The sequence below is a fragment of the Podarcis erhardii genome, assembly GCF_964252035.2.
Source record: "Podarcis erhardii genome assembly, chromosome: 3".
Taxonomy (NCBI): domain Eukaryota; kingdom Metazoa; phylum Chordata; class Lepidosauria; order Squamata; family Lacertidae; genus Podarcis; species Podarcis erhardii.
The window spans coordinates 20,029,729-20,101,817 of record NC_138507.1 but is presented as its reverse complement, the minus strand read 5'-3'; the positions used below and the strand labels follow the sequence as shown (position 1 = coordinate 20,101,817).

Genomic DNA, 72,089 nt, shown 5'->3' with positions numbered 1-72,089 from the left:
AGAGGAGGAGGAGGAGGAGGAGGAGGAGGAGGAGGAGGAGGAGGAGGAAGAAGAAGAAGAAGAAGAAGGGTTATTATTATTGTTTCCCATTCACATTGTTTTTCTTTTGCACTGAAATGAAATAATGTAATGACAACACCATTACATAATTTTTGTAAGTTACATAATTTCTCCACAGTGTACAAGGCAAATAATGTACATTTTGTGGAAGACGAAAAACTGCGGAACAGAAACAGCGCCAAAAGCTATGGACTCGCAGGGTTGAACATAAATCAAATCATACAAAAGAGGAAACCCCAACAAACTGTAGATATGAAAAAAAAAATGGAGCAGAAAATATTATTAAGCTGATAAAATGGAGAAGTAGAAAGCCATGGACATGGACCTTGGTAGAAAACTGGGATACAGCAGATAGTAATTAAATAATTGGTGGAATTTCACACAGCACTAAGTGGGGTATTGTGTGATGAATTAGGTCCACTCACACACTCCTCCCCCCACTTCATCTACACAAAAATCTGTTCTGGGGTCCCCCCCACCCTCCACAGGCATGCACAGGGTGAGGGGGGGGGCAATATTCCATGGCACGAGCAGACCTCATTCCATGCCTAAAATAAAAAGGTGAATCATGCCCAAGATGTCTGTCTCTAACCTGTTTGCCCTTGATTTTGAATTGCAGGAAGAAGTGTCCTCAAACACTTCAACAATTCAACAACAAGAAATTGTCTCAGCAGCAGATAAGGGCTTAGGATCAGGGGGCGAGTGCCAGAGTAAAATATCATTACATAGACCCTCTGCTTCAAACAGATGTGCATGGGCAAATTTGACACAAAGAATTACGGGAGGTCAGAACTGATAGGACAGAGGCCCTCTGAGATTCAGTGTTATGGCCACTGTCGAATAGGGAACATAGTAATAGCTTCTACAATAAAAAGTGATTTTAAAAAAATAAATCCAAATGAAACCAACGAAGCAAACTTTCTGTGATAGCTTAGGAGTGCACTTTGGCATGGTGAAGCTGAAACAGAAACAAAAAACCAAACACAAGGGGGGGGGAGTAATAAACTTCTGCTACCCATGGGCAGGGTCCGCAGCAGTCGAGCAAGACAAATAGAGGGGAAAAGCAGCTGCTGTCACTACCCACAGGGAAATGTAATGGCCCAAGTTATGACCTACCAAAGACAGAGCCGTGCAGAATAAGTCAGGAAGTTACATGGAGCAAAAAATAGAAATAAAAAGTGGACCTATGAAACCTGCACTGAACCATGGAAAGAAGTGGTGTTGCAGCTGGAATGAGAAATGCAGTTGACCTTTCAGAAGGCTGTAAACCAAACATTGAGGGGTGGCTTGTTTGTTTGATGACAACAACACCATCACTACCCCAGTTTTTTTGGCAGCAGTCCCCGTCTTCCATATTCACAGAAAGGTGAGTTGTGAATCCTGGGCCAGATAAAAAGATCCGTCTAGTCCAATATCCTCCCGACCCCAGTGGCCAACCAAATGATTCTAGGACATTGCATCCTCAAGATCTTGGCGGACTCCAGCTCTTATCAGTCCTCAGCCAGCATGGTCAATGGGCAGGGATGAGAAGAGCTGAAGTCCAACAATATCTGGACGGCACTCTATTGGCTCACCTTGCTCCAAGAAGTTTGCTTCTAGAGAATGAAAGTAATAATAATAATAATAATTTATTATTTATACCCCGCCCATCTGGCTGAGTTTCCCCAGCCACTCTGGGCGGCTCCCAATCAGTATTAAAAACAATACAGCATTACATATTAAAAACATCCCTGAACAGGGCTGCCTTAAGATGTCTTCTGAACGTCAGGTAATTCTTTATCTCTTTGACATCTGATGGGAGGGCGTTCCACAGGGCGGGCGCCACTACCGAGAAGGCCCTCTGTCTGGTTCCCTGTAGCCTCACTTCTCGCAATGAGGGAACCGCCAGAAGGCCCTCGGTGCTGGATCTCAGTGTCCGGGCTGAATGATGGGGGTGGAGATGCTCCTTCAGGTATACAGGACCGAGGCCGTTTAGGGCTTTAAAGGTCAGCACCAACACTTTGAATCGTGCTCGGAAACGTACTGGGAGCCAATGCAGATCTCTCAGAACCGGTGTTATGTGGTCCCGGCGGCCACTCCCAGTCACCAGTCTAGCTGCCGCATTCTGGATTAATTGCAGTTTCTGGGTCATCTTCAAAGGTAGCCCCACGTAGAGCGCATTGCAGTAGTCCAAGCGTGAGATAACTAGAGCATGCACCACTCTGGCGAGACAGTCCGCGGGGAGGTAGGGTCTTAGCCTGCGTACCAGGTGGAGCTGGTAGACAGCTGCCCTGGACACAGAGTTAATCTGCGCCTCCATGGACAGCTGTGAGTCCAAAATGACTCCCAGGCTGCGCACCTGGTCCTTCAGGGGCACAGTTACCCCATTCAGGACCAGGGAATCCTCCACACCTGCCCGCCTCCTGTCCCCCAAAAACAGTACTTCTGTCTTGTCAGGATTCAACCTCAATCTGTTAGCCGCCATCCAACCTCCAACCGCCTCCAGGCACTCACACAGGACCTTCACCGCCTTCACTGGTTCTGATTTAAAGGAGAGGTAGAGCTGGGTGTCATCTGCATACTGATGGACACCCAGTCCAAACCCCCTGATGATCTCTCCCAGCGGCTTCATATAGATATTAAAAAGCATGGGGGAGAGGACAGAACCCTGAGGCACCCCACAAGTGAGAGCCCAGGGGTCTGAACACTCACCCCCCCCCACCACCTTCTGGACACGGCCCAGGAGGAAGGAGCGGAACCACTGTATAACAGTGCCCCCAGCTCCCAGCCCCAGGAAGATCCCTTCATTGTTTATCCCAGGGTAAGGTATAAAGAGATCTGCTGCCAAGAAGGTTCTGTCTAGGTTCATGTCAGATTTATATTCCATGAATGTGTTTAATCCTCCTTTAAAGGAACTTGCCAGTGACCATGACAAAACCTTATCTTAGTGAATCCCATACATTAAGTATACACTCACTTCAGGCAAGCTTTTGCCTAACAAAAATAAATAAATATATACAGTTGTACCTTGGTTTTCGAGCAGCTTAGTTCTCAAACATTTTGGCTCCAGAACACCGCAAACCCGGAAGTGACTGTTCTGGTTTGCAGACTATTTTTGGAAGCTTCCGCAGCTTCTGGTTGGCTGCAGGAAGCCAATCAGAATCCGCGCTTTGGTTTGCAAATGTTTTGGAAGTCGAACAGACTTCTGGAACGGATTCCATTCGAGTTCCAAGGTACAACTGTATAACTGATAATATCTAACACAACAGAAAATTAGGGAAGAGTTTGGATTTGATATGCCGCTTTATCACTACCCAAAGGAGTCTCAAAGCGGCTAACATTCTCCTTTCCCTTCCTCCCCCACAACAAACACTCTGTGAGGTGAGTGGGGCTGAGAGACTTCAAAGAAGTGTGACTAGCCCAAGGTCACCCAGCAGCTGCATGTGGAGGAGCGGGGAAGCAAACCTGGTTCCCCAGATTATGAGTCTTTCGAGGATAAAGCAGCACTTCACCTCTGCCACCAGTGGTTAATATGTTCATGTTCAGCCCCTCTCTATGTATACAGCACACTGTGGTCCTACTCCTTCAGTCCATTATTCCTAAACTTGGTGCCCAGATATGTGTGGAAGCTTTGCCAAGCTTTCCTTATACGTATGTTCCTTCTAAATGGCATTTCCTGCCTGTTACTTTTTCCCACATGGCTAAAGCTGCAATCCGCTTCTCATACATCCAGGAATAGCGGTGGGGAGAAATTCAGTTTGGTCTGCAAAACGTGACAACACCTAATTTGCACTTCCTGAAAAGGTACGCAAACCAAAACACAGATGTTCGGCACTTCTCTGAATTTTGCAATGCAGTTCTCTACCACCACCACCACCAAAACAACAAACTAAACAAAACAAAAATCCAGTTTACAAAAATGTATACAGTGGTACATCGCAAGACGAATGCCTCGAAAGACGAAAAACTCGCAAAACGAAAGAGTTTTTTTGTTTTTTTAGTTGCTTCGCAAGACGGATTTCCCTATGGGCTTGCTTCGCAAGACGAAAACGTCTTGCAAGTTTGTTTCCTTTTTCTTAAAACCGTGCATTCACTTCGAGGAGCAACTCATAGCACGCGGTGTGGTAGCCTTTTTTGAGGTTTTTGAAGACTTTGGTGATTTTTGAAGCTTTTCCAAAGTCCGTGCTTCGCAAGACGAAAAAATCGCAAGATGAAAAAACTCGCGGAACGAATTAATTTCGTCTTGCGAGGCACCACTGTATATTAGACAGTTGAGTAAGCCAGCCGCGATCAACTGCTCTGCAAGGACCCCCATAGAACAGCCTATCCCAGAAGAATGAGCTTGAAGTGAACTGACTTCAAGCTCTCTGGGCTAGGCTAGGCTACTGAAATTCCTGCAGAGAACTCCATAGCCAGCCAGTCCCAGCAGAAAAGCAGAGGGCGAAGTCAGCACCCATCAGCCTATGTCATAAGAAATTTAGACTTTCCTGCCCAACTCTGTCACGACGACAAATTCATAGCATAACAAAGCTAAATGTTCTAGTTATTCTTTTAGTTGCATACCCCTTCCAAAACAAGCCTAGAAACCTACAGTTGACCCTGTTGTACTAGAGAGATTTTTAATAGCTCTGAAACTTGCTGAGTACCACCGGGGGGGTAGGGGGTGGGATGGGAACTGAGGCAATGGGAGAAAATAGCCCTTTTCCAACATCATCTAATTCTCCCACAATTAGAACTTTAAAAGGGAGAACAGGGATGAGTACCCTAGTTCCACACTGCATCCACCATGGCCAGCAGCAAGCATCCTGGTCTAGTCATGTACGGATGCTCAAAGATCACCATTCTAAAGTTTCCCTGCTTCAAAAGTTCTCTCTCCAACTCGCTTGGAGTGACAAGAATGGTGAGTGGGTGTTCCTGATACACTCATCTCTCTTCCTCATGGTGCAAAGGATTAGAAGACCTGGGCAGGATACATGTACAAGCTGAATGCCAGATCTTTCAGAGCTTCTTTCAACATGTCATACAGTTACGTTTATATATATTTTTCCTTCTAGTGGTATTACAGCTGTCTAGATCATTAAATGTGTGTACCTTACCTTTTTAATTACTGGTGTTATTAATTCATTATTATTTTTCACTCCCACCATAAGCTATGTGGGACTAAAAATACTCTTTTCAATTAAACATGGATTTCTCCAGCATCTTGACATTTCCCTATAGAATGGATATGTAGGAATCCAACTGCAATGGCTTGAATGAGATGTGATGATATGGAAACACAGTGGAATATCAAGTCTGGCTATTTAGAGTGTGTTTATCTTTCCAACACTCTAGTCCTCAACATGTCTACCCAGCAGTAAGTCCCATGGAATCAATATGGCTTACTTCCAGCCCTAGACTGCGTACACATTTATATGGTCACACATTTGATGCACGCTTCTAACTCTCTCTGAGTTTTAAATAGCCAAGGAGCATTTCAATAAAATACAGAGACTGACCTTATAGTATGGGCATGGAACTTGAATAGGGAAGCCATTCTCTGTTACAAGGTCATTCAATACTTCAGAGTACAAGGTGCTGTGATCTGAAGTTCAGAGGGGAGGTTGTTTGCCATGAAATGCCACATTTGCATATGGAAAGTACTTTCTTTTATTAAAAAAACCATTGCAAATAGTCACACAAACGCTGAAGTAAATAGCAAAGTGGAATATGCACACACTTACACAGTGGGATTCTGTTCAGCACTTAGATCAATATTAGAAGGGCAATTTGAAATGCATATGCCAATTTTTGAGTTTGGGTAATTGTTTGTATAATTTATTTGTTATATCCACACCCTGCCCTTCCACCAAGAACCTCAGGAGATCATTTTAGCCTCACTTGTGTTAGGCCGACACAAACACACCGTCATCCTAATGGCCAAAAGGAGCCTGGAATGTCACTTCTTTAAAGACTGCACTCTCCCATTCAGTCCAATATGATGGGGGGCAAAGGAAAAGGGACTGTTTTACCCACAATGTCAGTATTTTAGGATGCCAGCCCCAGTGAGTCCCACCAGATCCCATCACTAGGTTGGATTCAGAATTAGGGTGCAATCCTGGTGGGGCATGCAGCAGGGCACCACTGCCACATCTGTAGAACAGCCATTCATGCCATCTGTACTTTTTGGCACTATGGTCTAAACCACTAAGCCTCTTGGGCTTGCCGATCAGAAGGTCAGCAGTTCAAATCCCTATGACAGGGTGAGCTCCCGTTGCTCTGTCCCAGCTCCTGCTGACCTATCAGTTCGAAAGCACACCAGTGCAAGTAGATAAATAGGTACCGCTGTGGCGGGAAGGTAAATGACGTTCCATGCGCTCTGGCACTTGATACGGTGTCCTGTCGTGCCAGAAGCGGTTTAGTCATGCCGGCCACATGACCTGGAAAGCTGTCTGTGGACAAACACTGGCTCGCTCAGCCTGAAAATGAGATGAGCGCCGCAACCCCATAGTCACCTTTGACTGGACTTAACCGTCCAGCGGTCCTTTACCTTTACCTTATTTTTCTGCCATTCATTTCCCTCTGACCTCCCTCAAACCCCACAAAACACACACATATATAACCATAACTCAGGGCAACACCATGCATCTGATGAAGTGGACTGCAGTCCACAAAAGCTTCTCATAAGGCGTCGCAAGATTATTTGTTCTTTCTGCTGCAGCTAACACTGGAAATTACATTACACGCTCCCATAAGTTATATATGGGAGCTAGTACAGCATGTCTTTGCGTGGACAGGCGGAGCCCCCAGATCCCGCGCGGTCCCCCCGTCATGTGGAATAACGACTCAAGACAACGTGCTATGGGATTAAATTGGCCACAACTTTATTAAATTTCAAATGTGGGTAGACCTTGGCTCAGGCATTGGGCGTTCTCCCTCCCCAGTCCCCAGCCGGGGACCTAGGGAGCATCAGAGTTATCCAGTGTGGGGGGGGGATGGGCCGGCTCTGGAGAACATATGTTCAAGCAGAGATAGCCGCCCCTGTTACGCCGCCGCAGGGGAGAGCAATGATGACCTTTCGGCGCACGGCCAAAGCCTCCCTTCAAAAACCCCCCTTAACGGGGAACCCTGGTATCGCCACCGCAAAGAGGAAGATGGACTAAAGGATTCCGCCCAAGGCCTGATACCGCCAAAGTTGTGACGTTTTGCTACGGGAAAGGCGAAACCTGCCAATGCAGGGAAATTCCTTTCCGGCCCTTTAACAGCGACCTTAACGTAGCAGCGCCCGCATACCTGTGAAGAAAATTAACCTGCAAAACCTGTGAAGAAAAGTTAACCTGCAAAATAAGACATTAACTGAGGGTGGGTAGGGTGGGAGAAGCTCTGGAGCCAAGTGAGGATTCCCAGGTAAGATCCTCCCTCTATTGTGTGGGCAGGTAATCCCTCCCCTACCTGGCCTGGTCTCCTTGGCAACACTTCCCCCAGGTGGGATTGGACAACTGACTGAGGTAGGCGGAGACCTCCAGGTATCCCAGCTGGGGGGAGGCAAAGCCAAGCCTATGCTGTTGGGGCCGCTCCAGATCTAGGGGCTGCACGCGTCCACGCAAAGGGCGCCCCCCATTTTAAGCGGGGAGTGGTCATTGTCCCATGCCACGGGAAACTGTAAAAGAAACACATCACCAAGTCGGAGAAACTCACAGCAAGTCCATCCCAGAAAGTGGGGCAACACTTGTTCCTCCCATGTGGCCTTGAGGTTCTCATGTTTAACCCGCACTCACAACACAAGAAGGCTGTGTTGGATCTCACACCACCACGTTAACACACAAAAGTGCCCTAAGAATGAATGAACTTTATTTGCATCAGCCATCGGCCATAGCAACAAAAAGCATTGCAATATACATGTCTGCCCGGACACTGAGGTCCAGCGCCGAGGGCCTTCTGGCAGTTCCCTCGCTGAGAGAAGCCAAGTTACAGGGAACCAGGCAGAGGGCCTTCTCGGTAGTGGCACCCGCCCTGTGGAACACCCTCCCACCAGATGTCAGAGAGAGAAAAAACTACCAAACGTTTAGAAGACATCTGAAGGCAGCCCTGTTTAGGGAAGCTTTTAATGTTTAATAGGTTATCGTATTTTAGTGTTTTGCCAGAAGCCACCCAGAGTGGCTGGGGAGACCCAGCCAGATGGGCGGGGTATAAATAATATATTATTATTATTATATTATATAAAAGTCGGTTATATAAAACACAGTTTAGGGTCCTGAATCAGCAGTCAAATAGTGGACCTTATTCTGATTGCCCCAGCCCCAAAGAGTTTTGAATGCAAAACTCTTGACATCTTGACATTTGTCATAGGACTAGAGACAGGCAAACTCTCCTCTGCTCCTCTTGGATTGACTCCAAATTTACTTGAATTCTTTCCCTCCAGAAACAGAAGTAGCATGGATCATTTCCCAAGCCCATTCTGAACTCCCTCCCCATCACCACTGTACGCCCCAGATCCCACAAATGCCATAGCCCTTTCTGTAGCCAGGGTAAGCATACTACGCAGAGAAAGAGAAGAAGGCCTGACCCTTCACCTCATCTGTCATCCTGGAATCAACACACAGCAGCGTATCAAGAGGGAAAGCATAGTGGCAATGGCAGGAGCTCTGTGGAAGACTACAAATCCCAAGAGCAGAACATCAAAGTGATGGAGGAGTGGCAAATATACATTCTCCCCTCTTCCTGTATACTAGTGGGGTGCTTATGGGAAGCCTGTTTTGTGGACAGAATTCTTCTCTGGAGCAGATTTCAACCCAGGTCAGAGAGAAATCCAGGGGCTTTCAAAGTTGGTTTCTTCTTTGCTACCGTCCTTGTGATGAGCCCTAAAAGTTCTTCTCCAGAGGGATTTGTCAGCATCTCTAGCTAGGACAATTATGTCAAGGCAAAGTGAGTCTTTTGAATCAATGAATGATAAAGTAGAATACCCATTGTTTCTATTAATTTATACGATTGATGGCTGTTGTTGGGTTTTGTTTTTAACATTTTAGGAAACTGGAGCGCATAAGGAAGCCGAGCATCCTGAATTCTGCTCATTGACTCCGGAGGTGTCATTTGATTTTCCTGTTTGTGCATCAGTGCCTAGAAAATAGGGGCAATAATGTTTATTTATCTGCTTCATGTAGATGAATACAGCAGGATACTGGATATTTGTAAAGAGCTTTGGTAATGTCACATCAGAGAGCTCTTGCTGCATTATGCATTAAGTTGATAGGAGAAAGGAACGGTGTCAAAAAAAGGTGTCATTCTATGTGGATTCTTGCCCATGTGGATTCAAGGGGCTTCTAATTTGTAGCTGTATATTTGTTAGAAAGCCCTTATAGATGAGTGATGGGAAGCAATCTACTTTTATACAACATGTTGCATATTCCCTAAAATTGCTCCAAGATTCATAACTGGTATCTTTCCCACCAATTCTTATTATAAGGTATACCAGCATTAAACTGATTCAAAAAGGAAATTGCCATAAGCATCTCTGAGTTATTCCTATATTTTCCTCTAACTTCAATATGAGGCAGGGAGTATTCTTCTTCTTCTTCTTCTTCTTCTTCTTCTTCTTCTTCTTCTTCTTCTTCTTCTTCTTAGGAAATGAAAAAGAAGAACCTGAATCTATCTGAAAAATGAATCTATCACTGACCTCTTTAGCATGTGAAAACTTTCAGATGGAATTTCACATTTCATCTCTTTTCATAACATTCCCCTACTTGGGAGAATGATTCTATTATTTAGTGTTTGGGTGCTGTTGTTTTTAATTTGGCACCACTCCACAGGAAACACACCTGTTTTTGCTAACTCTAGTGGTTGGCAAGAAGGAGTGTGAATTTGCTTGATAAAACACTTCAAATTTGTAGAGCTTTTGGAACATGCTACTGTTACATAAGCTTCCTCTGTGCTGGCCATTTGGAATAGAGAAATTGAAGGAAAGCACAGACAAATCTACATTGTTTTTCCTTAATTAATGAATTTATGTACCCAGGGCTTTTTTTCAGCCAGAACTCAGTTCCGGCACTTCTCAGATGTGCACCAATGCCGTTATAAGAGAACAAGAGAGGCCTTCATGGTGAGCTCCGGCACCTCTTTTTTCTAGAAAAATAGCACTGTATGTTGTTGTTGTTTAGTCCTTTAGTCGTGTCCGACTCTTCGTGACCCCATGGACCAGAGCACGCCAGGCACTCCTGTCTTCCACTGCCTCCTGCAGCTTGGTCAAACTCATGTTCGTAGCTTCAAGAACACTGTCCAACTATCTCATCCTCTGTCATCCCCTTCTCCTTGTGCCCTCAATCTTTCCCAACATCAGAGTCTTTTCCAGGGAGTCTTCTCTTCTCATGCGGTGGCCAAAGTATTGGAGCCGCAGCTTCAGGATCTGTCCTTCTAGTGAGCACTTAGGGCTGATTTCCCTAAGAATGAATAGCGTTGTATATCACTGTTCAAAATATGCTACCATCCCACGGCAACATACAACATATAAAAACAATTTAAAATGTAGAATACCAAACAATACATGAATAATAATAACAGCAGCAGTAAAACATTCACTTATTCTAATCCAATTCCTTCACCCAGGCACCCCAATAAAAAGAGAGGCACTCTGCCTGTTACTCTCACTATAAAAGCAGTCATGAATAAAAATGTTTCTTGAGTCTGCCTAAATCCGGGTGTGGAATCTGTTGGCCTGCGGAGATAATGAGGCAGTTTGGTGTTTAGAAGGATGGGGAGATAAGACTTAGAGTCCCCATGTCCCATTGTTTCAAGGATGGCAGTGATGGAATTGGCATTCATTCTCTGAGCCTCTCCTGTATGCAGTGGCGTGCGATGAAATTTTAACAGGGGAACAGTTAGGGCCAGAGGCTCTAGCTTGCAAGGCCAATTTGGGGGGCCCAGCACTGTGTACGTGATGTTGCAATGTCCTGACATTAGGCATGTGAGCATTGTGGCTCCCCCCCCCCCAAGCAGAGCAGAAGGTTCCTGGGCTTTGGGAAGGAGGTGGCCGGAGAAGATTTAGGGGACTAAGCTAGTCCTCCTAGCCCACTGACTGCATGCCACTGCCAATATAATAATAATAATAATAATAATAATAATAATAATAATAATAATAAATTTTATTTATACCCCACCCTCTCCAGCCAAGGCCAGGCTCAGGGCGGCTAACAAGCAATAATAAAAACAAGTTGAATGAATACAACTTAAAAACAAGATTAAAATACAACATTGAAACATTGAAACATTAAAATGCAGCCTCATCACAGGAGGAGAAAGGAAAAAAGAAAAAAAGAAAGAGGGGGGCGGAATCAAATTGACTCCAAGCCAAAGGCCAGGTGGAACAACTCTGTCTTACAGGCCCTGCGGAAAGAAATCAGATCCTGCTGATAAAAGGTAAAGGTAAAAGACCCCTGACAGTTAAGTCCAGTCGCATACGGCTCTGGGGTTGCGGCGCTCATCTCGCTTTACTGGCCGAGGGAGCCAGCATTTGTCCACAGACAGTTTTTCTGGGTCATGTGGCCGGTATGATACTATGATGCAAAAATGTAAAAAAATAAAATACAGTCATTCCTTGGTTCTGGAACACCTTGCAACTTGAACATTTTGGCTCCCGAACACCGCAAACCCAGAAGTGAGTGTTCCGGTTTGCAAACGTTTTTTGGAAGCCGAATGTCCAATGTGGCTTCTGTGGCTTCTGATTGAGTGCAGGAAGCTCCTGCAGCCAATCGGAAGCCGTGCCTTAGTTTTCAAACGTTTTTGGAAATCGAAGAGACTTCTGGAACAGATTCCGTTTGAGAACGAAGGTACAACTGTACTGATTGCTTCCACAGGTATCCCGCTGTGATCCTCTGATGCCCCCAGATCCTTCTTCAAGTGAGTATGCGGTAAACTGGATAAAAAACTGTGTGCAGATGTGGTTTGAGCTGCAAGCTATATCCATTTTCAAGAGTATGTACATAGAGTTGCACATCTAAATAAATACACATCCCTGCACATGTTCCGCTAAAATCAATGCACCGTGGTATGTTGCACACTTGCAGCCACATCTAATTTACTGAAAAACTGTATTTTCAAAAGATTTTTATGGGTCTACAGTCGTTATAAATAATAATTCACACATCCCGAGCTGTGAGCCTTTTGTGACCTAATATCCTGAGATCCTAACATGAAAGATGAAGAAACATTACAATACTGCAAGGGCTCAAACAGCACTGACATCCAATCTCTGCACTATATTAAAATGAACGCTAATATTAGACACAATGCAATTCACCTGTGCTACATTGCTCTCAGCTTTGAAATATCAAAGTGTGCTGGATAAAAATATCTCTTTTCTCTTCTCTCCTCATCCCCCCCCCCCCCCCGCTTCCCGCTTATGAAATGAGTATTCACAGCAAAGGCAGGCTTCCCTTTGGGGGATTATTTATATTCACTGCAGAAAGTCATTAAAATGTCCAATTTCTTGATTCTTCCAATAAGACAACATATCCTAAAGATTAGCAGAATACTGGGCCTCAAATCCCCAAATTATGCCTCGTTATCAGAAGCTGCCACAAGGAGAACCAATTGCAAATATTAGCTAAATAACGAAGAGCAACACTGATCAAGGGCTACATTTTAGAGTTGACAAACAAGCCTTTCACCTTTCCCCTCTCAAGAAGCTCTGTGTGTGTGTGTGTGTGTGTGTGTGTGTGTGTGTGTGTGTTTGTGTGTGTGTGTACATACACACATATTGTTTCTGATTTGTTTCCCAGATTTAGGAAACAATTGAACAATGCCGTTCAAACTTCCATTTCCCATCAGTGCAACAGCTGTGAGTTTACTTCTCATTATGAAACCATTTTGCGGGGGTTTTTTTTAATTGTAATGATATTTGTAACTTATAATATTTTATTCCTTTTCACTGATAGGTAACAGTATGGTTACAAGGCACTACATCTGGGATGCTGGTGGCGCTGTGGTCTAAACCACTGAGCCTCTTGGGCTTGCAGATCGGAAGGTTGGCAGTTCGAATTCCCACAATGAGGTGAGCTCCCGTTGCTTGGTCCCAGCCCCTGCCAACCTAGCAGTTTGAAAGCACACCAGTGCAAGTAGATAAATAGCTATTGCTGCAGTGGGAAGGTAAACAGTATTTCCATGCGCTCTGGTTTCCGTCATGGTGTCCCGTTGCTCCAGTAGCGGTTTAGTCATGCTGGCCACATGACCCAGAAAGCTGTCTGTTGACAAACGCTGGCTCCCTCGGCCTGAAAGCAAGATGAGCGCCGCAACCCCATAGTTGCCTTTGACTGGACTTAACCGTCCAGGGGTCCTTTAACCTTTTACCTACATCTGACACATTAAACCAAGAGACTTGGTTGACCCTGTCTGAATTTCTGTTGGATTCTGCTATACCACTGAAGAAGACCACTGTTGGGTTGGAATACATTTGGTTTTTGCTCTACATTGGTGTCTGTTATATATTAGCATTTGTCTGCCTATTTTTCCAGAGTGTTTTCATTAATGTGGTTATAAAATTTGACATACTTAATTGTATAGTATATGAAAAAAATATTTACTGGTGTGTGTTTTTCTTTTTGTAAATATAAAAGGGAGGGAGTTATAGGGTTTTCTGAGGACTATGGAGAGCATATGTGTTGTGTCCCATTGGTGAAGTGGTGGAGGCGCTTGCCCTTCTTCTGATAGGAAATGTACTGAGGGGGATGGGGGGGGATAAAAAATGAGGAGCCAAGGAAGGATGAAAATGTCCCTATTTTCATCTGAGGAATGTTGGAGGGTATGAAGTTCTCCCCCTGTTTGATTTGCAGTCTATCTTTAAAGTCAGGCATACCAACATCTTCTAGGAATCACAGTATTATGTGTACTGTTTATGTGAACCACTCAGAGAACTTGGTTAGATGGGTGGTATTCTGAAGCATATAATGGAAAACCTAATGCAATCCTTTTTTCTAAACAACAACAACCTCAAAAACCTAGACAGTTGCTCCTGGAAGCCTGCAGCAAAACTTCCATGTCATTATTTCTGACTGGCTGATTATCTGCGGAAATTCTTTTAAGTAATCCGTGTTTATGTTTGATCCTCAAAGCTCCGCTACCAGTGGAAACGGGTTGAAATTTAGAGGATTTATGCCTGTGCCACCCTTTGGACGACTGCAGCTTTAGGCCTAAAAAGAAAAGTGGCTTGATTATCTGAAGTACCGGCCAGACATGGGCTCCATTGCCAGCTACAGGCACTTTTCAGCAACCTTTAAAAATCAACTGGCTTCTCTAACTGCCTGAGCTTAAGACACTCAGCCTTTTGAAAACGGCAGCTTCTGTAATGAGCATCTGAGCAGACTTTGTCTCCTGAGCAGGCCCTTAGCATGATTTCCTTCACTTCAGGCCACTAAGTGATTACTACAATTTAACATTATTTGTTACAGAAGTGGCTCGAGGCTCTGAGAAATCAGAGGTCCAATTGTGCAACATACAGTACATAGGTTGGGGGAGAGGAAGGGAAAGGCAGAGACAGCCTTGGGCCAGACACCTTATAGTCTAAAGGCAAGACAAGACATATCAAGGATCTATTATTGTAATTAAGAACAATACTTTGTCAAGCCTTTCTAGCGTGCTTGTGAATCTTCCTACTTACCTTTAGAAAGGAAACACTATATTAGCATTTCCGTCTTCTAGGATTGATGTAGAGAGATTGTTATCTGTGTGAGGCCACCAAATGTTGCCAAATAGGGGTCAACCCAGGACCCAAATTGGGATTAGGATGCCCCATTTTTATTTTTTACACCAAGGCAGGTGTGAGAAGCTGTAATATGGATCAGAGCAGTGGCACTGGGGGATGTAATTGTTTTGTACCTGCCCTTTTAAACCCTGTAGGTCTATTACCACATACCCTCCAACATTTCTCTGAAGAAAATAGGGATGTCCTATTTAATAACAACAACAACAGCAACAACAACAATAGCATTTATACCCTTATCTGACTGGGTTGCCCCAGCCACATATATAAAAGCATGATAAAGCGTGTTCTCACTAATAGAGAGCACGTGTTGCGGTGGGGTCTAGCAGGCCCCCCCACTGTTGCTGGGCTGATCTGTTGGATGGCCACAGGCTGTGATTGGGTACTTGTGTTTCTGGGGAGATTTTGATGTTGCGAATTTGTGGGTTGGGCTCAAAGGTTTTAAATACTGGGCACGCAGCTTTGGGCATCCTGTTTTGCTGCGTGCACCGGATCACCCGCCCACCCTCCCTGAAATAGGGATTTTGCGCTTGACATTGCTATGCCTGTCATGGGGTGACCTGCTTTTGGGGCAGCAGCCTGGTAGGAATTTTGTCCATTTGGCTGATTGGCTGGTGCCATTTGGTTTTTGCCTACTGCGTAGCAAATTGTCACAACTTGTAAGGTTTGCGGTTAGGCATTGGTTAGAAAATTGGTGGAGGGGGTAAATGCCTGCCCCTCCAATGCTGGTGCTGCAAGGGAATTCTGTTAAAGGAATCTGGGGGCTTGCCATGCTTTTGTCCAAGTCCCTGGCATCGGGCTTGGCCCACGCAAGGCCTCTGGGAGCATGCGGGGAGAGCTGAGGGTCTGGTTCCCAGCTTCATTTCTCCCCAATTTTGTTTTCCCTGACTGGCTTCCGTTGGAATCCAGAAGTCAGTTCTGTCCCTGGGCGGGGGACAGATAGTCAGAACCAATGCCTAAGCAACCACTCACAGTTATGTATTTAAATAAAGTTGTGGCCAAAATTATGCCAAAAAACCTTAAATAAAAATTATGTGTGATGTGTGAGTTATTGGGGTGGCTTGGGGACCTCAACACGCAAAACATTGAACATTAAAAATCTTCCATATGCAGGGTGTCTCCCCCTCCTGCTGTGACAAGCTCTGATGTCTTAGGTCGAGGAGAGGTATGACATGGAAGGTGCAAAGGCAGTCATGCCAGCATAGTCTCAGACTGTTGGGAAAGACCCTGGAGAGGAGGAGACTCAGGCATTTGTTGGAAGATGGAGACGTTCAGTCTGACCTGAAATTCTGTCGGTTGCTGCCAGTCATTGTAAACAATACTGAGCTAGATGGACAAATGGTTTTGACTTGGTATATGGCAGCTTCCTATGTTGCTTGTGTTGCCCTTGGCATGGAGATTGGGTTTGTTCAAGGATGCTACAGCTCAGGACTGCAATACCTCAAGGACTATTTCTTTCCACATGAACCTACCCAGACCTTGAGATCATCTTCTGAGGCCCTTCTTTGTGTGCCTCCTCCTCAAGAGGTCTGTAGGGTGGCAACATGAGAACGGGCCTTCACTGCAGTGGCTCCCTATCTGTGGAATGCTCTCCCCAGGGAAGTTTGCCTGGCGCCTTCATTATACACCTTTAGGTGCCAGGCAAAAATGTTCCTTTTTAACCAGGCCTTTGGTTGATCTGATTTACATCTAATGCCCCTTTAAAATGTGTTTTTGGGGGAGGGCTGTTGGGTTGTTGTTTTTATTTTTATTAGACATTTTGTGGTTTTATATCTTGATTTTATTCTGTGAACTACCCTGAAAACCATCCAGGTATAGGGCGGTATGTAAATTTAATTATTATTATTATTGATGTTAATAATAATAATAATAATAATAATAATAATAATAATAATAATATTGCAAATGGGTTCAATTTTTGAGCCTGAAGGTTCACTACTTTGAACTAAAAGCAAAATGAAAACTCTTTTTTAGAGGCCACACAAGCTATTTCCACTCTTATTATATTTGTAAGTTTCCATTAATTTAACAAGCAATCATCTTGTAGCAACCGTAGATGCCATTATCAGATAAAATCCAATTAGTTTTATAGTGAATTAATGACTCTTTTAGAATGAAAAAATGAACATTATTTTCAGAGATGTTGTCCTGAAAATATTAGAAATGGAACTCCACACACCCTATTTTATTCCATCTTCTCTTAGTGGCACATAAAACTGTGCTCTGTACTTTTCCTGCATTCCTTATACATACAGGGAATGACCGTGAGGTCCTTGGCATTTATATTAGTGGATATGGCAGCATTTTCATATTTACTTAGCTCACAGATATAATTTGAATGCAGGGAGTGTTTGTCATCGAATTGGAAATGGACAAATATGTGTTTATCACAGCTATATTTGCAGTGCTTGATTTACATTGAGCTATGTTAATCTGATGTTCCTCCTTCTTTTTCTTACATTTCCCCATCTTAAAGTTTGTTAAAATGTAGTGAAAGCTGCAAGAAGTGGCATTCCTTAGGAAGAAAAATTTATTATCTGAAGTAGTAGTAGTAGTAGTAATAGTAGTAGTAGTAGTATATGCTGCCCATCTGACTGGGTTTCCCCAGCCACTCTGGGCAGCTTCCAACAAAGTATTGAAACACAAAAACGCCTCAAACATTAAAAACCTCCCTGTACAGAGCTGCCTTCAGGTGTCTTCTAAAAGTCAGGTACATGTTTATTTCCTTGACATCTGATGGAAAGGCATTCCACAGGGCCTGGTTCCCTGTAACCTAACTTCTTGCAGTGAACTGGACCTCCATGTCCAGGCTGAACCATGGGGGTGAAGATGTTCCTTCAAGTATACAGGTATTCAGGTATTCTTGTATTCTAAAGGAGTACATCTTGTTTATTATTGTTGTGTATTGTAGCCCCCTGTGGCGTTTGCCCTCCTGGGTGTGTGACATCATACTGAGTTCATAAGGAAAGGGTTAACTAATTGTAAAATGACTAACCAATAGGAACCCAAGGGGAGGAGTTAGAGGTAGAGTTAAAGTTGTTAAGAAGTCAGTCTAGAGTTAGAGAAAAGAGGGAGAGAATCCGAGATTTGGGAGAAGAGACAATGGAAGAAGACTGGAAAAAATTTAAGGACTATTTACAAAAACATTATAAGTTGTATGAATGTTAAGAATCTGCATGACTTGGAAAATTTAGCTCCTGCAACTAGATTGAGAAAACAGAAAATTAAGTTATAAGTAAGAAAAAGTTGAAATTTAAAGCTATTACATGTATTATTTTAAGGTATAAATATTTGACAAAAGGTACTTTAAATTTAGAAGTAAAATATTTTGAAAGATATAAATAAGACATGAAACAAGGTAATAATTTGCTGATATGTTTTATTGTAAAGAACGCAGAGTGAGGGAGATGTGGGGAAGTTCAGTTAACAACTTAAAAATGTATTCTGAAAGTTAGATTATTTTTCTTTTTTCTTTTCTATCCTTTTCTTTCTTTTCTGTAAACTGAAAATATAATAAAAATTTTATTTAAAAAAAAGAGAGAAAAGAGGGAGAGGATAAGTCTGGGGGTTGAGAGAATCTGTTAAGAGGAGTCAGTCAAACAGTTGAGATCAGAAGGTATTAGGAAGGTATAGGCCGGTAAAGAAACTAAAGAAGAAACTGACAAGAATATTATCTATGAAACCATAAACTTGTTAATACTTGCAAAGAATTGCAAAGAATTTTTTTAAAAAAAAATATTTATTACTTTTGAACCTTTCAAAAAAGAAGCAAAAGAAAAGAAAAAAAGAAGAAGCAAAAGAAAGAAAAAAACAATACAATACAATATATAAACAGTACACAATGCAACATTAACACATTAGACTAAACAAAACAGAGCAAAAACAATTTAAAAACATACATCATACCATTTCAATGCCTTATCTTTCATTCCCTTGTTTCATCGACCTCCTCTCACCTCCCTTTTTGTATTCCACTTCTATTAATTGTTTCAGCAATTCCTTTCCATCTTTCTATATTTTCTGTCATATAATTATCTTAACTTATTTTAAGTTTATTTTCCATTAATACTATAATACTTATTTATGCTTAACTCCTTATCACATTTCTACTAAAGCCTTATAATTTCATTCCAACATTTTTCTGACACTCATTAATTTTACAGTATTTCTATAAATAAACTTTAAACTTTTTCCAATCTTCTTCCACCGTCTCTTCTCCCTGGTCTCGGATTCTGCCAGTCATTTCCGTCAATTCCATATAGTCCATCAACCTGGTGATCTTCTGTCCGAGGCTCTTAACTCTTTTCCAAGTCCCTTCTGCAGGTCTTCTTCATATTTATACATGCACTTTACTTTGTCTTCTGCTGATCTTGTTCTTAATTTCCTTCCTTTGATGCTGAAGAGTAGATTTCGGGGAAGCTCTGACCTAGCAATGTTTTTATTCCTTCTCGACAGGTCAGCCAAATCTCCGTAGTTAAAACTAAAATCCAAAAGATATTTCAGGACGTGTTTCAAAATCCCTCCAAATCTGAAAGTCCCCACAACTCCAATCTCCTCCTGACCCAGGTCCAGGTCCCAAAGGTCAGTAAATCCCTGCATGAGGTGATCTATCCAACTTTCCTTCTCCAGTCCAAGCAGGGCTCCAGTCCTCAAAATCTGACTTTCTCTGAATTCAATCATAGAAGGCAACAACTTATAGTCATCAAATTGCCTCTGTAAGGCTGGGGCTCTCTCCCTCTCCACTTGTATTACTTTAGGTTCAACAACAACAACTTTCTCCCTCGCCTTCTCCACAGTTTGCCATGTCAAAGTAGATTCCTGTATCAATTCCTGAATGGTTTCTGTATAGATGTTCACTTTTTGTCCCAAATTAGTCACTTTTTGTCCCAAGTTATCAATTTTGATAGTCATCAGATCCGTCTTCTTGTGGAGCTGTTCCAATGAATCACTTATCTTACATAATGCAATCACTAAGGCTTCTTCTGTCGACATTCTTAACCTATCCAAGGTCAATCCCTGGTTCTCACGGTTTTTTATCTTGCAGCTGGAGATTCCACCAGCTCAACTCTTGTAACAGTTTCAAAGGCTCCCTCTAGAGGGAAACAATTTCTATTTGTATCAATCCTTTTAAGCAGAGTTCAAGCAATAAAATTAGGTTCAATTTTCAGTTACTTTTACTCCTTTTTAAATGCAGAAGGAGAGAATGGAAACAATATATTTCTCTTATTTAACTAGCTGTCAAGATACGTTTTATTCACAGTCAATGAACTTTCCCAAAACGTCAGTCTTACTAGCAGCCCGTTTCCAGGTTCAGAGCGGTGGTAATTTAACTTTCTTCACTCTCTCCTGCAGGCTTATGTGATCCCAAATTTTTCCCCCTCTTCTCCTGCTTCCAAGGGGGGGTTTAATGATTTTAGCCGATGGAAGTTTAATCCTTTACAGAGGACTTTCCAAGACTTTAGCTTGCAAGCTCTTTGCTTCAATCTATTTACAAAAGGGGAAGGCGGACTTCCTGTTTGAAACCTCCCCGTTTCGGTGCCAAATTAAGACGTTTAAAAATCCAATTTTCCGTTCTACTCACGGGTAGTTGTTTAGGATCAAATTGTCCACAGGAAAAAGTCAGCGCTCTCTGGCAACAGCAGTGCGGTTTCACTCCGTGAAAGAAGCAGTCAATTCGAAACACCGTGCCGCTAACCCTACGTCACTTCGGATCCCCGAAACTGGGTCTCCCCGCGAGTAGGGGAGGCGCAAAAGGTGCCAGCCAAATCCCATGTTCACAGGCTTCTCCCGCATGTGATTTTTAGTGGGTCTCCGCCTTCGCTGTGGCGGCCAGACCCTGATTTCCACGGAGCAAATTCCTCCCGATCAGAGGAATTCTGCCATTATCGGAGGCGCCAACCCAGAAGTTCAAAGAATTGCAAAGAATTGCAAAGAATTGCAAAGAAATAGAATTGCAAAGAGGAGAGACATTAGTTATGATACTTAAATGTAATAGTGAAATTAAGAAATGTAAATTAAGTGGGAAAGATTGGAAAATTTCCAGATGTGATTGATGGAAGTCAAAAAATTGTAAAGATATAAAAGTATTTTTTATAATCGTTGAAAATGGTATGTTAAAAAACTAATAAAAATATATTTAAAAAAGAAAAAAGAAAGGAGATCCCAACTAAACATCAGGGAGAACTTTCTGGTGGTAGGAGCTGTTTGACCATGGAACAGACTCCCTCAGAAGGTTGTGGACTCTCCTTCCTTGGAGGATTTTAGGCAGAGATTGGATGGCCATCTGCCGTAGATGCGGTAATTGAGATTTCTACCTAATAGGATTTGGACTAGATGACCCTCAGGGTCAATTCCAATTCCGCAATTCTGTTTTTCATGGCAGGGATTGGCCATAGAACATTTTGCATGCAAGATACCTACCCCTGAGCTGTGACCCCACCCCCACCCCATCAAGATGCCATTACTATGGTGAATTAAACATTATTAAAAATCTGCTGTGGGCTGAGGGCGACATCCAGTGTCTGCAAGTGGACTAATAATAATAACTTTTATTTATATCCCGGTTGGTTGGTTGGTGGGTTGGTTGGTCAGTTGGCCGGTCGGTTCATCAGTCAGTCGATTAGTCGGTCTGTCGGTTGATTGGTTGTACGATCGGTCGGTTGGTTGGTTGGTCGGTTGGTCAATCAATTAGTCAGTCGGTTGGTTGGTCGATCGATCGATTAGTCGGTCGGTCAGTTGATCGGTTGTTCAGTCGGTCGGTCGGTTGTTCGGTCGGTCGGTTGCTTGGTTGGTTGGTCGCTTGTTGGGTCAGTCGGTTGGTTGGTCGGTTGGTCGGTCGATTAGTCGGTTGGTCGGTCGATTATTTGGTCGGTTGGTTGATTAGTCGGTCAGTTGGTCGGTCGATTAGTCGGTTGGTTGATCGGTTGGTCGCTCAGTCGGTTGGTTGGTCGGTCAGTTGGTCGGTCGATTATTTGGTCGGTCGGTCAGTCGATTAGTCGGTCAGTCGATTAGTCAGTCGGTTGGTCGGTCGATTAGTCGGTCGGTCGGTTGGTTGGTCAGTCGATTAGTCAGTCGGTCGGTTGGACGGTCGATTAGTCGGTCGGTCAGTTGGTCGGTCGATTAGTCAGTTGGTTGGTTGGTTGGTCGGTCAGTTGGTCGATTAGTCGGTTGGTTGGTTGGTTGGTTGGTTGGTCAGTCAGTCGATTAGTCGGTCGGTTGGTCGGTCAATTAGTCGGTTGGTTGGTTGGTCGGTCAGTCGGTTGGTTGGTCGATTAGTCGGTCCGTTGGTCAGTCGATTAGTCAGTCGGTCGGTCAGTGGGTCAGTGGGTTGGTTGGTCAGTTGGTTCGTCGGTTGGTTGGTTGGTTGGTTGGTCGGTCAGTCGGTTGGTCAGTTGATTAGTCGGTCGATTAGTCAGTCAGTCGGTTGGTTGGTTGGTCGGTCGGTCGATTAGTCGGTTGATTGGTTGGTCAATTAGTCAGTCGGTCAGTCGATGGGTCAGTCAGTTGGTCGGTCGATTAGTCGGTTGGTCGGTTGGCCAGTTGGTCGCTTGTTTGGTCGGTCGGTCAGTCAGTTGATCGGTCAATTAGTCGGTCGGTTGGTCGGTTGGTTGGTTGATTAGTCGGTCAGTCCGTCGGTCGATTATTCAGTCGGTCAGTTGATTGGTTGTTGGGTCGGCCAGCTGGCCGGTCAGTCAGTTGGTTGGTCATTCAGTTGGTCGGTCACTTGGTCGGTCGGTCAGTCGGTTGGTTGGTTGGTCAGTCGGTCGGTCGATTAGTCGGTTGGTTGGTTGGTTGATCGGTTGTTCGGTCGGTCAGTCAGTCGGTTGGTTGGTTGGTTGGTCAGTTGGTGGGTCGATTAGTCGGTTGGTTGGTCGGTCGGTCGATTAGTCGGTTGGTTGGTTGGTTGGTCGGTCAGTCAGTCGATTAGTCGGTCGGTCGGTCGGTTGGTTGGTCGATTAGTCGGTCCGTTGGTTGGTCGATTAGTCAGTCCGTTGGTCAGTCGATTAGTCAGTCGGTCGGTCAGTGGGTCAGTCGGTTGGTTGGTTGATTAGTCGGTCGGTCAGTTGATCGGTTGTTCAGTCGGTCAGTCGGTTGGTTGGTCAGTTGGTTCGTCGGTTGGTTAGTCAGTCGGTTGGTTGGTCGGTCGGTCGATTAGTCGGTCGATTGGTCGGTCGATTAGTCAGTCGGTCAGTCGATGGGTCAGTCGGTTGGTCGGTCGATTAGTCGGTTGGTCGGTTGGTCAGTTGGTCGCTTGTTTGGTCGGTCGGTCAGTCAGTTGATCAGTCAATTAGTCAGTCGGTTGGTTGGTTGATTAGTCGGTCAGTCCGTCGGTCGATTATTTGGTCGGTCAGTTGATTGGTTGTTGGGTCGGCCAGCCGGCCGGTCAGTCAGTTGGTTGGTCATTCAGTTGGTCGGTCACTTGGTCGGTCGGTCAGTCGGTTGGTTGGTTGGTTAGTTGGTCAGTCGGTTGATTAGTCGGTTGGTTGGTTGGTTGATCGGTTGTTCGGTCCGTCAGTCAGTCGGTTGGTTGGTCGGTCGGTTGGTGGGTCGGTTGATTGGTTGTTCGGTCGGTCGGTCAGTTGTTCGGTCGATCGCTCGGTCGTTTGGTTGGTCGGTCGATTAGTCAGTTGGTTGGTTGGTTGGTGGGTCGGTTGATCAGTTGATCGGTTGTTCGGTCGGTCGGTTGGTCGGTTGGTCGGTTGATCAGTTGTTCGATCGATCGATCAGTCGGTCAGTTGGTTGGTCGGTCGATTAGTCGGTCGGTCAGTCGGTTGGTTGGTTGGTTGGTTGGTCACTCGGTTGGTTGGTTAGTCGGTCGCTCGGTTGATCGGTCGATCAGTTGATCAGTCGGTCGGTCGGTTGGTTGGTCAGTCGATCGGTCGGTTGGTTGGTTGGTCAGTCGGTCAGTCAGTTGGTTGGTCATTCAGTTGGTTGGTTCCTTGGTTGGTTGGTTGGTTGGTCGGACCTTCATGGCTGACTAGGGGATTTGAACCATTGCCTCTGATCACTACACCACACTGACTCTTGGAGGCAGGGAAAAGTGAAAAGTGTAAAGACTGATTTCTCCCACAAGGGGAAGCATCACAATCTGTGTGTGCAGGTTTTCTGCAGTCATCTAAAATGTGACTGATCAAATAATTGCTCAAGGATGAGGTGATGAAGGCAATGTAGGACCCACTGAGTTTACTCTGATTCCGAGATTCAATTTTCTACAGTTCTTCTGTATTTTGGGAGGACAGCTTGCATTTGGTCACCATCCTGTGTACGAATAATGAACTTAAGTGCCAGTCCTTAGTTGGTCAAGATGACATGACCTTTCCACAAAGAGGAAGGTATCAGCATGCTTGGGGAGAATCCTGGCCATACTTGGGGATCATCTGCAGATGGTCTCATTCTCAATCTGCAGCATCTTCAGGTAGGATTTAGAAAGATTTCCTGTCTGAAATCCCAGACAGTTGCTGTTAATCAATGAAACAATACTGAGCTACATGGACCAATAGTTAGATTCACTTCCTATCTAGATTCTATCTATCATCTATCTATCTATCTATCATCTATCTATCTATCTATCTATCTATCTATCTATCTATCTATCTATCTATCATCTATCTATCTATCTATCTATCTATCATCTATCTATCTATCTTCCTATCTAGATTTGCTTCCTATCTAGCTCTGAGGGATAGCTCAGTTGGTAGAGCACAGGGCTCTTAATCTCTGGGTCATGGGTTTGAACCCCACACTGGGCAAAATATTCCTGCACTGCAGGGAGTTGAATTAAATGACCCTTGTGCTTCCTTCCAACTCTACAATTCTATGATTCTAAACCTCAGGCTTGCAAAAGTTCAAAACAATTAGGGGACGGGGCCCAATCTCAAACAGTGAAAGGAGAACTGCGCATGCTCAATGGGTATGGAATGCTATTGAGTAAAAAGCAATAGCAACAACCTGGAAAACCAGGAAAGAGGAAGCGTGGAATGGAGTATGCTTGAAAAGGAGCGCTGCAAACTGCAACAATTTGTTGCATGTCCCGCTTGTATTCCTTAATAACAAAAGAGTTTTCAATAGCAGGAAACCAAAGAGGAGGACAAGACAGATGGGATATTAACTCCAAATGACTCCCAGTTAAATTAAATCCAATATTGATTAGTCTCCGTGAAGAAAATTGGTATAAACAGTCTTTGAGTGCCAGTTTTTATTTTCTCAGAATGTAGACTGCAGTTGCAACATGAAGCTAAACAAACCAGACCTAAGGTTTACTCTGCCTTTCTCTTTTATTCATTCACACTGCCTCCTAAATTAACCTATGTCTTAAAATAGGATTTGTCTGGATTTATCAACATTGACTTCTTCTGCAAAGTAATTTATTCCTCTTGGCTTCTTTCGTTCTATTCTTTCAGTGCTACCTGTCAGGTCAGCCTCTAGCTTAATCTGATTTGAGCTTCTACATGTATGAGGCAGCCAGCATACCTTTTAATGACACTGGGATTAGTCGAGTACAGAAGGGAGGAGGTGGAGGAAACCCACGAGTGGAGCTAATGAAGTTGCTGGAATGTACAGGGGGAGGCTGCTGTTTTAGTCATAAAGCTTTATTAATGCATTACAGCTGGTGGCAGAATGTATGAGCAGCTGCAGTATTTCTTGACTTTCTCCCTATAAATTCAAGAGGTTCAGGCAAAAGAAAAATGGAATCCATTATATCATGGGGGGGGGGGGTCGCATTACCCAGCAGTGAGCTCCTGGAGTCAAATATGCTCCAGATAAATCTGCTATGCAGTAGGGAAGTGCAAACTCTGTGACCAGATCCTGATTGTGGAGTCCAGGGTCAGGTTTAAGGTGCTGGTTTTGACCTTTAAAGCCCTATGTGGCCTGGGACTCACGTACCTACGGAACCACCTCTCCTGGTATGCCCCACAGAGGACCTTAAGGTCCACAAATGACAACACTTTGGAGGTCCCAGGTCTCAAGGTGTTTAGATTGGTCTCAACTAGGGCCAGGGCCTTTTCAGTACTGGCCCCGACTTGGTGGAACGCTCTGTCACAAGAGACTAGGGCCCTGTGGGACTTGACATCTTTCCACAGGGCCTGCAAGACAGAGCTGTTCTGCCTGGCCTTTGGTTTGGACTCAGTCTGACCCTTCTGTTTCCCTCCCCTTACGGTTTTGATTTATGGGCTACTTTTAAAACGAGGCTTCATTTTAATTTGCATTTTAACCTGTATTTTAAATTGGTGGTTTTTTTCCTATTATGTTTTTATTGTAATTTTACTGGTGTTAGCCACCCGGAGCCCGACTCTAGCTGGGGAGGATGGGGTATAAATAAAAATTATCATCATCATCATCATCATCCTGAGGCCCCAAGCCAAATCAAGTTGATCTGGGATATGGCTGGAGTGATTTAGGACAACCCAGATCACCCTGGTGTGGACAAAGGGGTGGGTGGAGGCAGTCTGGCAGCAACTAGCAAGAAGAGGAAGGAGATGCATGTTAAGCATGATGTCGGGAAAGCGGTTCTTTCTCAACGATGTTTAACTAGGGTTTAAAAACCTAATTAAACACTGTGCAAGGCTCCCAGTTTGGTTCGAGGCAGCCCCAGAATGGATCAGGCACTCTGCTGGACTAAGCCCCAAATCAATGACATGGGGGGCACAAACAGCATACAGTCGTACCTTGGTTCTGAAACGTAATCCATTCTGGAAGTCCGTTCGACTTCCGAAAACGTGTGAAAACCAAGGCGAAAACCAAGGCAGGAGCTTCCTGCACTCATTTGGAAGCTGCAGAAGCAGTGTTGGACATTTGGGTTCCAAAGAACACTTCTGGATTTTTCAGCATTCGGGGGCCAAAACGTACAAGTACCCAAGACGTTCGACAACCAAAGTATGGCCATAATTCTCTGCCAAGCAAGTATGAGCACCGAGTCATTTGATCTTGTCTTTTGGGTTTTCCTTTTTAAAGCTCAACAGTTTTGTGGGAAGTCGTCCGTCGTCCGAACAGGAGGCTGGAGCAGATGGGTCACTGGTGTGATCCAACAGAGCTCTTCCTCTGTACTTATGGTGGCATCCCAGTTGTGGAAAGCTCACTCATGAGATGCTCCCCAGGTCAGCAGTGACTAGCAGTGTGGGACAACTACAGTAAAACAATGGTATTTTGTGTCTCTTTTTATGTTTGTATTTTTAAAGTAAAGTTTAGTTGTTCATTTTAAAAAGTAAGTTTAGTTAAGTTTTTGTTTCTTTAAAAAGTAGGTTTAGTTAAGTTTTTGTTTCTTTAGTTTATTTTATGAATAAAAATAGTGTCCTTTATAAGGGAGTATATGTATACAATGAATGTTTGCCTTCAAAAATAAAAATCCCTGGGTGCACACATTAATGAAATTTGCTGTACATCCCCATGCTTGGGAGTAAGTTCCACTGAACACACACAGACTTACTCATGAGTAGAAACACGTGTCTGAGCTGCAAAAACATTGAAAGGCTCTTTTTGAACTTCGGTTGGTAGAAAAAGTGAATATTGTCAAAAAAAATATTCCATTGGGATTGGCGGTTTCATCTGAATTAAATGTCTCGCTGTGCCTTAATCCTAGGTAAGTACACATTTGATTGGAGTGATATTTATTTTTAACCTTTTAAAATTAGAGAGAGGGAGGGTGGAGTGTGTGACCAATAGCAGAAGCCTAACATGTCTATTGAGAAGTAAGTTCAATAGGACTTTCTCTCAGGTAAACATAGGCTTGCAGCCTAAATTGCCAAAAGCTTAAGTGAAGAACTCTCTCCATAGCACTTGAATGTGATAAGAATCCTTGAATAATAAACCATTTCCCACTGTCCTCAAACACATTCATCATAGTGACCCAGAGCACTGATCTCTTAGAAACAGAGTGAAGAGAGTTACTTGAATTATAGTGGACGACTATTCAGGTCACCTATTAAAATGAGAACACAAAGTAACAAAGCATGATATCCTGAATAGTCAATATGATTGCATGGAATATAAAACAAGTAACTGGATTCACATGGAATTTTGAAATCTGATTTTGAAATAACCCTGTCCATCCCCCCCCCTTAATACTATCTACAGGGTTTCTTGAAGAAGAAAATCCTAATAAAGTTATAGGGATAAAAGTTCCTCCCCTCCCCGCCCCCCTTTCCCCGGTTAGGAAATAGTGTAATAATCTGCCACCAAATTAGTAATATTGACTCCAAATCTCTCTCCACCACCATTACTCTGAAAACTTGTGAAATCACTTATTTTGTGTTATGGAGGAATGGTTTCCTCGGTTGTCTGTCAGTGACATGATGAGCTATGGACTGCCATACCTATATCTAAAAAGAGACTATTGCATATCGTCCAAGTCTCCTGATTTTGTAGGGACAGTGTCACGGTCCGGGTTACAGGCAGTCAGAGTCCCGGCTTGGTACGTTGGGACCGGGGTAGAGGTTGGGAAGCAGGAAACAGCAGTCCAGGGTCAGCAGTCCAGGAGTCAGGAAGCCAAGAGTCCACAAATCAGGAAACCAGGAGTCAGGAAGCTAAGCGCCGTGAGTCAGGAAACCAGGAATCAGAAAGCCAAGGGTCAGGATACCAGGAGTCAGGAAGCCAAGAATCTAAGGGTCAGGAATGCCACAGCTAAAAATTCACCTCTGTTTCTTTAATGCTAAAAGAACTAAGTCAGCATGAGTCAGCAGCCTACAATGACTTATGCAACCTTTCACCAAATTGTACCTGTATATATAGAGTGGTCAATGTTAGTGTTTGGTGTGGGTTGGTTGGATGGATGGTAGAAAGCTGGTTGTGTTTGGTGTGTGTAAAAGCTATCGGTTGTGGTTGGAGAAGAAGACTTTTAAAGAATAAAAGCAGCAATACTCTGCAAGAATACTCTTTCTCAAAGACTCTTTTGTGCCAACTAGGGTCTGAGGACTAGGCAAAGGAGTAAAAAAGCAGGTCAGAACCTTTTCTTTTTCAAACATTGACAAGGAAACCAGAAGTCAGGAAGCCAAGGGTCCAAGAGTCAGGATACCAGGAGTCAAGAAGCCAAGAGTCAGGATACCAGGAGTCAGGAAGCCGAAGCACAGCTAGGTGGGTAGTGTGTTGCTATGGCAAAGAGCCAGAGGGAAATGCTGGTCTTATATACCTCTCCCGGACCTTGCCACCAGGTACTACGAGTCTTCTGTCAAGCCTCACCTGTGCGGCCACGCCTTGCCCTTCCAGGCCAAACTTGGGAAGGCCCCAGTCCTGTGAGGCCCTACCAGTCATAGGGCCTGGCTCCTGCATGCACTCCTGACACTCAGTCCCTGAATTACAAAAGTCCTCCCAGCTTCTGATTTGATCCCGGAATGCCTCTATTTCCTCTGCCAGTGCTGCTGCCACTGAGCTCAGGGAAGAGGGTTAGCCGGCATTTGTCCCAAGCAGCAGCAGTGAGGGAGTATCCTGTTGCCTCTCCATGGCTGTTGCTGCCGGCCTCCACCCTTGGGCAGCTTGTAGTGGGCAAGGAGAAGAGGCTGTCATTGCTGAGTCCCAGCTCCATGTGACACTCCAGCTCTGAGGAGCAGAAAGAGGGCAGGGCTCTACTGGGTGGGAAGGAAGAGGGAATGGAGCAGAGTCCTTGAAGTCTTTTAGAAAATGCTTTCTGCATCTGTGTCTAATCTTGCCCCTTTCTCAAATTTATTTATTGGTGTGTGTTTGACTTTTTGTAAACCTACCAAAGAACAAAATAAAATTTGGGAATTATAGGGAAAGAACTACCGAAACTGTATAGAAACTTATTCATGTATGCTACTACAGCGGCAGGGACGCGGGTGGCACTGTGGGTTAAACCACAGAGCGTAGGACTTGCCGATCAGAAGGTCGGCAGTTTGAATCCCTGTGAGCTCCCGTTGCTCAGTCCCTGCTCCTGCCAACCTAGCAGTTCGAAAGCACATCAAAGTGCAAGTAGATAAATAGGTACCGCTCCGGTGGGAAGGTAAACGGCGTTTCCATGCGCTGCTCTGGTTCGCCAGAAGCAGCTTAGTCATGCTGGCCACATGACCCAGAAGCTGTACGCTGGCTCCCCCGGCCAATAAAGCGAGATGAGCACTGCAACCCCAGAGTCGGCCATGACTGGACCTAATGGTCAGGGGTCCCTTTATCTTTACTACAACGGCAAGAATGTTACTTCCCCCAAAATGGAAAGAAGCAGAAGTCCCAGCAAAGGCAGAATGGATACGAAACTTATGGAATATGCAGAAATGGCAAAACTTACCGGAAGAATAAGAAATCAAGATAACAAACTTTTAAATAAAAGAATGGAAATGGTTTATTTAATATTTACAGAGAAATTGTAAACAGATAAGAACTTTGGCAGGATTATTGTAATAACCTGCAGTTTGATAAGAGCATATATTCAAAGTAGATGAATAAACGAGCAAATTAAATTAATCTGGATATGCAGAAGATATTAAAAATAAATTTAAGGAACCGTAGAAAGAGGGGGAAGGAAGTCAGGTTTTGAAATGTTTAAATGATTGTGAAATTAGTGAAATGCATAAACCTGAAAAGCATATTTTTAAAAATAAAATAAAATAGGATTAAGGGATTTTCTTAGGATGGTGGAGAGCGTGCATACTGTGTCCTGTTGATGTAGTGGTAGCGACACTTGCCTTTCTTCTGCTGGGGGGGGGAATGAGGGACTGAGGAGGTTCAGCTGGGGGGGGACTGAGCAATGACCCTATTTTCATCTGAGGAATGTTGGAGGGTATGTGAATGGCTTGAACTGTGAAGCTGAAGATCAGTAGGCAGGTGGACAGGGCAAGTCAGAATCTCAGCCTGGCCAATCGGAAAATTTCATGCTGCCTGCCAATGACAGGGGCCGATGTTCTTTTCTGCACCTGAAAAGGGCTCTGAAGCTTGAGTACCCATTAGGCTTCAGTAGTTCATTAGGATAGGCTCCAGGCCCAAACACTCCTGTTTCAAGCCAAAGAATCGCTGGCAGAGTCTCTGAAACATTTAGTTGTGGTCGCTCTGCAAAACATATTGCGAAAAATTAATTGTCCTCAAATAGTGAACCACCCATTTGTCTTCATTTCGGTGTAACTAGAAAAATCCGAACAATACTGTTTCTGATATCACCCCCATTCACCATGCAATGGGAAGAGACCGTCAAATGTGGTTTTAACAAGGAAGAGAAAAAGGAACTGCGAAAGCTAACAAGTGGTAGTGAGCATGGAATAAACTCTGCAAGACTAGATATTATAGACATTATTCTGATAAAGGCATAATAAAGTGCTGTCTGATATTGTCATTGTGGGGTGATTTTAATGCCTTCTGCTGAATTAATTCCTTTTTCCAGGGCATCAAAAAATTAATCTGTTTTATATTTGCATGTATGCGAACAGTCTAATATTTCAGAATAGAAGAGTGGATTGTATTAACTAATCACATAAAAATAAAAAACACCTTGTCTCAAAGGTATTGCCAGGTAGACTGAGACAAAAGGGAGGTAAGAGGGAGCCAAAACGAATAAGTGGCCAATTATCTAATCAGCCACCAGGTTTATGAAGAGAAGATTGGTCAATAATACATTGATAGCCTTTTCTGACAGAAATGACCCTTTCCCCCCTTCCTTTTATTTTATTTTTGCTAATTAAATCTCAGAAGCAGTGTTTCCTTCTTCTCTGAATTGCCACTGGGATGACAAGTGGACCTCTCGTACCTCACAATTATAGACTCACAAGTTCTGTGAGTGAAGAAGGTGAGACTTTGACCTAAGTTGCCGATTCACTGACAGGAGCCTAAAAGTGACAAACACCACAATCCTACCCATCAGAAGCCAGTCCTACTGAATTCAGTGGGGCTCAGAAATCAGTCCCATTGTATTCAATTAAGCTTACTCCCAGGTAAGTGGGTTTCGATACTGCAGCCTAAGATATTTCGATCAAAATGAAAACTGATAGTGACATAGTCCTGGGCATTTGATTATAAGAAAAGATAGGAAATTGTGATTTTAAAAAATCTCTTCAGAACTTTGGGCATGAATAGCTGTTTCACAACAGCAGCCAAAGCCTTAATGAGGCTGTGCTGCAAGAGGGCCAAATTAACCTTGAATTGTGGAGGGGAAATTTGCTGTGGCAGCTGCAGAAACAAACCTGAATTTACAAAACAGATGCTGCATTTACTAGAGCTGAATACCATCTTGTCCTCCTGAGTGGCAAAAATCCCCAAATACAACTGAAGGAGTAATATTCTGGCAAAATCACTGTTTGAAACATATTTGTTTAGATGAGCCTATCCAGACACATGTTGGCATGTTTCCAACTTGTTTACTGTTCATTCTAATAATCTCTTAATTTTGCTTTTAACCATTTTTATTGAATATTTTAATATTTCTTGTAAACTGTGGTTGGGTATGAGCCTGTGAGCCAACCATAGAGTTAACGTGTTCATGGAGGAAGATCACTTTAGATGCTGTGTCCTATGTTTGGATCTTATGTCTTTTTCTCTTCCTGGGTCTTCTCTTTCTCAACATTGCATTTGAAGCAGCTAAGAGATACTGTGTTGGCCCAAATATAAAATGCACCCGCAAATAAGCCACACCTTTAAAATTCAAGGGGGGGGGGAGAGAAAAAGACAATACCCCAATATAAGTTGCTTCCTTAAAATTGGGTTACAGGCTGAAAATCGCTGCGGTTGGTAGAATTATAACTCAGAGCCAATTGCAAGCCTTTGATCTTGCAAGCCTACAAAAGTTACCATACAATCGCTAAAATTGCAGATTGCTATTCAGTTGCTACAATTCCGCAGGCACTCACACCCCTAAATGGCAAATGAACAGTCTCAAGCTCACAAATCGGCAATACAGTGGTGCCTCGCAAGACGAAAAGAATCCGTTCTGCGAGTCTCTTCGTTTTGCGGTTTTTTCGTCTTGCGAAGCAAGCCCATTAGCGCCTTAGCAGCTTAGCAGATCAGCTGATAAGCGGCTTAGCGGATCAGCTGATAAGCGGCTTAGCGGCTTAGCGGATCAGCTGTTAAGCGGCTTAGCGGATCAGCGGATCAGCTGTTAAGCGGCTTAGCGGTTTAGAAAAAGGGGGGGAGGAAAAAACCCCGCAGGAACTCGCAAGACATTTTCGTCTTGCGAAGCAAGCCCATAGGAAATTCGTTTTGCGAAGCACCTCCAAAACGGAAAACCCTTTCGTCTAGCGGGTTTTCCGTCTTGCGAGGCATTCCTCTTGCGGGGCACCACTGTAAAACATTGTTTTTTGTTCTCTTTTACCATATGTCTGTTTCAGCAGCGATATCGTAAAAGCCCATTTTGTAAGGTCGCAAATTATTATTATTTATTATTTATACCCCGCCCATCTGGGCGGATTCCAACAAAACACTGAAATACAATAACCTATTAAACATTAAAAGCTTCCCTAAACAGGGCTGCCTTCAGATGTCTTCTAAAAGTTTGGTAATTATTTTTCTCTTTGACATCTGATGGGAGGGCGTTCCACAGGGCGGGTGCCACTACCAAGAAGGCCCTCTGCCTGGTTCCCTGTAACTTGGCTTCTCACACTTTGAATTTTCATGGTCAGAATTTGTGGGGGGGGGGGACTGTGGCTTATATTCGGGCCAATACAGTATTTTTGGGCTAGGGTGTTACAGAGAGAGTCTGAGGGTCATATGCAGCCCCCACCATCCCTGGCTACAATTTGCCTATCTGTGTGATCTAATATCTGCTAGAGCACAAGGCACCCTGGATGAATATCCCCCTTCCCCACCCCAGCATTTGAGTCCTGAACACATTGTTCCAGCTGCTTCCATAATGCACCCAGTCCTGTACTCCTGTAAAGAAGCCAAGCATGAGATTACAGTTTTATGGAGCAAGATTTTCCGAACGCTCCAGACCTCTTATCAGAACAGGAGACAGCCACAATTTAAATTGGAAAAGAACTGCCACAATCAATGAGATGTTCATTAATTTTAACAGTAAGCAGTTTCACTCTTCCTCACATTAATTAAGGGATCCGAAACTGTTCTCCGGGCTCCTAAGAATCTATACATTTTGACATCACCCGCTTCATTCTCTTTAGCCAGGCTAAAGAACTGAAAATGAGTTGTTTGCTGTGTTTCCATAAAAGGAAGAAGACAAGACACAGCCACCCTCGGCTAACCTCCTCACCTCCATTAGCACTGACTTCATAAGGAAACGATATGTGGCTGTGTTCCATGACAGATGAGTGACAGCCCTTAACAGGGAACAGACAGTGTGTGTTTTTTGTTTTGCTTTCCCCCTCCATAACCTCTTCTAGCCCACTGATACCACCTTGGATTTAAAGGGGGGGTGGAATCTTGTTTCAAATCTTAAAAGAAGAAAGCAGAGGTGTTCTAAGTATTTATACTAGCATGCATAAGTCAATAGCTATCTTTGCAAGAATGTAATTCACCTAGCATTAGTCTGCTGGCTGGTTTTCTTTAAGGTGGGTAGGGAAAGAGACAAGATTTCACACACACACACACACACACACACACACACACACACACCAAATTTATGTACCTAAAGAAAGAAAAAAGAAAGACATAAAGCCATTTCAAAATAATATTTGTACCAGCACTACGGACTTCCTGTCAATCTCGTTGTATATTCTTTTTTTTACAAATGAATGTACTCTTATTATTGTATATTTCTTTACATTTTATCTAATACATTCCTATATCAATATGTACCCTTAATCTTGTTTCTCAACTCAATTTCTCTCCAATGTCAATCGATAGTGAACCTTTACTATATTTTTGAACATATATCTTATATCTATCCCATTTTTCCATAAATTTTTGTTTTGAATTGCCTCTCAGGCTATTTGTCAACTGTGCCATTTCAGCAAATACTTGTAGTTTATTATGCCAGTCCGTTATTGTCGGGGCTTCTTCTTCCTTCCACCCCTTTGCCACCAAAGTCCGGGCTGCAGCCGTTACATACAAAAACACCTCTCTAAAGAGACATTTCCGCTAAGTATTGTTGGGAAAGAGACAAGATTTCCTGTGATCTATGGGGACTCTGGGAGTCTTGGGTATTGATGGCATGTACCAATAAACCAATACTAAGACTTAAAAAAAAACAACAATGGGAAAGCATTGTCCAGACTTTGATGGCAGATACTGGATTGGCTTTGTAACTTCATGGCTATTAACATAACATTTTGAACCTGGCCTGGCATCAGTGGTTGGCATCAGTGGGCATCTTCTGAGTACCACTAACAAGTAGGACAGAGTTTCTGCTTTCATTTTCTTGTTTATGTTCTCAAAGATCAGGAATACCCATTGCTTCTTCCACCCCGAATGCTAGATCTGTAACACCTACCACAGACTTATTCTCCATTTTATAATCCAGACCCATTTCAGTCTGCTTTCAGACTCGGGTTTAGCACAGAAACAGGCAGCACTAGGGACACCAGGCAGTGAAGATGTGCAAATAAGCATCTTCCCTGAACAACTCCAATGTCTATGTACATTTTCTCTGCAAAATTCAGCTGCTCTTTCCTCAGATTAATTGTGACTTCTCTTCAATATCTACCTAAACAAACCTCATTCAGCTCTCCTAGAGTCTCAACAGTTGCTGTTGAAGGAAGAAAACAACACTTGTAACACTGCTGCTAAAGAACAATGTGTAACTGAAACCCACTGAGTGCACAGTTTTGTATCAAAAGGGGTCTTACAGAGACTACACTTGTGTGCTTCTGTTAGCATTACTTTGATATCCCCCAAACTCTCCTGTATGTAATATTCATGGACCACTATGGCAATGTTTTCTGCTTGTAAAGAGCAAATTCCGGAGATTCAAGTCTGAGGGGAGAGGGTGAAAGTTATTATTTTCATGTCTTTGCTCTCAAGGTAGTTAGCTGCTTGAGAGAATGGTAGACTGAACAGGTACTGCAGAATGTCAGATGGGGCTCTATCTAACCTCCTGGCTTAGCTTTCCTCAAGGATGCCATATTACAGTCTCTAATGCAGTGTCTAATAGGACCCGCTGGGAAACAGATACACTAAAACCTTCTGAACCCCAGACAGATGAAATTTGCACTACATATGACAGACAAGACACATTTCTGTCAATAGTTCAGATCTAAACCACTGATTTAATTACAGGCCTTATTTATATTTATAAACACAGGCTTCCAGATGAATTGGAAACACTATTTTCAGTGTGATTTTCTGGGGGGTTTGTCTGTGGCCGCACGGTACAGTTCGTTCAGTAGCACCCATGTCTTCTTTCCCAACACTTCCCTCAGAAACTGCACGGGGGGGGGGGGACTCGAGACCAGTTATGGTTCATAGCTCTCTGAAAATCCCCTTCCTTTCATCCCATCCCGATATCTCAGGGCAGGTACACATCACTGGCTTAAAAGCCAGCCAGGCCATTTCATGTCTCTGTTTCAATTTGAATTTGTGCATTGTTGTACACATCCACACAGTTTGATGTGCTATTTGAAAGCAGCCCTGTATAGGGATGCCTTTCAATGTGTAGTGTTTATTATGTATTTATATATGTTGGAAGCCGCACAGAGTGGCTCAGGCATCCCAGCAAGATGAGCGGGGTTTAAATAGTAAAATTATTGTTATTATAATTATCATCACCGCCATCAAAAAATTTTATGCTGTTTAGAATACTCGGTAAGGTAAAGGTAAGGTAAAGGACCCCTGGGATGCGACACTCATCTCTGCTTTCAGGCCGAGGGAGCTGGCGTTTCTCTTCAGACAGCTATCCAGGTCACAAGGCCAGCATGACTAAACTGCTTCTGGTGCAACGGGACACCGTGACAAGTGCCAGAGTGTACAGAAATGCCATTTACCTTCCCGCCACAACAGTACCTATTTATCTACTCATCCTGGTATGCTTTCAAACTGCTAGGTTGGCAGAAGCTAGGACAAAGCAGTGGGAGCTCACCCCATTGCGTGGAGTCAAACTGCCAACCTTATGATCAGCAAGCCTGAGATGCTCAGTGGTTTAGACCACAGCACCACCCACATCTACTAGTCCAATGTGCATCACCTGATGTCAGCGACTGGGTAGATAAGGAAGTATGGTGGAGACTGCCGCCCCAGGTGTCACCTAGAGAGGAGGAAGGGGCAGATAGCATAGACCTCCAGGAGTGGTTTGGCACAGGGCATACCTCAGAGGGAGATGAAGGCAAAAGTTGGGAAATAATGGGAGAGGAGGAGGAGGAGGAATTGGATAGCATTCAGCAGGCAGAGGCTGAGCAGCGATTGAATGAGACACTCTCATGCATTCATCCGTACCCTACTCCAAAACCAGCCATTTGCTGAGAATAGCAGAACACCGAGCTCAGAGGCAACTGTCATGTAACAGCCACGGTCAGAGCCAGGAGGAGGAGTCTGATAAATAGGGAAGTAACAGAGAAGCAGGGTGGAGCTTCACTCGGGGCAATGTTAAGCATTACGATGCATCTTGGATTTGTCTCTGCAAATTGTATTAATAAACAGAACTGAGAAAGCTTTCTGTTTCTCTGTCTCACTGCTTTCCTGGGAATTGGCCAGAAGCTTCCAACAGCACCCTGGCACCAGGTTTATTTCCCTGCGCTGTCTCCACCCAGGATGTATTTGTGCTCTTCTCATTTGCACATGTTCAGAGGTGTTTATTTAACTGTATGCTTGCACCTTTCCTCAACCCACACCTTTCCTCCCCACACCAATTTCTGCTACTCCTGAAGTTCCCTTCACCAGCATTGCCATTTTCTCCTGCCTCAAGGGAATGACTTCTGAGTAAACATGCAAAGGATTGCATTGCTAGGTGTACTGTTATTCTTTAGTATGGAACTGGCACAAGCGACAATGGCACAAATATGTGTTACAGATATGCACACCAAAGTATGCCCAACAGAATTGGCTGTAGAATTGGCTGTAGAATTGGCTCCCTGTTCTTCGTTCATTTGGTGGCAAGAGTTAAGTGCCCTGATTTGTGGAATGGCCAATAACAGTGTCCCTCATATAGGAAATTTTAAACTTTGGATTTCCAATGACAGATATTATTTTATTTTAAGGGAGGGCGTTCCATTGTTCTGGATCCACTTTAGATTGCATTTGCACAGCAAAAGCAAATCTAGATTGCATTTGTTTCTGTGTTTTTGAAAAACAAACAAACAAAGGCTACCATACATTCCTATAATGAATAAATAAGAATAGAACCGCACATTATCAGAATCCAACAGACCCATTTTAAGTGCCTCTTCCGCATATGTAACACAGAGTTCAACGTATTTCATTTCCTGACATCACTGTGACGCTGGGAATTTTCCCATTGTGGCTCCACATCACTGGTTGCCACTGGTAGAGGAGTGAGCAACAGTGCAATAACATCAGAACACAAGACCTCTCCTCTTTCCGGAGGGTTGTGAGCGGGAGCAGGCTCCCGAGTCAGCAGGGGGGCATATTCGATCCCCTGCGTCAGCCTTTCCCAGCTGTCATGCCAAGCCCTTCAGCCAGCCAATAGGGCTAGATCGAGGGTGAGGTTTAGCCTCATTTAGGTGGCTGCGGCAGCGCTGGGGTTTCATTCGGCTTCCTGTTTTCATCGGATCACCCACCCACCCTCCCTTAAGGTCATCTCTATACCTTTGACCTTGCTACAGACTTTGGTCGGTTGCCTTGGTTGCCCAGGGGGCCTGGTAGGATTTTTCTCCATTTGGCATATTGGCATCAGCCTCTTGGTTTCCGCCTACCTCATAGCAAATCGTCACAACTTTTGGGTATTGGCGGTTAGGCATTGGAATATGTGTGGTGTGTTGGAGGGCAGGTTGTGCCATCACCTACCCCTCCCCTTGTTTGGGTATTCCGTTAAAGGAATCCGGCAGTCGTGGATCCTGTCCGATGCCCTGCTGGTGGCTAGGGCCATGGCATGACCCCCGGTGATGTCTGGAGAAGCTTCCAGTTGTATTTGCATCAACAAGCTCCTCCTACTGGCTGTTAACCCCCAAATAACCTCCCACTGTGCGGGGTAGGGTCATGTATAGTTTGTTTGATCCAGTGCCTAAGCCAATACCATTCACCTGCTGTAACCAATAAAGATGTGGCCTTATTTTGCCCATTAACCAAAATACATGTGTCCTTGTGCTTTATTTATCTCTACACGGGGGACGGGTCCTCGACTCACAAAGCAATTTGAACTATGCATCCCAAAGAAGGCTACAGAAGCCAAATAGGGCTGCTGATTTCAGCCACAGACTTGTGTATTGATAATATGCAGTTCAATGGACAGAAGACCATTTCCACTGAGAAAACTGGGGGTAGTGGGAGAGAAAAGGGGGGGTTGAGGCATCTAGGAGAGTTAGCAATTTCTATAAAGAAACTATTTCAGATGCTGAGGCATGAGGATGAATAGATAAAGAAGAGTCACAAGAGAGCAATGTTACTACAGTTTACTGGGCCCATTTTAACAAGCTGAATATTAAAAGGGAAACATGAAGAAAAATAGAAGGGAGGACATGCCGGTAAAAAGATGCATAAAAGAATAGCTCAAGCCAGCTGGAAGAAAAACAACAACACAGGCACAAAATGAGCTACAAGTGCCAGGGGAAGGTAGGGACAATAATAAGTTAGCATGTATATTAGGAGGAAGAGTAGAGATCCCCTTGGAATACTGCATGCTGGGGGTGGGTGGGGGCAAATAAAAGTTACAAAAAGATGCAGGAAAGGTACAATTGTTCGATGGCTATTCTGCTTCAGCCGGGAGCTGGGGTTACACCTGAATATATTTCAGTCAGTGGCGCTGAACGAACTACACACTAGAGAGGAAAGTAGATGGGAAATATCTGATGGTGCAATCTTATATGCATCTTCTCAGAAGAATATCCCATGGCGTTCAATAGGGCTCACTCCCAAGTTAGTAGGTACAGCACTGCAGTCTGGATTTGTATAAGTTTCTGTGTTTGAAATTTACAGAAAAAGATGGCTGTGATTATTGAGGCATTGGTGCATTCCCCCCTCCCCCAATGGAACACTAATGAGGTCTGGGCTTCTCCATTTAGGAAAATGACAGCTAGGGAATGGGAGCCCATTTTGGAAGTTTGTAAAATTATGCATGTGTGGAGTAAACAGGGTGTTTTCTTTCGTGGACACAATACGTTCAGTAATATTGATTGACAGTAGTTTGAGACAACAGAAGACAACACCCTCACTTCTTCCCTCAGTGTATAATTATGGAAGTCACTGTCAAAGAAAAAAATTGTGATGGCCACTGACTCTGCTATCTTTCTAAAAGACTGGGCAAATTCATGAATGATAAGTCTATCAGTGGATGTTCACCACAATAGCTAAATGAAGTGGATATTTATCCATTTTTCAGAAGCGAGTATATGTCTGAGGACCAAATGAAGGAAGCAAACAAGACAGAGCCCTCACTACCATACTCTGCCCATGAGATTCTGGAGATATTTGACTACTAGCGGAAACAGAATGGCAGACTGGACCAGTCTTACCATTCTTTTTTATATATATAAATTTTTATTAGAAATTTAAACAAAACATATTTTCTTAAAACATATCATCCTTAATCCCCCCCCACTTTCCCCTCCCCCCTCCCTCCCATAAAACAACCCACCCTCCCCACCCTGACTTCCCTGAGTTCCAATCTCTGGTTTGTCTATAAATGCTATTCTCTGCATATTACAAAATTGCATAAATCATTAATTTATATAACTGATTATTGTCAATAAAAAGCTTGTGAGTGTTTATTCAAAACCTGCCAAGGAGTCCAATTCACTTTGTTGTCTCTTTAAATAATTTGTAAAAGGTCTTTAAAATCACAGTTATCCTTGTCCCATAATTTGTGTGTCAGTTTTGCCAGTTCTGCATAGTCCATCAGTTTATCTTGCCAGACTTCTTTAGTCGGGATTTCCTCAGTCTTCCATCCTTGTGCAGTTTTACCATTCAACAGAGTGAGGCAAGTTCATCAGGTAGCTGTGGGTGTCACAAAATGGGCAGCCCATTGCTAATTAATTCATTGCATTTTTTTTTTTACTGCCAAGTTGATTAAGTCAGAGTTTAGATGCAATGATGTGCACCAGAAGCAAAGCAGCAAGCTGGAGCCCGAATCTGAGCAATATTTGATTTCTCTTAGAATCCAAGGCTGTGGCTATGTGAGAAACCAAGTCCCTCTTGGGGTGTTAATGCTGTGAACCTCTCCATCATAGGCTCAGGTATAGACAAACCATATATAATAAAGACACCACAGTCTCCACTGTGCCTCATTCTGAAGGAAACACGAACCCTGGGTAAGTTGCTGGAACCCCTGGAATTTCACACTACTCAGAGATTAGAGTGGCATGAAAGAATAGAAAGACATTTTGGACCATTGGTAATCATTGTAGCACATAGCAAACATGCCGTACACACAGAGAGAGAGATAAGTTCTTCCACAGAGCTTCAAGAACTGAGAAACGTTCCTCTAGACATTGCACATTTTCTGGAGTGCAACGACTGATGAATATTAATGAATACAGATTCTGATTTAATCACACCTTATCAAACCCCTACCTGGATCTCACTTCTGATTATGCTTTATCAAAATCCTGCTTCGGCATTCCGCTCCCTCCCTTGGCTTCCTCCCCCCCCCCCCCCGCTGTCATGCAGGAAGCCGCTGATGAGCGTTAGCAGCAGGAGAGCATTTTATCCCCTTCTGAACTTTGAGGAATCAGAGGAGAAGAAATGACGGAGATGCTCTGAGATCGTGCTCTGATTAGTGTCGTGCCACAAGTGGAGTTCTCAGAAAGCGACTACCCCCGTTCTGATTTTCCAAGCATGACACAGAGGCACCTATTCCAGATACGTTTGTTTGTTTGATTTTGATGAGACACACAACGAAATGGCACATCAAAAGGGAAGTCATAAAGGAATGCCCCAGGCAGTACTTGCACCTAAAGCATCCCTAGCAAATTATATCCTGTTGGTGAGAGAAAGGACAGGCTAGCTGCAACTCGAGAAGAAGAAAAAAGCTGAAGAATTTTAACAGAGAGGCATACAGAGTGCCATACAAAATTTAATGAAGGCTGTAAGAGCAGGAAAACTACAGCAGTCAGAATTCATGGTTATAGCGATTCAGAGTTGGGATAGGAGAGAGATTAGATTCAGTTCGCATTTAAAGGCAAACCTATCTAATTTGTAGTTTCCAAAACTATATGTGAACTGAAACACAGCAATCCAAAATTCCCAGCCAAGTAATGTGTGCAAAAGCACGCATAAAAATGAAAGTAGTGAAAATAGGAAATTCTTTTGGAAAAATCTATATATTAAGCAAAAATTGTATATAAATGAAAGTAGTGAAAATAGGATCTGTTAGGAGAAATTGGCACCATGATGCTGCCAAATTTTCACTAGGCCTTTTTTTAAAAAAAATGCAAACTGATTTGGAGAACTGAAGAGTGGGAAAATGAGAAACCAAAAATTGACAGATTTGCCCATCCTTGGTTGATTATAGAATTCACAGTGGTTTTTTTAAGCTAGTCACACATGGCAAACATATCCCATGAAATCATCAACAGCAGTATTTTTCAGTGAAGGAGATTTTTGCACTGGATTCAGGCCATCGCTAGCAAAGTTAGAAATGAATTCATTAGAACAAAACACAGCTTGCCTCATCAATATTGATATTCTTTTATGAAAATGTTGGCTCACCAAGTAGCTCCAGAGCTGTCAATCAAAATTAATGGGGCGGGGAAAATCAACTAAAGTTCTTTAAACATTTAAAGGATTTAAGTATTCTACAGTTTCTAGACACTGAAGGAAAAATAATTATACAGGTGAACAGATGCAATGATTAAAGATGGTGGTTCTTTCTATTTCATTCTCTATTCTGATAACAGACCAGAAGCAAAATAGCCACCACAACAATGAACAAGTGCCATCACTTCTCTGATTAAAATTGGCCTACTCTTATTTTTTTCAGGTAAAGTTTCAGCTAGATTAATCTACTAATTAAAATGATTCAATCTAGCAGCTCTCTTTTGGGCTCACCACATGTACAATTACTCCATGTGATGCATTTCCCAAACTTTCTCTTTAAGAAGGGACCTGGGAATTGCAATGCGGGAGACCCCCTTCTGAGTTTGACAGCCTCCATTTCAATATACAGTGGCCGCTATCCGATGCGCCCATTCTGCCAACAAATGTGCTAGTGGAACAGTAGGTTCCCCTGCTCTCCTCTCCCCTGCAGTATCCTCCACCATGCATCCTCAAATTCAAACTGTGGGGTTTGAGGGATCCTCCAGAGAAGATGTAGCTGTGGGAGAGGAGTGGCAGTGCTGCTGTTCCAGTGGAACTCCCTGGCACTGGTGTAGATACAACTCAATACAGTGGTATCTTGTTTCTCAAACACCTTGGTACTCAAAAAACTTGGAACCCAAACACTGCAAACCCAGAAGTACCGGTAAGTGTTCCGGTTTGTGAACTCTTTTCGGAAGCCAAACGTGCTCCGTTTTGAGTGTTACACTTCCAATTTGAGTGTTACACTGAGGTCTGTCTGTTTTTGCTATTTATTTTGCATTTTTGTGGCTCTTTATTGTTTTTGTGACTGTGTGATTTTGTGATTGATTGTGTGACTGCAGTACATTGTTTATTGCTTTCATTTTATGGACCAATGGTCTCGTTAGATAGTAAAATCCATGTTAAATTGCTGTTTTAGGGGTTGTTTTTTAAAAGTCTGGAAGGGATCAATCCATTTTGCATTACTTGCTATGGGAAAGCGTGCCTTGGTTTTGGAATGCTTTGGTTTTGGAACAGACTTCCAAACAGAACGGATTAAGTATGAGAACCAAGGTACCACTGTATAGGTAAATAAGTTTAAATTAAAAGCTAAACAAGCTAATATAAGCAGGTCTGCCCAATTATTCCACTGGGGACAGAGAAATGGAAAAATGGGCCTGTGAAGAGCTTAAGGCAGCTGGTTCCTTCATGGGAGGGAGGGAAGTTTCTGCAAAATGGACTGCCCAGTGCTGATAACCATCATGGACATGATTCTTTGCAAGGTGGGAGTGGTGCTTCCTTCCCACACAATGGCTCCAAATAAGTCACACCAGTCCTGCCTTGCTCTCTCCCTAAAGGGGAAAGTGTTTTTTTAAACAGGAATGGAGTGATGGTTGACCCTGCTGTTTCCTGTTGGCCCCATCCCAGCTCCCATCATAGAGAACAAGGACCCATACACCAGGTATTAATGGTACCCTGGTTGTAATTTATTTGGTCATCTCTTGGAGCCAATTCATTCAACCATTACCGGCTTTCAGGCATAGTACAACTTTGTGAAACAGCTTCCAGCTCTCTCTGTCGCCCTCCAATGCAAACCTTTTATACAGAATCAGCCAAGCACTAGTCAGCACCCATAGGCATTAAAGAACATGCAGGTTCATCATATACCTGACAAAACTATGATGATAGTCACCAACAGCCATTAGACAGCAAACTCACAATGCTATGTACCAGTGCCATACACTATCCACTGAGGTAGATAGAATCATAATTGAATAGAGGTGTCATTGTGCATCATTTAGACCACTCCCGCTGCTCATTCTAGAAAGTCCAGGGCTAGAGAATCACAAGGGATTTCAGTATCCACACCACTGATCATCTTCACTGTCTTCCTTTGAACCCTCCTCTACATACCACATTGTGAAAATCCAGTGTAGCAGAGAAGGAAACAGTAGTTTAGGAATAGCCTATGTGCATAAAAATACTCTAGGACTTCTCCAGAGCAAATTCTTTTTCTTTCACTCATATAGTAAAATGTGCTTTCATTGGCATAAGCCCTTTTGTCTGATTAAAGTTAATCTTGGATGAATCATCACAGTACTTTCATTTTCATTTCTCCAGCTGATTTTTCTTTTCTTTTTTTGGAGATAGACCTTAGGATTCTTTCTGCAGTTTCTTTATGCTATTTCACCCCTTGAAGTACATGTTAAATGGGAAAGTTTTGTAAGATAATTGTTTAAATCCTTTTTTCCTGGAATTGCATAAGCTTTTTGTGTTCTGTATCTCATCACGTATATCACTCTGAGGTGCTGGATGCTAGAAAACCACATAAATAGGGAAGCTTTATATATAGCCTTTTCACCATTTAAAGCTCACAGGATCAGGCCTAGGAGGTTCTTGATTGAATTTATTCACATTGCTAGATTACATGTTCTCCCTATTTATAACCCCCTTCTGAGCAAAATAGGAATAGTGGTAATGGGAGCAAGATGTGTTATTAATAGAAAAATTGAAGTGATGTAGTGGAGCTCTTGGCTGCCTCCTAAAAATTGATGGCTTTGATAATGTTTTTCGCTTGAAATGGAATTTGCAGCACCATTCAAGCCTTACTTTCTGCTCCACGTGATAGCTGTGAATTCTAATGATTTTAAATGTTCTTTTAAAAATAGATATATATTTTTTTAAAAGGTAATGCTCTCCAGTTCCATTGCCTACATACAATTGAACCAAAAAGGTGTATCATTGCAATGTTAATATAATTTTTGAATTGCCCGATCAGTAACTTTGTTATTGTGTCATTCAATGCACCAGCCACGTGACAAAAATATAAAACCACACTGTTAAAACCATGTTTGAATCGAAGAATCAGTAACAGAGAAATAATTAGCCCAAAATCTAGAAAAACATGTGCAATGCAAACACACCTGCTGTGTCTTCAAAATGAAATAATGTTATCATATTATAGCTAAACCAAAGTGTTGTAAATTATTGCTGGAATTACAGCAAAACTCTATATTCATGTTTACTCAGAAGAAAGTTTCAGTTTGTGATGGTTACAACAACGGCAGCAGCAACAACTACTAACACAGCAACCATCTACCATTGTGTGTTGTGCTTTACAGAGCACAAGAGGTCTGGACCCCACCCACGAGGAGTTTGCAATCTAAAACACAGGGTGTTTTAGTGTAAGGATTTCTAATTGTGCAATGGGACCCCCCCCCCAAGTGTGCACTGCATCCTCCCCAAATCTGGTCCAGCAGGTTGGCGTAACCCCTGCAATATATTTCATGGATCCATGTGGAAAGGAGAGGGGGAGAATTAATGTTCCATTGTGCAAAATCAGAAATTCTTGTGCTTCTGAAACATTCCCCTTTGAACTACTTCGGATACCAATTCAGAGAAAGCAAGGAAGGAAGGAGTGGCAGAGATAAATGGAGAAAGAATCTGAAATTGTTTCTGTTACATTTGCTTAGGTTTTGTTACAGAATTAAATGTAGCTAAGAGTGGATAAATCTGTCCATTTTTGTTCCTTTCGGTTATTTCAATTTACCAGTATTAAGTTTAGTCTGCTCTATTTCTGCATCAGTTTGAGATTTCGTTTTTTAAAAAAAGCTTGAAAATGTTACACATTTTTGTGTGCATGTCTCTAATCGTACACAGGTTTGTATGCAAAGTTATCTGATGTATGCATCTTTGCAAGTGATTTCCACTGTTATACAATTTTGTACATTAATTTCCCTAATATGTGCCTTTTTCAATGCATTTTAGATTGAGAATTGCATCGCAAAATTCAGAAAAGTGTGAATTTCAACAGATAGCTATATTCCCATTTGTGTACTGCTTTGGGAAGTATGAATTTGGTAGATTGACAATGAAATGCAATCTGAACCTTCAGCAATTCATACTTCACCCCTCCCCTGTCTTGCTAGAAATGCTCTAGAAGTAGATGAACCCAGGGTACTGCTAGCAATATTTTTCTCTGATTTCTCTCTCAATAGTTCTCAACAGCAATTCACACCTTTCAGAAGGATTAAAAACAGAAGAAACTTGCCATTGCAAGGGATCAAGCTGTATGCTTCCAGCAATAAAAAAAACATCAGAAGCATGAAGAGATGTCATAGCTTGTAAGATTTAAGGCCTGAAATCTTAAAAACGTCAACCGTACACAAAACCATATACATACCTAACCAGTCCTGCTGGGTCAGCTATCATCAGCTTCTGAAACAAGTGAATCAATAAAGCATCTCTTGAGATTTAACCTCATACCCTAGAGATTGGGTCAGAGGTCTGTGAGCCCTATTGCTCTAGAAACAAGCAAAAGATCAATCCAGGTGGAGCTTATAAAATGACTTCAACTCCTGGTTTTAATATATGCTTTTTTGCACCGAAAGCATGTGCTATGGCTTTTCACCTAATCATCAGAGCCAAAGCTTCAGACTGCCATTCAGGGGTCATCCACACTTCTGCTTCTCCCTTACCTAGAAACAGTGGTGCACTGCATGCTCTCAGTGCCCGAGTGTCAGGCGGCAGAGAAACCAACTCCCACAGTAGGTTGCCAGGAACGGACATGACAAGGAAAAGTCCTTACCATCTGCTTTTATTCAATATTCACAGAGAGAGGCTTGGGAATGAAGCCTCTCAGAATAATGACATTGTCCCAAGTAAATCTCTACCCTACTTTTCACCCACTTCCTCATTCATCATCCCCTAAATGGTTGCCACTTAGGGCCATCTGTCTCTGAGTTCTTTGCTCTCCTACTTTCAAGGCCCGCCAGGTTCTGGGAGATGGTGGGTCCGGAAAGCTTTCTAGTGATAACTGTTACGATATTCCATTCCACCTTAAGAGTTGTTGTATATCACATGTCTGTTTACATTCCAGCACAGCCTGCTGGGAACTTCCATTGTGTGTATATAGCTTTTCCTTATGCTTTTTGCTTGGACATGAAGGGGAGCAAACATGTTTTTCCTTTGTCCCGATGCTGAATAAAATGCCTGTAAATACACTTTAAAGGTAAAGGTAAAGGGACCCCTGACTATTAGGTCCAGTCGTGACCGACTCTGGGGTTGCGGCGCTCATCTCGCTTTATTGGCCGAGGGAGCCGGCCTACAGCTTCCAGGTCATGGGGCCAGCATGACGAAGCCACTTCTGGCGAACCAGAGCAGCACACGGAAACGCCGTTTACCTTCCCGACGGAGTGGTACCTATTTATCTACTTGCACTTTGACATGCTCTCAAACTCCTAGGTTGGCAGGAGCAGGGACAGAGCAAAGGGAGCTTACCCTGTTGCGGGGATTCGAACCACCGACCTTCTGATTGGCAAGTCCTAGGCTCTGTGGTTTAACCCACAGCGCCACCCCCATCCCTATACGTAAATACGCTTTACACAGCCTCTGAGTTCTGATCTCTGCTGGCTTGCGTGCTCAGTTTCTGAAGGTTTCATGAAACTCGAGTCGCAGTTACATGCTGATCCAAGGACCAGAGATCACCTGGCTGCTGGCTGGTGAGCTGGGGCCAGCTGGGGGCCTGCCAATTGCCCGTTTCCTTGGACGCATCCCAACAATAACGTGTCAGCCACTGCTCTGGCTCTGCCTCCTCCTCCTCTCCCATTAATTCCCAGCTTTCCCCCTCATCTTCCTCTGAGCTGTGACCTCCCTCAAACCCCTGTTGTAATTCTGAACTGTCTTCTTCTCTGGAAGGGTCAGGCTGGGGAGGCAGTCTCCACCATTCCTCCTCTGTCCAGTCCCTGACACCGAGGCCCGTGCATATGCCAGAGTTTGGAGCCTGGCCACACCAGCACAAGCCCTCACCACCCACCAAGCTGCAGTGGTTTGAGCTGACAGCGAGGGGAGGGAGAAAGTGGCCCAAAGCAGCCGTGCAGCAAGCACAGACCTGAGGGCTATGGTGCCCCATTCACAAATAAGGAGGCAGCTACCAGAGTCTCTTGCCTCTCCTCGGTGGGCGGTGCCCTCCCCCTCCCTCCCTCTTGGCCAGCCCAGGGATGCAATGTGTGCAGGTGTCTGATCGGTGGTCACGAGGGGAAGGAGGCTCCACCACTGCCCCAGCCCTGAAGGCCTGTCCCAGGGCATGGCTAGCCAAGTGTGGGAGCCTTGTGCCCTCTCAAAAATCTGTGCCCAGGGCCATAGCCCTTTACTCCTCCCCATGCGACGCCCCTGCCAAAACAGCATGGGTCTGAACAGTTTTGCTTTCTCTCTGCTTCTTTCCCCCTGAAAATCCATTCTTTAGTGCTAAATCGAACAACAGCAATCAGTGGGAAATCCAAATGCCATTTCTTCCGATTCTTCACTAAACTGTGGGCTTTCCCGGCCATAGGAAGAGTAGATGAGCCCTCAGTCAAGTGACATAGCTTCCCCCCAAAATACTTTATAGATCCTGAAATATGGCAGCGTTCTTTTCGTTGTCTGATGGCTCCTAGTAATGTTTGAGACAAATTGCTTTCCATTCCAATGAACTGTAAAATAAACAAAAGAAACTCATTCCTAAAGGCCCTAATGTCTCAATGAAGGAAATGCAAACGGCTGTCTTGTTCATCAGCAAGAAACCCACTTATTTCAATGAGAAGTGTTTCTCCTGCATTTCTGGATTTCTTGTATGCGTGTGCTGATTTGCATAATAAATACGGATAGTAAATAAGATGCTGGAGAAATCAAATCATCTAAAACATTTGTATCAGCCCTCTCAATATGCCAAGTGATTCTGAAGATAACTTTTAAGTGCAAAGAAATACACAGACTTCAATAGCTTGTTTTATTTACAGGGTTCATTTTCTTCCATCTTCCTCCCCGTTTCTCTTAGCTCACATTTATAGCTGAGCTATTCTTTTCATATTGTGCCCTGAGACCTCAGCTGGCTAGTATTTTTTTTTCTTTTAAAAAAAACCCACCAAAAAAACCTTGAATATCTCTGCCAAGTCTTAAATGAAATGTGTGATGAGTTTTATTCTCTGTTTGGATTTTTTAAAAGTTTAATTATTTGAAGAAAGCATTAAAATATGTAAATGTATTTTAATCAGTATCTTTGAGAGAAAACACATAATTAACACTGTGTCCAGAGTGGCTTATGTTAATCACGACTGCAAACACAGCAGAATCATAAAAACTTTTCGGTAGATATACTTCTCTGTTTGTATCTGCTGGCCTAGGTAAGAATAATGCTTTATTGACAATAAGGGAAGCTTCAGACTCTCTTCCTTCCTTTCCTTTTGGCCCCTACATCAACAGAAAGCAAAATCCCCGAACCACTTGTTATAGTGGAAGCCCTGTTAGTGGATTTCCAAGCTCTCAGTAGGATTTCAAGAGTTTAAATTCCAAAGTCAAGGGATTTCTTCCAAACAGGTAGACAATCAGGACTTCAATCTGAAGGGATTTTCCTTTTCTCTACTCCCATCAAGGGCGCAGTGTCCAAGCTGAAGACATCAATCAATAAAGGAGAAAAAATTGAAGAACCAGCCACATGCCCCGCAAGCCCAGTGAGATATTTGTCAAGCATCCCTCTGAAAGCTCTTAAACACCCTTCTACTCCCTCAATCAAGATTCCTAAGCAGAGGTGCCATTTTGATGTAGTAGGAGTGTTTGTGAACCAGGGACATAAAGCGAAGAGTTTTATAAAGTCAAAGGGTTTTCTCTGTCTGCTGGTGTGTTGGAGTTTTAAAGCACAGCCGACGTTGAGGGTCTTTATTCATGCATTCGCACAAAAACCACAGATGAGATCGATGGAATATAGGATTTTAAAAAATGGAATGCTTGTGGGGCTGCTAGGCAGATAGTGAGGTAGGGAGTGATTCTGGGCTTTCCAACCCACCCATTGTTTTGCTCTTTACGTACCCTGTCCTGGTTGTCATGATGCCACCACTGCAGAATGAAAATGTACAGGAAGAGCAGGAGAAAGCCCATTGCCAGGAGTGTGTGCAGGAGCCAGGCCCTGTGACCGGTAGGGCTTCGCAGGATTGGGGCTTTCCTAAGTTTGTTCTGAAGAGGCAAGGTGCAGCCGCACAGGTGAGGCCGATTGGTAACTCACAGCACCTGGTGGCAAGAGCCGGGAAGGGGTATAAGGTCAGCATTTCCCTTTGGCTCTTTGCCACAGCAACACGCTTCCTGCCTTGCTGCGTTTGGCTTCTTGACTCCTTGCTTCCTGATCCTTGGACCCTTGGCTCCTTGACTCCTGGTTTCCTGACCCTCAGACCCTTGGCTTCTTGACTCCCGACTCTCTGACCCTCAGACCCTTGGCTTCCTGACTCCTGGCTTCCCAACTCCCGTTCCTGCTCCCACTCTGCCATCTTGCCCCCAGTCCCGACGTAAACCGGACCGTGACACCCATTCTCCCCATTTGCTGTTCATGTGGGGAAAGTGGTCTATTTACCAGTGGAAAGAGGCACACACACACACCCCCAACACCCTTTCCAAAATATATAAAAATAAAACTTTAAACATTTTTTAAAACAACAACACCACCTTCCCCATACAGGGCTTGGGAGTCAGATAACTCCATACTGTCATTTCTCTGATGAAAATAGAGTCATTCTAAGGAAAAGCAGGACATCCTGGGATCAGATCAGAAACTGGGATGGCTTCTCTAAATCCAAGGCTGTGCCTGGAAGATAGGGACATTTGGGAGGTCTGCTACAGTCAGATTCACGTAGCATCAGGCGTGTCGCTGTCCAAGACCAGCCATAAAAATGTGGGGTGCACCAAAATATTCCCAAATGACTTTATATGCATTCTTAAGGGAATAGAAAGGGACGGGGGTGGAGCTGTGGGTTAAACCACACAGCCTAGGACTTGCCGATCAGAAGGTTGGTGGTTCGAATCCCCACGACGGGGTGAGCTCCCGTTGCTTGGTCCCTGCTCCTGCCAACCTAGCAGTTCAAAAGCATGTCAAAGTGCAAGTAGATAAATAGGTACTGCTCCAGCGGAAAGGAAAACGGCATTTCCATGCACTGCTCTGGTTCGCCAGAAGTCGCTTAGTCATGCTAGCCACATGACCCAGAAGCTGTACACCGGCTCCCTTGGCCAATAAAGTGAGATGAGCGCCGCAACCCCAGAGTCGTCCACGACTGGACCTAATGGTCAGGGGTCCCTTTACCTTTACCTTTAAGAGAATAGAAAGCAGCAGAGCTAAAGAGCCTGGAGGAAGACAATAAACAGTCACCTGATGCTTAGGTTAGAATTTGTATCCATAAAGGAGTCTGCTGCTCTAGAATCTAGAGCAGTCGAGCATAGGGTTCGTCTGTTACAGTGCTTTGGATTATATTAATTGAAACTGCCATGTATACTCGACTTCAGAGCAAAGGTGATGATCCCTTCCCTCAAGCAAAACATCTGGAGAAGTCAGGAGAGTTTCTGCAAAGCTCGGGGCAGGGGTGTGAGTGCACCCTGGGCCGTCAAACAAGCATAAAATAGAAAGTGAACAGTTCCCCTGCTCAACATGCTAAATGTTACTCGCATTGTGGCCTTTATCTGGCTGGTCAATACAGGACTAAATCTTTGTGTGGTGAAAATAAGGAATTGGTGGAAGTTGTGGGGTTGTTTTTCTTTTCGTGTTGGTAGCCCTGGAGAGCAAACCATGTGATGAACAAATAAAAAGAACATCTTGACTTGGCGATCATCAGCATTAAAAGCCACATTCCCAGCACCCAGCAATCAAACCAGTGGGACCTGGTGCATTTATCTGAAGTCAGCTGATTGGGAAAAGCCACAGACCATGTGCTGAATGTCATTCATGTTTATGTACTTCACATTCCATATCAGCGCTGCAGGGAAAATTGTTTTCTTGGGTCCTGTCAGTTCAGAATTCCTGTTTTGTTTCTTCAGTTTCCACCCCCCGCCCCGCCCCGCCCCTTTCAGCTTCTTAGTTTAAAATTGTTCTTAGCTCTTTCTTTGAATCCTCACGCTCAGCTACAAGGTGTCAGCGTTGAATAGAAGTATTGACTCAAACGTGACAGAGTTATTTCAAAATAGGGTGGCAGTTTTTTCAGCTTCTGCAGCTATCGTTAGCTTAAATTCCCTTAATGTGGCCTTGGAGCATGTGTTAGACTTTAGACTTTAGAGTATTGATCTAAGAAAAAATAACTGTGGCCTAATCAGTGCTGCATTTCAGCTCTTTGGCTTCATGTAGTTTACAAAGCTGTTGTGCATTTGATTTGCTATGGCCTCGTCATATTATATTACAGAGTGAGACACAAGGCCATAACAAACCAAATACACAAGTGTGTGTGTATAATTCTAGAAAAAAGGACAGTAGGATGTAATGTCAATATCTGATTATGTTTATTAGTTATTTTTGTGCAGTCCACTTTTGCTGCTCAAGGTGGTTAATCCAGTGTTCTGGATACTGTTAGACTACAATTCCCACCACTCCTGACAACTGGCCATGTTTTCTGGGGCTGATGGGAGTTGTATTCCTGCAGCATGTGAATGGCCACCCCTCCGTCGCTGCTGTACATGATGAAGATGCCTCATTAGAGCAGGAAGCAGAATTGCAAATGAAATGTGCACCCGAATTACTTCCGCGGGCCTGTCTGTCATCTAAAAAGAGCACATATTATTCATGTGGCTGAAGTGCACCATCTATTTGAGTCAATATCTGGGTCTCATTCAGGAAACTCTGAAAACACTCTAATGGATAATGGAAACATTTTGTTTTGCAGGCACTTTCCCATCCTTGGTCATTTGTGTATTTATGCCTCAGCTCTGTTGAAGCATGTTATTTTCACATCTAAAAAAGATCATTTCAGGGTTGAGCAGACACAGCATATTCAGCCGCAGCTGGAATACATCTGGTACAGTTCATTCTTTGGAAAGTTTATGAAAAGGTCTTGAAATATGAATGGGTCTTCTGAAGGCGGAGATCAAATGAGAAATGTTAAATAAAGGGTCTGATCTGGTTGAATAGGTAAATGATAAAATATTTCGCTTTGTTGTTGCTCCTGGGAACTTGTTAGCCCGGTTCTCAAACTCCAGTAGCAGTGCAACAAGTGAAGAGTTCCCAGTTCCCAGTTCTCTGTCTCTGCCGCTACGGGAGAAATACTCATCACATAACTTCCCTACAAACAAATAAGAAAGGATGGTCATTATAGACCGGATGTAATCTAATTTTGTATAACCTTTGTGCAAGCAAATCAGGAAGAACACTCAATGAACAAGTCATCTAGAGGACCCTAACTTAAGTCCCATTGATTTCAATGTGTGTACACCAAGCATGATTAATTCTGGGTTTGACCCATAATGTTTATTCATCAGCATTTCCTTCAATATTACATTCTTATAATCAAATGAAGATTCAGTAATAAAAGCCTACAGACGCCTAGTGAGCCCAATCCTATTAGCTATATTTTAGCAACCATCCTAATGTTGCTAAGTCCAATTAACTTTTTGGGAAGGGGCATTAAAAAAACCAAAAACCTGGTAGTTCAACAATGTTTTGGAGGTGCATTAGCTTTGATGGCTTTCCTGCTGACTTTTGCAATGATAAAAATTGTGATCAAGCAGTAGGTGGAAGATGGATCAGGGCATAATAATGCTTCTGTTCATGCCTTTCCCTGTCTTCACGATGCAAAACATCCCAGTGCTTCAGCGTGACGAGGAGAGAGAGAAAATATTTTCATAATCTTACAAGTGTTTACAATCTGCCTTACAAATCAAAGTAATATGGTAATAAACAGATAAGCAAAATAACACATGGTTGTTAAATGAAGTCTCCTTTTTTCTCGTGGGAGATGGAGCGAGGGAGGACTTTGTTGAATATACCATTCTGAGATTATCTCTCTCTTTTTTATTATTAAGGCTTTAAAAATGCTTACCTTCTGCAGTTGGACACTTTATTGATAAATAATTTAGACCGCATCTTAGCAGCTCCTCTCCACGTGCAACAATATTATCTGATTTAATTATGTCTCCATAGCAAAATAATAATAATAAAAGAAATCCACTCCTAGCATGATTCAAAAGTATGCTGTTTTATGAATAGTTCAGTAGATAACCTTTGAATATAGATAGTGCAGATTTCAGAATTTCAGGCCCTACACAAGTACATACACCCTACAACTTGTTTCTAGGCTCTTATCTGTCATTCCAGTCATACACTGATCTGCACAGTGATTAAGTGATGTTGCCGGAGCTTCCAATTAGCTGGTATGAAATGCAAATTTATCCCACCTTCACTGATGAGTTACAAACAGGGATGAATGGCTAGGTGTCCTTCTTGCCCCTGTCACTTTTGAATTTGTTAATTTACAAGTCTGTCCATCTTGTTTCCAGTTTAAATTGCATTTTTTGTCTTATTTTAAAAAGCACTAAATACACTACTTACAGTTTTAAGATTTGGTCCTATGGAGTAGCCCTTTTTTTTAATAATAGCATATATAGATGTATTGTTGGTCCCATGGGCATTTGGGACTCCATTTTCCATGTAACCTTAGTAGATCCCAGCAGCAGCCAGGCTTTCCAGAAGCTGGCAAGACCTGTTATTTGCTTATAGAGACCTTAAATGCACCCTGAATTAATACTATAAGTATGCAAGGAAATGTCCATGGAGGCGCAGGTTAATTTTGCAACCTGGGCGACTGTCTACCAGCTCCATCTGGTACTCTAGCTGAAACCCTACCTACCCTGTCTCATCAGAGTGGTATATGTTCTGGTTATCTCCCACTTGGACTACTGCAACGTGCTCTATATGGAGCTACGTTTGAAGGTGACCCAGAAACTACAACTAATCCAGAACGCGGAAGCTAGACTGGTGACTGGGAGCAGCCGCCAGAACCATATAACATCAGTCCTAAAGGATCTACACTGGTTCTTGGTATGTTTTTGAGCACAGTTCAAAGTGTTGGTGCTGGGCATGCATATCTATGGTATGACAAGGTTAAGATTAACAAGGTTTTCAAGAACCATATTGTCAGAAAAGCAGTGTTTAACGTCTGGACAAAATATAAAGACTTACTGGAAAATAAAACTCCAAGGTGGCTTTCATCATTGGAAGCTAAGGCCCGAAAAAGACTTAATATGGAGGCCAATTGGCCAAAGTATTGGGAAATACTAGAAAAAGACGGAGATAATTGGAAATTGCAGAGTATGGAGAAAATGAAAGATAAAGTGCGAGATTGGTTACACTATGCTCAGATTAAGGAAGTTTTTAAACTTGACAAAAAGTTAGGGTTCCAGGTGGAAAAATCTAAGCTGGAAACGGAATTGTTAGAACCTAAGACTAAGGTACTTTCAAGAATGTATAACTTGCTGTTAAAATGGAACACACAAGATGAAACGGTAAAATCGGTTATGATAAAGTGGGCACAGGACATTGGGTACAATATCATGTTTGAGGACTGGGAAAGGTTGTGGACCACTGGGCTGAACTTCACTGCATGTAATGCTTTGAAAGAAAATGTTATGAAAATTATATACAGATGGTACATGACCCCAGTCAAACTTGCAAAAATATACCATTTGTCCGATAATAAATGTTGGAAATGTAAAGTAAGTGAAGGAACTTTCTTTCACCTCTGGTGGACCTGCCCTAGAGTGAAGGCTTTCTGGGAAATGATATATAATGAGCTGAAAAAGGTATTTAAGTATACCTTCCCTAAGAAACCAGAGGCCTTCCTCCTGGGTATTGTCGGCCAGAGGGTGTTAAAGAAGGACCGAACATTTTTTTTGTATGCAACAACGGCAGCAAAGATACTCGTCGCTAAGCACTGGAAAACCCAAGATTTACCCACACTGGAAGAATGGCAGATGCAACTGATAGACTATATGGAACTGGCCGAGATGACCGGCAGAATCCGAGACCTGGGAGAAGAGACAGTTGAGGAAGATTGGAAGAAATTCGGGATTTACCTACAAAAATATTGGAAATTGTATGAATGTTAAGAAGGATGCTAGATCATAAATAATCTGGCACCACTAAGTTAGATGGTGTTATGAAGATAAGTGAGATTTAAGAAAAGATAAATTTTTGGATAATTATTAGATTACATTTAAATTCTTAGGATTTGAACAAAGGATATCTAAAATTAGAGAAAAAACATGGGAAAATTAGATAATAAGATTGGAAACAAGGCGATAAATTGCTGGAAAAAAAAATTTTTGTGTGAGGAACGCAGGAGCGGGAGATGTGAGGAAGTCCAAAGAAGTTAAGAAATTATGTTAAGATACATGTTATATTGTTTCTTCTTTTGTATTGTATTTAAAATTGTTAATAAATATTTATATTCTGCGTCAAAAAAAAAAAACAAAAAAAAACCACAAAGTGTTGGTGCTGATCTTTAAAGCCCCAAAGGGCCCCAACCCTGTATACTTGAAGAAGCATCTCCACCTCCACCGTTCAGCCCAGATACTGAGCTCCAGCTCTGAGAGCCTTCTGGCAGTGGCAGAGCTTCACCAGGGGGCAGAAAGCAGGTGGGGGCAGGGCTGGCGCGTGTCCCAGGGGTGGGGCATGGGTCCTGGGGGGGTGATGCACCACCCGCAGGGGTGTGGCGTGTGTCATGGGGGGTGGCACACCACATGGGGGGCATGACGCCCAGCGCGGGCAGGGGGGCAGCCGCAATGGCACCCCATCAGGATCATGCTGCCGGGGGCGGTGCACTCCCCCCGCACTCCTCTTCCTCCGCCAGTGCCTTCTGGGAGTTTCCTCACTGTGAGATGTGAAACTACAGGAAACCAGGCAGAGGACCTTCTCAGTAGTGGCACCCACCCTGTAGAACACCCTCCCATCAGATGTCAAAGAGATAAACAACTATTTGACTTTTAGAAGACATCTGAAGACAGCCCTGTTCAAGGAAGTTTTTGATGACTGATGTTTTATTTTGTTTTTAATATTTTGTTGAGAGCTGCCCAAAGTGGCGGGAGCAACCCAGTCAGATGGGTGGCATAGAAATACCACCAATAATAATAATAATAATAATAATAATAATAATAATACTACTACTAAAAAAACAAATTTATATCTGCACATTAATCCAGAAAATGCAGAACCAAGTCAGTTCACTCCAAAATACGGAGTGATTGAATTCCTCGCGCATCCCTAGCTACTTAGCAAGTGACATTCCTTGCAAAAGTTCAGAACATAAAAGCGAGATGTTAGGCAACTTCTTGTGTCGTCAGTGTAAAGCAGTCCAGATGCACAAAGGTGAAGCCTTGAAGGTGCATGTACAGAAAGAAGATTAAACTTCATACCCGTATTGCAGTTTTCATTGGTTTCTTTGAAACGGTGTCAGCTACAAAGACATCAAATGACAGGTGTGTTTCACACCAACTTCTTCCTCCCGCTGAAGCTCTCTTTGATTTTTGTGAACTACTTGACCAGACCCTTAGGACTAAGGAGGCTTTTGTTTGGTGTGTATCTTGTCTATTTAGGTCAACACTCTACCGGGTAATCCTTCGAAAGTGGTGCAGCTTCACTTCCTAGCCTCACCTTTGACCTCTCACACCACACAGCCCTAAAAATCCATACACAGATATCGGCAAATCCTATGTGTGCTCCCACACCTTGAAGAGTCCTGTGTGAACAGGGCTCCTGGTTGTATTAATAACCTATGTAAATCCAGCTGTGCATGGCAGTCAAGTGCCATGTGATGCAGAGTGAAGCAAATTCCTCCAGCGGCACATCTGGACCCTCTGGGAGGGCTGTGCATCCACCTACTGCTGTCTCTGCTGCCGTCGCTTCTCTCCCCCCCCCCGCTGTGCCCCTGCTGTCTTGTCACCTTGCCTTATATGAACAGCAGCCCAACAAGCATCAAAGGAGCTGCAGCATGTTTGTTTACATGGAATACACATTCTTTACTGGTATTGTAAATGAACGAGCCCTCTCCTTTCCCTGCGGTGTGTGCTTCATGTGGGCGGGGGGAGGGGGGGCTACAGGGCGGCATGTATTGGAGTTATGCTCATGTCATAGACTGGCTGGCTGCAGAAGAAGGGTGGGAGGCAACAGCTGGGGAAACCCCAAGGGAAGAAGGCTCAGAGCCAGGGGGTTGGCGGTGGGGGTGACAATGAATGGTCAGAGGGAGAAGAGGAGGAAGACAGGGAGGAGGAGGTGTTGGAAGGTGAAGAGGTAACAGGTTCGGTGAGCAGGGATAGTCTGTGGCAGAGAGACGTTCCAAATCAGGGGCAGAAGAGGAGGCTGGCTGCTCCCCCTCCTGCTGCAACCAGCTCCCCTCATCCCTGATCTCACAGGTCCAGAAGTGGTATGAAGAGGTGGAGCAGAGACAGATAAGGCGATGAAGTCTCAGATTGCTTGGGAGGGATCCAGGGGAGGAGGAAAATTAGAGACCCTCAGCCCCCACAACTGCCTCATAGCGGCAAAATCTACCAGGAAGAGTTGTTGTGCTCACTAGACCTGGCCTTCTGAGCTGTCTTCTTTATTTGAATAAAGAGTTAACTTCACTGACGCCGTGTGATTTATTCCTGACCTCCACTCCTGACAGCGTAGAAGTCTGGTTTTGTACTTTTTTTTCAGATAAAGCGAAGTTTCTTTCAGACCATCACCTCCAGTTCTCCTCGGGTGCCAAAATGTCTTGGGCTAGCGCTGATGGTAGGCTTCGCTTTCATTTCTCTCAACACGTGGCCATCCAGGTGAAGGGGAGGGGTGCATACAACATCAGGGCCAGCAGATGCAGTCACACACCCAGTCCATGCATTTTCGCAATCCGTAACAGGCCTTTGTTTCTTGCCGACATTGCACGTGGTTGCTTGAGATCCTGCATTGTGACCTGACCCTTCTCTTGTCCCAGGGTATATTTCCATTGGTGTTGGGGGGGGGGAGTTGAATTTCCCAAGAAGCTTTCCACAATGACCAGTGTTGGGAACTACAGTTCCCATGTGTCAATGTGGTAAAGTGTGGACCATCTTGGCTGTGAGTTCTGGAAGTCCTGCTTCTTGCCTTGCAGGCCTTTTTCCACCTTGCCTGGGAGGGCCGGGCCCTGACTGACTCCGACTACAAAAGCTGAGGCTGCTAAATAGACTCTTGGGCTGTGTTCTTGTTCGCAGGGGTTTGTTGCTATTGATTTTTTGTGTCTTGATTTTGGATCTTGTGATTTGTGTGGTGGTTGTTCAGTTTGGTTGTGTCCTTTTTGATGTTTTATTTGTTTATGACCACTTTTGTTAAGTTTCAAAATCCTGAGTTGTTGCTGTTTTGTATGCTGTAAGCTGCTCTGAGCATTGTTTTCACTTTGGAAAGGCGGCACACAAATAAAATTATTGACAGATTGATGTGTGTAGTGACAGCAGCACGAAAGCGCCAACATTAAGACCTAGGAGAAAGCTCTTGGAAAGACACAAGCTTGTTTCTGAGTCCTCACAGAAAAAGCTGGCAATTACTAATTATATTCTGGAACAAGTAGAGGGGAACTTACCTATCACTAATGATGATGAATGAGAAGGGGTAGATTCAGACAACATGTTAGTGGACCATTCACTGGATGATTTTATCTCCCTGTTTGAGAGTTTCAGCCTGCCAGAGCGAGCTACTCTTAAGGAGATGAAAAGTGAGTCACTTATCTATTTCTAGAGCACCCACATTAACTAAGCATTGTAGAGAAATCAAAATAAGACACATAAAGGAAGTCGAGTGGAGGGAGAAGGAAGAAGAGGGAGAACAATTTGTCAGTACCAGAACAAAGAGGCGAGTTGTTAACAGGCTGTTACATACAGAAGGCCTCTTTAGCCTTCTTGCTCAGAGGGAGGTGGCAATGAGCTACTTAGGCCTTAGTCCCCTAGCTGGAGACAGAAGCCACGGTGACCTTCCCTTAGAAATGGGGAGAAATTTGATTCAGTTTCCTGACCTTACAAATAATTCACATTTTCTATAACAGCATGAGAACTAAAGAAAACAAAGCAATCCTTTGAAATTGACTCCAAATTCTACAATGCAGATCTCCAGCCAAGCAATGGAGAGGGGAGGGGGATATACTTGGGTAAAATGTGCAGAAAAGTGCATGTTAGACACAAAAATGCATGATATTAAGGGAAACTTCTTTGCACAGGGCCCCAGGCGCCTAATCAGCTTGCTCCGCCACTGCATGCAGCTGTATTGAGGCAACACTGACTGTTGAAATTTTGTGCTCCCTAATAATTTTGTGCCTGGGGCAACTGCCCCTGTGGCTCCCCCATGCTACGCCACTTGCTGGAAGTGTTTCCAGGGACACAAGTGGCATGCCTCTCATTTTCCTACCACATTTGCATTTTTTAGTTGCGTGTTTTCCTCCTTCCAGAGCTGAACATGCATCTGGTATAGCAGATGTTCCACTGGAGTAGCAACAGCAGTGTGCCCCTAGTCCCTGCAAAATAAGAGTATACAACTGCTCTTTCAAGCAGTGGTGCTATATTTAGAGTTCAATATACTACATTCTATCCTTTGAATCAAGAGTTTGCTTATAAGAGGTCATATTCTGCGTAGCCTATGCAAATGTTTAGTCCCAGTGTTTCCTTCTTGGCCCTATCAGGCTTCAGCACATTTGTAGCACCTGAATGAGGTGTCATGTCTGAAGCTTTTGAAGGCAAAGCATTATAAAGAACTTACTCATTCCATTTAATGCCCATAACAAAAGCCAATGGCAGATGGAGTTCACATTTGCTTTGCTTACTTAACTATCTTCACATTTCAATATGGAATAAGGCAAAACTGGTAAAAGACACACACACACACATATATATATCCCTCCTATAGGCAGAAGCTGTGAAAGAGTAACAAAAATAGCTACAACAGCAAGTTTCTGTGAGTAACCTTTCTGATCTATTAAGTGGAACAAAAGGTTCATAGGAATATTTTTAAATGCTTGGAAATGGGGAAAAGGGAGAGAGGGACAAAATCTGTGGTGGGTGCAAATGCTGTCGTCCTTTCTGTTTGCAGACAGCAGGGTCCTGAAAGCTTCTGAGCTTCACTGAACAAAAGGGTGGAGATGAGGGAGGGTCTTTCCTTCCTTCCTTCTCACTTCCTTTCCTAAGCTGCTGCTTAGCAGTGACTGAAGGGAGTGGCATAGGATAGGCAAGGCCAGACCCACAGAGGTCCTCATCCCAGCTCATCGCCTCAGTGACCATTTAGCTTCATGGCTCCTCCTCCTAACGCATCAAGTGGTGCTGAAAGATACATCATAAGTGTGTAGGGTTCAGGATACTGAGTGTCCCAATAAGAGGACTTGAGGGATTTGACCTGCAGTGCTTTCATTTGCTCCAAGGCCTAGTGTTAGAACCACAGCACTGACCCTGATTCCTGTCCCAGGCTCTAGCTGTAGCCTTTCTTAATGGTGGCAGCAGAAGAGCCCATTTCAGTTTCCCAGAATGCTCCAGAGCAATGCTAGTGTAATAAACAAAAATCTGCCCTTATTCCCTTATGGGGGACACAAGAGCCCTTACAGAGTCCTTTGCAGGTTCTCCATCGATCGGAGATAAGAACAGAGGCCAACCAGAAAATATTGAGAAGCAAAGCAGCTAGTAAGCCTGATCTTTATTGAACTGTTGCAACAGGGTGCCCTCTTCACACGAAGGAGAAGGAGGAGGACCCAGAACAAAGGTGTGCCAGCCCTTATATAGACATTTTAAATTGCCCACCTTGGAGTCCAAGACCACCCCCAGAAACATCATACCTACATCACAGAAGGGGTGTAGCCCAAGACCACCCCCAGATACATCATTCCTACATCACAGAAAGGGCAGGCTAAAGCAGAAATCTGAGTGGGTTGTTTACTTCATAATCTGAGTGGGTTGTTTACCTCCTGTCTGGCAAGTTACCTGTTAATGCTTACTGGATTGATACCCTGAGGAGCCTGGCCAGTCTTTTGTAATGATAAATACTTACAGTAGTTCCTGAGCCAAGTCACAGGCTCACCCTGTTCATACACAGACATACCCTTAAGGCAGGATTTGTGAAGGAAAAGACAATGGGGAGGCTTTTCCATTTGACTTTGCAGAGAAAACATCTGGTCAATTTGGAAGTCAAAATGGCTTCATGGCTCTTCTCCTGTGCAGCTTCAGACATGTGGTTTATATATTTATGTACATGTTTGCTTGGTACATTTATGAACCTTTATTATATACATAAAACCTTTTTTTTTCCCCACTAGGTTTAGGGTATTGTGGGAAATTAAGATGTCTGTCTGGTGTTGCCGGACTCATTAATGCCAGTTCTCTCACCAGCAGGGAATGTGCCAGTCCAACTGCTTTGATCCACTCTGTCAGTCATTATGTACAACCAAGATGGTGCTACTGGGAATCATGGAGAGATCTTTCAGAGCAGCATCCCGTCTCATTACAGTTTATTCCATGGGTATCACAGCAAGATATTTGCAGAGCAGGAGGCCTCAAAGAATGCAAACAAATCAGGGCCATAAACAAACAAACAAACAAATGTCTCCATGGTCCTCAGTCTAGCACTAATCCTACAAAACCCATTGAGTAGGGTTCACCAGCTGTCACCAAATTAAGAACTTGCAGAATTCCCTGATTGGCTAGAAATTGTGGCAATTAATGCCCGTATTTTCTAAAGAAGTGTGGATTGTTCACTTATTGGTAAAATATATGCACTTCTAATAGCTAGAACAAGATTTGCCGATAGAAAGATGAAACCGCTGCCAGGAATATGGGCTGGTTCCATAGTTCATAGGGAATTAAAAGCAGTCAAAGGAGCTTCTCCAAAGACAAGCATCAAAAAGCCCCTTCTTTCTTTTAACACAGGGAGAAGAACCCCCAGACACTGACAGGTTAAATATTGTATATCTGAAATGTATAGAAGTACAGTTTGAAGGAACTTGACTGAGCCAGTGAGTTAAAAAAAAAAACTGAGACAAGAAACAATTTAAGCATTTTTCCAAGCAAGAGATTAGTCATGCAACAGAAGAGTAGCTGAAAGCCGTGCCCAACTGGTTCTTTGTAAGTGAGAAGAAATGTGGGGGGAAACAACTCAAGGCAACGGAGAAATACTTGAGCTAGGGATAAAGAAAAAACAATCCTAAAGTTAAGACTACTTCAGCAGCTTCAAAACAAAGCCCTTTTCACTCCTTCTTTTCATTCAAGGAAGAAAGGAGGGGTTAGAGAAGGATGGGTGCTTGTGGAAGACAAATGGTTAGCTCAACTTTGGGTGCTTATGCAGTGGTGTAGCGTGGGGGTGCAGGGGGGGCCGGCCACACCGGGCGCAACATCTGGGGGGGGCGCTCGCCACCTCCAGAGTCACCGAAGAGCCTCGAGGCTCAGCTCCTTTGGGAGGAGGGGTCGGGCTGGGCGACCAGGGGGAGCAGCAGGCGCCAGCAAGGAGGTCTGGAGCCGGAGCCTGGCCAGGATCGCACGCAGGATGGGGCGCAAGAGGGAGGGGAGAGTCGAGCCTGTCCCCCCCCCACGAGGACTACTGCGAAGAGGCGGGAGGGAGAGGAGGCCCCTTGGGAGGAGCGGGCAGGTGCTGGGGCGGCGGCGCCGGGCGGGGGCCGAGGGGTGGGCGCCCCCCTGCGCGGGCATCGCCTCACCGCCGCCGCGGGCTTGGCTGGACGGCGGCCGAGGGGAAGCGCCATACAAGGCCAGGATCCGGGCCCGCCCCGCTCTCCTTATTTGGCGCCCGGTTCCGGCTCCCGGGTGGCCTCCTCCTCCCCCCCCCGCTCTCGCTACCAGTGGAAAGAGAGACGGAGGTGCAGCGGAACCCGCAGCCTTTGCAGGCGCCGCCCGGCCGGGGGAGGGGAGCGCGGAGGAGCCCCGCGGGGCCTGGGCCCGACCAGCCGAGCCTCCCGAATTGCACCACGCAGCCAGGATCTTGTGGCAAGGAAGGAGCCCAGTCTGCGCCCTCCTTCCCCACAGAGCTGCAGAGGGAAATCAAGGTTCTCCTGCTAGTTTCTCTTCTTCTCTCCCCCCCCCACTGCGTTGCAACCGTGGCCCCCCTCTCGGTGCACATAGCACGATTGCAATCTCTCTCACACACACACACACCCCAAGTTAAACTAATGGAGCAAGCCAGCCCCAAAGATTTGTAGAACTGTGAATACCCCAGCCCAGGCAGCAGCAAGAAGAAGCTGGCAGCGGCGGCAGGTTAGGGGTTAGGGGCGCAAATTACTTGCCGTGCCCCGGGTTATGGGGCGCAAATTACTTGCCTTGCCCCAGGTGCTGACAACCCACGCTACGCCGCTGTGCTTATGGGAGCCAACCACTTTCTCCATGTGCCCCTATTTTCCAGGGATTGTCCCGGATTTACAGAAGCCGTCTCAGTATCTGATTTGATTCCAGAATGCCCCACTTTCCCTTTGTTGTTGTTGTTGTTTAGTTGTTTAGTCATGTCCGACTCTTCGTGACACCATGGACCAGCGCACGCCAGGCTCTCCTGTCTTCCACTGCCTCCTGCAGTTTGGTCAAACTCATGCTGGTAGCTTCAAGAACACTATCCAACCATCTCGTCCTCTGTCGTCCCCTTCTCCTTGTGCCCTCCAACTTTCCCAACATCAGGGTCTTTTCCAGGGAGTCTTCTCTTCTCATGAGGTGGCCAAAGTATTGGAGCCTCAGCTTCAAGATCTGTCCTTCCAGTGAGCCCTCAGGGCTGATTTCCTTCAGAATGGATAGGTTTGATCTTCTTGCAGTCCATGGGACTCTCAAGAGTCTCCTCCAGCACCATAATTCAAAAGCATCAATTATTTGACAATCTTTATGGCCCAGCTCACACTTCCATACATCACTACTGGGAAAACCATGGCTTTAACTATACGGACCTTTGTTCGCAAGGTGATATCTCTGCTTTTTAAGATGCTGTCTAGGTTTGTCATTGCTTTTCTCTCAAGAAGCAGGCGTCTTTTAATTTCGTGGCTGAAGTCACCATCTGCAGTGATCATGGAGCCCAAGAAAGTAAAATATCTCACTGCCTCCATTTCTTCCCCTTCTATTTGCCAGGAGGTGATGGGACCAGTGGCCATGATCTTCGTTTTTTTGATGTTGAGCTTCAAACCATATTTTGCGCTCTCCTCTTTCACCCTCATTAAAAGGTTCTTTAATTCCTCCTCACTTTCTGCCATCAATGTTGTGTCATCTGCATATCTGAGGTTGTTGATATTTCTTCCGGCAATCTTAATTGGGATTCATCCAGCCGAGCCTTTCGCATGATGAATTCTGCATATAAGTTAAATAAGCAGGGAGACAATATACAGCCTTGTCGTACTCCTTTCCCAATTTTGAACCAATCAGTTGTTCCATATCCAGTTCTAACTGTAGCTTCTTGTCCCACATAGAGATTTCTCAGGAGACAGATGAGGTGATCAGGCACTCCCATTTCTTTAAGAACTTGCCATAGTTTGCTGTGGTTGACACAGTCAAAGGCTTTTGCATAGTTAATGAAGCGGAAGTAGAATACCCCAGAACTCTGCTTGTCCTATCACTGCCCCCCTCCTATTCTCTCCCCCATTTCTTCCCTTTCTACTGTTTTAATACCCCATTCTTTCCCCCCACCCAGCCTATGGAAGGTTGCTGCATGACCACTAACTCTGCCCACAGTCTTTAAAGTGTTTGCAATTTGAGTATTCAAGACACACCCGTGCATAAATGCTACCCCTGTATCAATAGCGTATTGCTGTGTGCCTATGCGCTAGAAATGTTGCTTGCCATTAGCCCCTTTCCTTCGCTTATTTATGTTACTTGCTGCCTCTGCGCATGCATGCTTCCACTTCCAGAGAGCCAGCGTGGTGTAGTGGTTAAGAGCGGCAGACTCATAATCTGGTGAACCAGGTTTGATTCCCCGCTCCTCCACATGCAGCTGCTGGGTGACCTTGGGCTAGTCATACTTCTCTGAAGTCTCTCAGCCCCACTCACCTCACAGAGTGTTTGTTGTGGGCGAGGAAGGGAAAGGAGAACGTTAGCCACTTTGAGACTCCTTAGGGTAGTGATAAAGCGGGATATCAAATCCAAAACTCTCTTTCTCACCTACATAAGGAATAACTATGGTAAGTGCTAATAATGTGTCAGCAAAGAGGCAGAAGAAGAAACCTTACTATGGTTTGCATCCTTGCTGGTACCAAGGTTCTTGGTGTGGTAAAAGCGAGATAGATATGATATTTCTTACAAAACAAAAAAAACAGGAACAAGACGTAATTATTGCTTCTGAGCGCCAATGAAGATGGATGCCACATGAGAAATCACTCTGAGAATGTTGGAGCAGAATTACAGCTGACTTTACATTTCTGGCAGCAGCTTCTGCCTTCCCCAACCCTCACAAATCTGCCCTGATTTATATTATTGATTTGGAGAGTAAAGAGATTGATTGGGAGAGTAAAAAGAGAAAATACTAGGAAAAGAATGGAAGACATCATTCTCCCCCATGCCCTCTGCTTCCTCTGCGTTCGTTTCCCACCCATAAAACTCATTCCTGTCAATGTTTTACTATTTCCAGAGCTTTATAGATATTACCAATAACAGATAATTGTGTTGGCGGAGCAGCCTAGACTGCTCACTGTAAACACTGCAATACCTACCATACTTTCGAATCACATTCAAAGGGCATTCCCTCTCTCCCACCTCTCAAAGAATTCTGGGCATAGTAGTTTGTTAAGGGTTGCTGGGAATTGCAACTCTCCGAGGAGTAAACTACAGTACCCATAATTCTTTGAGGGGAAAATATGCCTTTGACCGTGCTTTAAAGGTACAGTGAGGAATTCAATGTCACACTGAGGTGATCATTCAGTTAGGGCATGCATTTTGGCCTGCCAGATGGAACAATCCCTTCTCTCATCCCCTGCATGCTGTTCTGGAGGTTGTTCCACCCACCACAAGCCAATTTTTTTTGGGGGGGGGGAGTGTTGAGGAGGAGAGGAGGGAAAGACCCATTGTGCAAGCAGAAGTCCTTTTGCAGGGTTTCCGCTGAAGGGTCTCATTAGCTGAATACCACCAATAATGATGATGATGATAGTTACATATGTTCCTTATGTGTCTCCTGCTCTTAGCTTGTGTCTGGATTAGGATTCTGAGTGCTGTGTTCTGATTCGATACATGATATCCAATCACATAGCACTGTCAGGGTTTGGGCTACTGGCACTGGCTCTTGAGCTCCGGGTTACAATTTGCAGCTTGAGGGTTTAGACAGCCAATCACGTTGAGAGTGGGAGTGGCCCAGGCCTTCAGAAATACATATAAGCAGCTGCTTTGCCCCTGCTGCTTCAATAAAACCTTTAAGCTGAATCAGTACCTTGGGTATTGCTTGAACCCACGTGGACTTCATACCCGCCAACATTTCTCCAATGAAAATAGGGACATCCTAAGGAAAAGCAGGACATTCCTGGATGAAATCAGAAACAGGGACAGATTCTCTAAATCAGGGACGTCCCTAGGAAATTGGGACACTTGGAGGGTCTATTTCAATTATTATTATTATTATTATTATTATTATTATTATTAATTTATATGCTTTCCACCCTGGGTAGCTTCCAACAAAAAATAGTGTGTACACAGCTTTGGTCTCCACCAAGAGACAGCCAGGCATCTCAAACAGGATGCAGGCCTCATCACACAATGTGTCTTCTCAGTGTTCAGTAATCAGAGGCAATACTGATTAGAGAAGAAAATGGAAAAAGACCAATTTAACTGTCACGTCTTAATAGACATTGATGAATTTCTCTAATCCCTTTCAAAGCCAGATAAGCTTATAGTATCACTAGTATCTGATAGTGGTATGGTATGCTTTGTTTCAACCTATCCAATGTATGGACCCGAGTTGTAGTATTATTTATACAAATGTTTATAAGCCACTTATATGCCATATCAAAGCGGTGCACAGCAATGCATGCAACAGAATATAAAATACTATGAAAATAAAAATGATTGGCTGAGCTTGAGCAAGCAAACAGACAGAACTGATTAGGCCTGTCGGGATAAAAGGCCTTTATGAGAAGCCTGGAAGTTAACAGGGTGGCTGCTGAATCTCTACGGGAAGAGTTTTCTGCAGCATGGCACAGGCAACATTAACTGCTTGACCACTAGTTGAAGGCAGACTGTGTGTGAGAAACAATTTCCTCTCTCTTCTCACTGTCTCCATGACACCCAGGCTTCATTACTCTCTATCTCTTTTTAACAAAATAGGCCACAACCTCTTCAGTTTTATTTTGAATAGAAACATAGAGTTGGAGGGTTGGATGGGACCTCAAGAATCTAGTCCTGCAATGCAGGAATCTCAGCTGAAGCATCCATGACAGATGGCCATCCAACCTCTGCTTAAAAACCTTCAAGGAAGGAGAGCCCATCACCTCCTGAGAAAGACTGCTCCACCAGGAAGTTCTTCCTGATGTTTAGTCGGAATCTCTTTTCAAGTTCAAGTCCTACCCTCCAGAGCAGGAGAAAACAAGCTAGTTCCCTCTTCCACATGACAGCTCTTGAGATATTTGAAGATGGCTATCATATCTCCTCTCAGTCTCCTCTTTCCCAGGCTAAACATACCCAGCTCCTTCAGCTGTTCCTCATAAGGCTTGGTTTCCAGACCCTTGATGACCTTAGTTGTCCTCCTCTGCCCACATTCCATGAATGGTGATGAATGGTGGACCATTACCTTGATCATGTCAGTTGCCCATCTCTGCACCTCATCTCATATTATTAGTCTAAATGAATGGACTTCCGTCAGTCTCTTGGCAGTTCATTATTCCTAACTGAAACCAACTTTATCTGTATTTCTCTGCACCTCATCTCATATTATTTGGTTAAAATGTGGCAATCAATGTTTACACGCCATTCAATCTAAATGGAAGAATGCCCATATCATGCCTTTCCGACGGGTGTATTGTCTTTGCAGCTCCTTTCTGAACATAATTACTCCCATTGTGTTTGCTTTCTTCACTGCCTTATACTTCATCCAGGAGCAAAAATGAAAGCCAGGCCGATGGGTAAAAGGGAAGGCAACTCAACATCGCATTGCAGCATCTCATGACAGCAAACAAACAAAGAATCTGTTAGGATATTTCCGTTCCACTTTAAAAGGGAGCAGGCTTTGTGAGTCACAGAGTCTGCGTATTTCCTGTTCACAGGATGTTTCTGTTTTGATAGAGCTGTTGTTTCTCTCTCTCTCTCTGCCTGAGCAGACCGAAGCAGGCAGTCATGTTTTTTCTTTGTTCTGACCAACGCTGAATAAACTTCTAAATAATACTCTCCGGAGTGCGTCTTTCGCTGTGCGAACTCTGCAATAGAGCATGCATCAGTTCTGGAATGTGGAAAGCTATTTTCTGGAGCTCGTGTCGCTAATTGCTGATACTGTATCTACGGGAGGTCGATGGATGTCCGGAGTCGACGTGGAGGCAGTGATGGCCTTTGTCTCCCTGGCAGTATCCCAACAGAATCATGGTGCTGATAACACCAAGGTTGCAGGTTCGATCCCTGTATGGGACAGCTGCATATTCCTGCAGATGATCCTCAGGGTCTCTTTCAACTCTACAATTCTTTGAGCTATAAAATCAGGGATGGCTTCCATAAATCTGGAGCTGCCCCTGGAAAATAGGGACACTTGGAAGAACTGCTAGAGTTCTATTTTACAATTAGGTCAGTAATGGGGTTCCCAAAGCATGACCTCATGTTAAGCACTTCTAGCGGGAATGCAGAGACCTGTGCTCCCTGCTATGCCAATTCTTTAATTTATTTGAGGCCTCATCTGTCGCCGCACCAGAATTTCAAAGACCATAAAGCAGAAACTAAATCTAGCCATGTGTGATTTATTTGTGCCTAAATTCATTTGCAGCATGGAGGAGAAAAAGAAAAGATGTATTTATTTCCCTGCCCTTGGTATAATCTGATTGGCTCTTGTGGCAGCTGAAACGAGAAAGTTGCTGCTAAGAGAGAAAATCGTATCAGGAAGAGCACATGCTAATGTAATCAGGGTTTCTAAAGGGAAGTGATTTTGACAGATTAGAAATTATAGCTTTGTATGGATACCACCCAAGTTGTCAGCCTCTCTTCCTGCAGTAACAGCAGGCTCTGTTAAACTTAAGGATCATTCTGTCTGCTCGCCGTGTTTTGTAAAATCAACTTCTAACAAAGCTGGTGCATTTCCGACAGCGAGAGCCTACAAAACAGAAGGTTAAAATTTCCCATTTGGCATCTTAATCTTCTATTAATGATGCAACCTGTATGATGCCATCAGAACAGCATGAATCAAGAACAGGCCCCCCCTTCCACAAATGGGAGTTTCGGCTCTAATGCAGTGATCTTCCTCTTTTTTAATTGCTTTTTGCAGATATTTTAAAAAGGCACTTTAATCCTTAAGTGTAACCATTTGCATTCAAACTGCAATGCAAAGAAATACTAAAGCATCATTTCTGAACCGTTCCTTCTAGCAGATTGCGCAGCTCCTGACTGCAGAGCAAGATGGAAATGGGCATGCAAAGTTTTTATTCCCTCCTCCCCACCTTCATCTCATTAGTAGCCATTAGAAACCCACAGGGGGGACATAATGACCAGCAGAAAAAGGGCAGAGCAGCCTGAATGAACAAAAATAGATGTTTAGAGCACACAGATATTATCCAAAGGCAGCACCAAAGTAGTGGAGTGTGGCCATTTAGGGCATCTCCTAGGAAACCGCTGGATCACATTAAAAGATACTGAGTTTAACATAAAAAGAGCTGCACGGTGAACGCTGTGCATTTGACAGCACTGAGGATGGCTATCTACGTACATTTGTTCTAAATCCTGCAAAGGGCATTGGTAGGGAATCAAGGGTGTGTTTTCCAGAACATATCGTGGTTTGCTTGGCTTACAGGCTTTCAGCTGAAAGTTCTAGGTTTTAAGAACTGACTGGACTGGTGCATGAACTTACGGCAGGATGCTAGAGAGTTACGGGGTGTATGAGAGACTCGTGGCTGTCATAACTCTGATTGCCAGCAGGGGAAAATGCTGGTAGGGGCTGCTGGTGCTACTTTCTCAGTGGCATAGCGTAGTTTGCCGGTGCTCGGGGAACACACAAATGCACACGGTGGGGGGCAGGGGGCGGAGGTTGAAAGGAGCCTCTGTGGCAGCCTAGTCCTCACCGCCAATGCCGCTGGAGCAACCCTCCTCCTGCATCTGAGCAAAGTGGGGCCACCATTCAGCAAGGGGGCTGGGGAGGCAGCAGCGAGGCCAAGCCAGACTCTAGTCCCTATAGACCCCCAGTTGCACACAGAGAAGGATGGGGAACCAGGGCACTATAGGGTGCCTGCATGGGGGCACCTGATTTTCATGCCCTTTAAATTGTGTGCCTGGAGCCATGCTTCCCCACTACTCCCCTGAACTCTCTGCCTAAGGGTACAGTCAGTCCTGCTTTCAAGTAAAAAGGGAAAAGGCAGCAGCCTAAATCATGCAGACCGTGTCCCAAGCCTTTCCAAGCGTCTCTTGCACAAGCTCCCTAAGAACCATCCTCACAGTGCAGTTTGTTTTCAGCACTCATTTCCTTAGGAAGGTTTTGATCCCTGCATTCACGACCAAACAGTTGTGGGCTGTAAATTCTTACGCCTCCCCTTCACTGACTCTTAGAGAGCTTCTGACATACCTAATAGGAAGACCACATAATATCAGACAGAGATGATTTCCCCCCTTCTTCTTCTGACATCAGTGCTTGGTGTTTTTTGGTTGCCACAGTGTGCATTTCCCAAACAGCAGGCCCAGAGGTCACTTAAGTCTGATTATTTGCAGAACCGGAAAGGTTTTGAATGTGATTGATCAGCTC

General features: G+C 44.0%; 1 long non-coding RNA gene across 1 annotated transcript; it reads right to left on the bottom strand.

The window, feature by feature from the left end:
* Positions 1-52,862: 52,862 nt before the first annotated feature.
* On the bottom strand, positions 52,863-69,132 carry LOC309339506. Its single transcript, XR_014155424.1, has 3 exons — positions 69,084-69,132; positions 68,955-68,984; positions 52,863-53,520 (listed from the first exon to the last, which is right to left on the bottom strand). It is a non-coding gene; the product is annotated as an uncharacterized lncRNA (long non-coding RNA).
* Between the last annotated feature and the right edge of the window lie 2,957 nt (positions 69,133-72,089).